This window comes from Abramis brama (assembly GCF_963993115.1).
Source record: "Abramis brama genome assembly, chromosome: 25".
Classification (NCBI taxonomy): domain Eukaryota; kingdom Metazoa; phylum Chordata; class Actinopteri; order Cypriniformes; family Leuciscidae; genus Abramis; species Abramis brama.
The window spans coordinates 21796626-21863013 of record NC_139987.1 but is presented as its reverse complement, the minus strand read 5'-3'; the positions used below and the strand labels follow the sequence as shown (position 1 = coordinate 21863013).

Here is a 66388-nt window from a genome sequence, read left to right as displayed (position 1 = left end):
AAAATTCACCGTGTCCCCTCCAAACTCGGTGTGCATGTAGTCAAGACTTTGAGGATGCTAAATTGCGGACGGATTTTTGATATCTCGAACGGTTTGGCCGTGGCGAGGAATCGAATTTATGGCGAGAAAAGAGAAACACGAAGTGGAATAACTTCTGCATACATTAACTGATCTTGATGAAACTTCAGCAGTGTGTTCGTGGTAAGAGGCCGATCAGATGGATGTAACTATTGTGAGTCAAAGTTATAGCGCCACCAACTGGCAGCAGGAAGTGTGTCACTTTCAACATGCTTTTGACAAAAGTGGGGGGGTTAGTTTTAAATACAGTAAAAAAAAATTAGTTTGTATATTTTTCTCATCAAGCCGGACAACTTTCTAATTTACATTCATTAGCTCCGGCCATGAGGAAGTCAGATATTTTGGTCTGAATGTGGATTTTTTTTCAAAATCAGCCTCTGAATTTTTAGCTACTCCTCTTAAACTATTTATTTTATTCCCACCAAACTTTTTCAACATTATGAAAATACATTAAAGATGCTAAATTGTGAACGGATATTGAATATCTCAAACGGTTTTGCTATGGCGAGGGATTAAATTAATGTCAAAAAGGAAGCAGGAAACATCTCATAACTTCTAAAAATGTAATTATACACCATTTATTTTTATATAAAATTATACAAATATTAGAACTAAACCCATTTTATTCTGTTTTTGCAATTCAAGAAGTATGAAAAAGTTATGAACAGGCTATTTAGTGCTATTTGGTTCAACAAAAAAGCAAACATAGGGCTATACTGCCCTCTTGTGTCTAAAAGGATATCCAAATAGTATATAAAACGTTTTACTAGGTAGGCCTATTGTATTTAAATATAAATTTATTAGGTATATGACTGTGAGGATATTTTCCCATTGGTTAATCGATGTGTGACACAAGCGGGTGCTTTTAAATCGCTAATATAAAAGTGAAAGTAAAGACGTCCGCACAGACATTGATAATGGTGCACACACGTTGGAAAGAATGATATTTTTAAACATAACACTAAACCGCCATTAGGTGTCGCCAGGCGATCGTCTTAATGAGCGAGTCATTAATTAATTCGTTCAAACGATTCGTTCGAATGACTGAGTCATTCATGATTGAGACAGATGTTTATGGATTGGTCATTGAATCTTTGAGTCAACCGATTCGTTCAAAATGCTGAATCATTCAGAAATGAGAAAACAAGTTGCTGTGAGATGCGCGATGGTTCTGCTGTGATCTTGGTTTAACTATTTTTGCTGCTGAAACAGAAAAAAAAACAGTCAATATTGCATCTTAAATGTAAGTGACTTAATTGTAACTGTTTATTAACCTGTTGATGAAATCAATATCGCAGTTTCAATCGTGATTGTATTCAGGAAACACAGCCTACTCGTCAAGTGAGGTTGCTCTTATCATATGTTATAAAATATATAAAAACTCCATATTTGTAATTTTTATAGTCAGTATGTTGTTAACTGGGTTTCTTTTTTGTGTGCTGCGCTCAGTTGTTTACGTTTCTCCTGGAGAAGCTGCACGAGCCTCAGCAGCGCAACCTTGTTACCATTGATCAGTAATACATTTATTATCAACTGTTGATTGCAACTTAAAATTAATGTAATATAATTAGAATAATCTCTCGTTTTAGTGATTCCCAAGTTATTTTTTTGTTATTGACGTTCTAATCAGGCTACTATGGTCGGGCAAGCTAAACTCTCTTTCAGGTAGGCGGCCTATACTATGTATGTGACAGTGAGAATATAATTTTACCACCGGTTAATCGACGTGTGACACCGCTGGGGGCTTTTGAATCGCTAACTTAAAAACGAAAGTAAAATATGTTCGTCCGCACTGACATTGATTATGGTTGGGAGCAGAGCGAGCTTTTTCAATGAATTCCTATGGAAGTAGGAATGAATGCCCGTGCAGCCGTGAGCATTTTATTTCAATTTTAAAGTTAGCACCATAAAGTATATTTTTATGTCTCCACTGTTAAATCACGCCCACGACACACACACACACACACACACACACACACACACACACCAGCATTGCAATCTTGACATTGCAGCCTGTTCGCAGCCTGTATTAGCCCTAATAAAATATAATTATAAAATAGTCAACCTAACTTATCAAAATTACACTGCTCTGTTTAAATAGTCAGTAGTACAATTTGTACCATTTTTTTGTGAAGTGACAAGACAGAGAATATTACTTGTCTGATATATATATAATGTATATATCTTTTGTTATATATATACTGTATATATATATATATATATATATATAAATATAGCTGCGAGCAGCGATGGAGGGCCCAAGCCGGCGGCACCGCCACCCCGGTGCCTTTAGGTAACTAAAGGCATCGGGGTTGCGGTGCCACCGGCTTGGGCCCGTAATCGCTGCTCGCAGCTATATTTTTTATTATTATTATTATTATTATTTTTTTTCTACTTCTCGGGCACTTTTGGGGCCCTTAACGTGCTCGAAAACTCTTGAAACTTTGCACACAGGTCAGAACCCGCGGCCATCAGGGCTGGGCTGAAGCTGGTACCCGGGCGTGGCAGGGGGGCTCGACAGCGCCCCCTGGAACGGGATCCGAACACTTGTCCATAAATCAAACACACTTGCATGTAATAATATGAAACTCGGTACACATATAGATCTCATCGGGCCGAACAACTTTCGTGCTCTAAGTTTTATGCCAGCCCAACAGGAAGTCGGCTATTATGGGTTGTTTGGAAACGCATGCTGTGGAATTTGATGTACTCCTCCTAGAGAATTCATCCAATCTCCTCCAAACTCGGTCAGCATGAAGTCAAGACATTGAGGATGCTAAATTGCGGACGGATTTTTGATATCTCGAACGGTTTGGCCATGGCGAGGAAATGAATTTATGGCGAATAATGGAAACAGGAAGTTTGTTATAACTTCTGCATACATTAACTGATCTTGATGAAACTTCAGCAGTGTGTTTGTTGTAAGAGGCCGATCACATGGATGTGACTATTGTGAGTCAAAGTTATAGTGCCACCAACTGGCAGCAGGAAGTGTGTCACTTTCAAAATGCTTTGAAATCACTCTCTTATTTTTACCCGATTTGCTTCAAACTTTATGTGTATAATGTAGACACACGGCAGATGTAGACCTGTGAAAGGATTATTGATATCTTAGATACTGTTGCCGTGGCAACGCATCAAACTTCAATATTCTTTTCGGATGCTTTTGAGACTCTTCACATGCTTGAAAATGCATGAAACTCGACAGACACATCACATTTATTATCCAGTAGACATGTGCAAAGTTTCAGAAATGGGCGTGGTGAGGGGCTCAGTAGCGCCACCTTTAGTCAAAAATGGGAGCTTAGTTTTTCCTAGAATTACAAAAATCGGTATGTATATTGTTCTCATCGAGCCGGACAACTTTCTAATTTACAGTTATAAGCTCTGACCAACAGGAAGTCAGATATTTTGGTTTGAATGTGATTTTTTGGAGAATTCTCTCTCTCTCTCTGTACCTGTGTCTCTGTGTGTGTGTGTGGGGTGTGGGGAATTTGTCTGTTAGGAGAAATCTGCTTTTATAATTGTTTTTCAAGGTTTCAGGGGCTTTTGGGGCTCTTAACGTGCTCGAAAACTCTTGAAACTTTGCACACAGGTCAGAACCTTCGGCCATCAGGACTGGGCTGAAGCTGGTACCCGGGCGTGGCAGGGGGGCTCGACAGCGCCCCCTGGAACGGGATCCGAACACTTGTCCATAAATCAGACACGCTTGCATGTAATAATATGAAACTCGGTACACATATGGATCTCATCGGGCCGAACAACTTTCGTGCTCTAAGTTTTACGCCAGCCTAACAGGAAGTCAGCTATTATGGGTTGTTTGGAAACGCATGCTGTGGAATTTGATGTACTCCTCCTAGGAAATTCATCCATTCACCTCCAAACTCGGTCAGCATGAAGTCAAGACATTGAGGATTCTAAATTGCGGATGGATTTTTGATATCTCGAACGGTTTGGCCGTGGCGAGGAAACGAATTTATGGCGAGAAAAGAGAAACACAAAGTGTTATAACTTCTGCATACAATAACTGATCTTGATGAAACTTCAGCAGTGTGTTCATGGTATGAGGCCGATCACATGGATGTAACTATTGTGAGTCAAAGTTATAGCGCCACCAACTGGTAGCAGGAAGTGTGTCACTTTCAAAATGCTTTTGACAAAAGTGGGGGGGTTACTTTTACCCACAGTTACAAAAATCAGTACGCATATTGGTCTCATCGAGCCGGACAACTTTCTAATTTACAGTCATTAGCTCCGAGCAACAGGAAGTCAGATATTTTGGTTTGAATGTGGATTTTTTGGATATGTCAGACTCTGAGTTTTTAGTTACTCCTCCTAAGTGGTTTATTTTATTCACACCAAACTTTTTCAACATGATAAAAATACATTAAAGATATATATATATATAAATATAGCTACGAGCAGCGATGAAGGGCCAAAGCCGGCGGCACCGCCACCCCGGTGCCTTTAGGTAACTAAAGGCATCGGGGTTGCGGTGCCACCGGCTTGGGCCCGTAATCGCTGCTCGCAGCTATATTTATTATTTTTTTCTACTTCTCGGGCACTTTTGAGGCCCTTAACATGCTCGAAAACTCTTGAAACTTTGCACACAGGTCAGAACCCGCGGCCATCAGGGCCGGGCTGAAGCTGGTACCCGGGCGTGGCAGGGGGGCTCGACAGCGCCCCCTGGAATGGGGTCCGAAATCTTGGTCCATATATCAAACACGCTTGCATGTAATAATATGAAACTCAGTACACATATAGATCTCATCGGGCCGAACAACTTTCATGCTCAAAGTTTTACAAAAGCCCAACAGGAAGTCGGTTATTATACGTTGTTTGGAAAACGCATGCAATGGAATGTGAAATACTCCTCCTAAGGAATTCATCCAATCGCCTCCAAACTCGGTCAGCATGAAGTCAAGACATTGAGGATGAAAAATTGCCAGTGGATTTTTGATATCTCGAACGGTTTGGCCGTGGCGAAGAAACGAATTTATGGCGAATAATGGGACACAGGAAGTGTATTATAACTTCTGCATACATTGACTGATCTTGATGAAACTTCCGCAGTGTGTTCGTGGTCAGAGGCCGATCACATTGATGTGACGATTGTGAGTCAAAGTTATAGCGCCACCAACTGGCAGCAAGAAGTGTGTCACTTTCAAAATGCTTTGAAATCACTCTCTTATTTTTACCCGATTTGCTTCAAACTTTATCTGTATAATGTAAACACACGGCAGATGTAGACCTGTGAAAGGATTATTGATATCTTAGATACTGTTGCCATGGCAACGCATCAAACTTTAATTTTCTTTTTGGATGCTTTTGAGACTCTTAAGATGCTTGAAATTGGATGAAACTCGACAGACACATCACATTTATTAGCCAGTAGACATGTGCAAAGTTTCAGAAACGGGCGTGGTGGAATGGCTCAGTAGCGCCACCTTTAGTCAAAAATGGGGGCTTAGTTTTTCCTAGAATCACAAAACTTGGTAGGAGTATTGTTCTCATCAAGCCGGACAACTTTCTAATTTACAGTCATAACCTCAGACCCACAGGAAGTCAGATATTTTGGTTTGAATGTGGATTTTCTGGAGAATTTTCTCTCTCTCTCTCTGTGTCTGTGTGTGTGTGTGTGGGGGGGGGGGGGGGGGGGGTTGTCTATTCCATTTAATCTTTGTTTTTCAAGGTTTCAGGGGCTTTTGGGGCCCTTAACATGCTCAAAAACTCTTGAAACTTTGCACACAGGTCAGAACCCACGGTCATCAGAGCCGGGCTGAAGCTCGTACCCGGGCGTGGCAGGGGGGCTCAACAGCGCCCCCTTGAACACGGTCTGAAAACTTGGTCCATATATCAAACACGCTTGCATGAATTAATATGAAACTCTGTACACATATAAATCTCATCGGGCCGAACAACTTCCGCACTCTAAGTTATTAGCTCCGCCCAACAGTAAGTCGGCTATTATGGGTTGTTTGAAAAATGCATGCTGTGGAATTTGATGTACTCATCCTAGAGAATTCATCCAATCGCCTTCAATCTCGGTCAGCATGATGTCAAGACATTGAGGATGCTAAATTGCGGACGGATTTTTGATATCTGGAATGGTTTGGCCGTGGCGAGGACACGAATTTATGGTGAGAAAAGAGAAACACGAAGTGGAAAAACTTGGTCCATAAATCAAACACGCTTGCATGTAATAATATGAAATTCGGTACACATAAAGATCTCATCGGGCCGAACAACTTTCATGCTCTAAGTTTTACGCCAGCCCAAAAGGAAGTCGACTATTTAGGGTTGTTTGGAAACGCATGCTTAGGAATTTGAAACACTTCTCCTAGGGAATTCACCCGGTCGGCACCAAACTCGGTGTGCATGAAGTCAAGACATTGAGGATGAAAAATTGCCAGGGGATTTTTGATATCTCGAACGGTTTGGCCGTGGCGAGGAAACGAATTTATGGCGAATAATGGGACACAGGAAGTGTATTATAACTTCTGCATACATTAAATGATCTTGATTAAACTTCAGCAGTGTGTTCGTTGTAAGAGGCCGATCACATGGATGTAACTATTGTGAGTCAAAGTTATAGCGCCACCAACTGGCAGCAGGAAGTGTGTCACTTTCAAAATGCTTTGAAGTCACCCTCTTATTTTTACCCGATTTGCTTCAAACTTTATGTGTATAATGTAAACACACGGCAGATGTAGACCTGTGAAAGGATTTTTGATATCTTTAATACTGTTGCCATGGCAACACTTCAAACTTTAATATTCTTTTTTTATGCTTTTGAGACTCTTAACATACTTGAAATTGGATGAAACTCGACAGACACATCACATTTATTAGCCCGTAGACATGTGCAAAGTTTCAGAAACAGGCGTGGTGAGGGGCTCAGTAGCGCCACCTTTAGTCATAAGTGGGGGGGTTAGTTTTATCAACAGCAACAAAACTTGGTATGTGTATTGTTCTCATCAAGACGGACAACTTTCTAATTGACATTAACTACCTCCGACCAACAGGAAGAGAGATATTTTGGTTTGAATGTGGATTTTCTGAAGAATTTTCTCTCCCTCTCTCTGTGTCTCTGTGTGTGTGAGGGGAGGGGGGGATTTGACTATTGCTTTTATATTGTTAATCAAGGTTTCAGGGGCTTTTGGGGTCCTTAACGTGCTCAAAAACTCTTGAAACTTTGCACACAAGTCAGAACCCCGTGCCATCAGGGACGGGCTGAAGCTGGTACCCGGGCGTGGCAGGGGGGCTCAACAGCGCCCCCTTGAACGGGGTCCCAAAACTTGGTCCATAGATCAAACACGCTTGCATGAATTAATATGAAACTCGGTACACATATAGATCTCATCGGGCCGAACAACTTACCCCTGGTCAAGTTTTACGCCAGCCCAACAGGAAGTCGGCTATTATTGGTTGTTTGGAAAACGCTTCCTGTGGAATGCGAAGTACTCCTCCTAGAAAATTCACTGTGTCCCCTCCAAACTCGGTGTGCATGAAGTCAAGACTTTGAGGATGCTAAATTGCGGACGGATTTTTGATATCTCGAACGGTTTGGCCGTGGCGAGGAATCGAATTTATGGCGAGAAAAGAGAAACACGAAGTGGAATAACTTCTGCATACATTAACTGATCTTGATGAAACTTCAGCAGTGTGTTCGTGGTAAGAGGCCGATCAGATGGATGTAACTATTGTGTTTCAAAGTTATAGCGCCACCAACTGGCAGCAGGAAGTGTATCACTTTCAACATGCTTTTGACAAAAGTGGGGGGGTTATTTTTAACTACAGTAAAAAAAACTCAGTTCCTATATTGATCTCATCGACCCGGATAACTTTCTAATTTAAAGTCATTAGCTCTGACCATCAGGAAGTCAGATATTTTGGTCTGAATGTGGATTTTTTAGCAAAATCAGCCTTTGAATTTTTAGCCACCTTTATCTAAGTGGTTTATTTTATTCCCACCAAACTTTTTCAACGTGATAAAAATATATTAATGATGCTAAATTGTGAACGGATAATAAATATCTCAAACGGTTTTGCTATGGCGAGGGATTAAAGTAATGTCAAAAAAGGAACCACTAAAAGGCTCATATATTCTAAAAATGTAATTATACACCATTTATTACTATATAAAAGTATACAAATATCAGAACTTAACTCATTTTATTCTTTTTTTTCAATTTAAGAATGAAGTTTAAGTTTAAAAACTGCCAGAATGGTTGTTTAGTCTAAACAATAAATAAATAAAGTCAAACATAGTGCTATACTGCCCTCTTGTGTTCAAAATCAGGTAGGCCTATTATATCTATATAAAAATATACTAGGTATGTGACGGTGAGAATATTTTACCACCGGTTAACTGACGTGTGACACTGCTGGGGGCTTTTTAATCGCTAACTTAAAAACGAAAGTAAAATATGTTCGTCCGCACGGACATTGATAATGGTGCGGAGCAGAGCAAGCGTTTTCAATAAATTCCTATGGAAGGAGGAATGACCTAAAAAACGTTGACTCTGTTCTGCTCGTTCCTCGCTGAGGACGCGCACCATTATGAATGCCTGTGCAGCCGTGAGCATTTTAGTTTCATTTTCGGGGCGGATTGCTTGAATGTATTTAAAAAAAGCACAATGTTGTGTTTTATTGCTACTGTACAAAAATATAAGTTAACACTTTGCAGTTTGAATGATGTTCTGAACAAAATGACAGAGTATGTTTTTATGTGTCCACTGTTCAATCGCGCCCTCGTTTTAGTGATTCCCAAGTTATTTTTTCATTTAAGTTTTTTTCATTGTTCTAATCAGGTCAGGCAAGTAAAATTATCTGTGTCTTATCCCTTACATTTTTATATAATTATATAAATATATAATACACTACTGTTCAAAAATTTGGCGTCAGTAAGATTTTTAAGCTAAGTTTCTTCTGCTCACCAAGGCTGCATTTATTTGATTAAAAATACAAACAAAAACAGTAATATTGTAAAATAGTATTCCAATTTAAAACAGCTGCTTTCTATTTTAATATATTTTAAACTGTTATTTATTCCTGTGATCAAAGCTGAGTTTTCAGCATCATTATTCCAGTCGTCACTGTCACATGATCCTTCAGAAATTATTCTAATATGATGATTGATGCTCAAGAAACATTCATTATTTTAAATGTCGAAAACAGTTATGTACAGTCTTTGATGAATAGAAAGTTCAAAAGAACAGCATTTATCTGAAATCTAAAGCTTTTGTAACATTAAACACTACCGTTCAGAAGTTTGGGGTCAGTAAAAATTTTAATTTTATTTTTGGGGGAAAGAAATAAAATAAATCTATACTTTTATTCATCGAGAATGAGTTAAACTGATCAAAAGTTACAGTACAGACATTTATAATGTTAAAAAAAATATATATTTGAAATAAATGCTGTTCTTTTGAACTTTACATTCATCAACGCATTTTGAAAAAAAATCTGTACACAACTGTTTTCAACATTGAAAATAATAATTAATATTTATTGACCATCAATCATCATATTAGAATGGTTTCTGAAGGATCATGTGACACTGAAGACGGGAGTAATGATGCTGAAAACTCAGCTTTGATCACATAAATTAATTACAGTGTAAAATATTTTAAAATAGAAAACAGCTGTTTTAAATTGGAATAATATTTCACAATATTACTGTTTTTGTTTGTATTTTTAATCAAATAAATGCAGCCTTGGTGAGCAGAAGAGACTTCTCCTAAAAACATTAAAAATCTTCCTTACCCCAAACTTTTGATCGGTATATATATATATATATATATATATATATATATTTGTATAATATATATATATATATATATATATATATATATATTTGTATAATATATATATATATATATATATATATATAAATAAATATAGCTGCGAGCAGCGATGGAGGGCCAAAGCCGGCGGTACCGCCACCCCGGTGCCTTTAGATAACTAAAGGCACCGGGGTTGCGGTGCCACCGGCTTGGGCCCGTAATCGCTGCTCGCAGCTATATTTATTATTATTATTATTATTTTTTTCTACTTCTCGGGCACTTTTGGGGCCCTTAACATGCTCAAAAACTCTTGAAATTTTGCACACACGTCCGAACCCGCGGCCATCAGGGCCGGACTGAAGCTGGTACCCGGGCGTGGCACGGGGGCTCGACAGCGCCTCCTGGAATGGTGTCTGAAAACTTGGTCCATAAATCAAACACGCTTGCATGTAATAATGTGAAACTCAGTACACATATAGATCTCATCGGGCCGAACAACTTTCGTGCTCTAAGTTTTACGCCAGCCCAACAGGAAGTCGGTTATTATACGTTGTTTGGAAAACGCATACAATGGAATGTGAAATACTCCTCCTAGGGAATTCATCCGATCACCACCAAACTCGGTGTGAATGAAGTCAAGACATTGAGGATGCTAAATTGCGAACGGATTTTTGATATCTCGAACGGTTTGGCCGTGGCGAGGAAACGAATTTATGGCGAATAATGGGACACAGGACGTGTGTTATAACTTCTGCATACATTAACTGATCTTGATGAAACTTCAGCAGTGTGTTCGTGGTAAAAGGCCGATCAGATGGATGTAACTATTGTGAGTCAAAGATATAGCGCCACCAACTGGCAGCAGGAAGTTTGTCACTTTCAAAATGCTTTGAAATCACCCTCTTAGTTTTACCCGATTTGCTTAAAACTTTATGTGTATAATGTAGAGACACGGCAGATGTAGACCTGTGAAAGGATTATTTATATCTTAGATACTGTTGCCGTGGCAACACATCAAACTTTAATATTATTTTCTGATGCTTTTGAGACTCTTAGCATGCTTGAAATTGGATGAAACTCGACAGACACATCACACTTATTAACCAGTAGACATGTGCAAAGTTTCAGAAACGGGCGTGGTGGAATGGCTCAGTAGCGCCACCTTTAGTCAAAAATGGGGGCTTAGTTTTTCCTAGAATCACAAAACTTGGTAGGTGTATTGTTCTCATCAAGCCGGACAACTTTCTAATTTACAGTCATTACCTCAGACCCACAGGAAGTCAGATATTTTGGTTTGAATGTGGATTTTCTGAAGAATTTTCTCTCCCTCTCTCTGTGTCTCTGTGTGTGTGAGGGGAGGGGGGGATTTGACTATTGCTTTTATATTGTTAATCAAGGTTTCAGGGGCTTTTGGGGTCCTTAACGTGCTCAAAAACTCTTGAAACGTTGCACACAAGTCAGAACCCCCTGCCATCAGGGCCGGGCTGAAGCTGGTACCCGGGCGTGGCAGGGGGGCTCAACAGTGCCCCCTTGAACGGGGTCCCAAAACTTGGTCCATAGATCAAACACGCTTGCATGAATTAATATGAAACTCGGTACACATATAGATCTCATTGGGCCGAACAACTTTCCCCCTGTCAAGTTTTACGCCAGCCCAACAGGAAGTCGGCTATTATGGGTTGTTTGGAAAACGCTCGCTGTGGAATGCGAAGTACTCCTCCTAGAGAATTCATCCAATTCCCACCAAACTCGGTGTGCATGAAGTCAAGACATTGAGGATGCTAAATTGCGGACGGATTTTTGATATCTCGAACGGTTTGGCCGTGGCGAGGAAATGAATTTATGGCGAGAAAAGAGAAACACGAAGTGGTATAACTTCTGCATACATTAACTGATCTTGATGAAACTTCACCAGTGTGTTCGTGGTAAGAGGTCGATCAGATGGATGTAACTATTGTGAGTCAAAGTTATAGCGCCACCACCTGGCAGCAGGAAGTGTGTCACTTTCAACATGCTTTTGACAAAAGTGGGGGGGTTAGTTTTAACTACAGTAAAAAAAAATAGTTTGTATATTGTTCTCATCAAGCCGGACAACTTTCTAATTTACATTCATTAGCTCCGGCCATGAGGAAGTCAGATATTTTGGTCTGAATGTGGATTTTTTTGCAAAATCAGCCTCTGAATTTTTAGCCACTCCTCTTAAAATATTTATTTTATTCCCACCAAACTTTTTCAACATGATGAAAATACATTAAAGATGCTAAATTGTGAACGGATATTGAATATCTCAAACGGTTTTGCTATGGCGAGGGATTAAATTCATGTCAAAAAGGAAGCAGGAAACATCTCATAACTTCTAAAAATGTAATTATACACCATTTATTTTTATATAAAATTATACAAATATTAGAACTAAACCCATTTTATTCTGTTTTTGCAATTCAAGAAGTATGAAAAAGTTATGAACAGGCTATTTAGTGCTATTTGGTTCAACAAAAAAGCAAACATAGGGCTATACTGCCCTCTTGTGTCCAAAAGGATATCCAAATAGTATATAAAACGTTTTACTAGGTAGGCCTATTGTATTTAAATATAAATTTATTATGTATATGACTGTGAGGATATTTTCCCATTGGTTAATCGATGTGTGACACGAGCGGGTGCTTTTAAATCGCTAATATAAAAGTGAAAGTAAAGACGTCCGCACAGACATTGATAATGGTGCACACACGTTGGAAAGAATGATACTTTTAAACATAACACTAAACCGCCATTAGGTGTCGCCAGGCGATCGTCTTAATGAGCGAGTCATTAATTAATTCGTTCAGACGATTCGTTCGAATGACTGGGTCATTCATGATTGAGACAGATGTTTATGGATTGGTCATTGAATCTTTGAGTCAACCGATTCGTTCAAAATGCTGAATCATTCAGAAATGAGAAAACAAGTTGCTGTGAGATGCGCGATTGTTCTGCTGAAACAGAACAAAAACAGTCAATATTGCATCTTAAATGTAAGTGACTTAATTGTAACTGTTTATTAACCTGTTGATGAAATCAATGTCGCATTTTCAATCGTGATAGGAAACACAGCCTACTCGTCAAGTGAGGTTGCTCTTATCATATGTTATAAAATATATAAAAACTCCATATTTGTAATTTTTATAGTCAGTATGTTGTTAACTGGGTTTCTTTTTTGTGTGCTGCGCTCAGTTGTTTACGTTTCTCCTGGAGAAGCTGCACGAGCCTCAGCAGCGCAACCTTGTTACCATTGATCAGTAGCCTAATACATTTATTATCAACTGTTGATTGCAACTTAAAATTAATGTAATATAATTAGAACAATCTCTCGTTTTAGTGATTCCCAAGTTATTTTTTTGTCATTGACGTTCTAATCAGGCTACTATGGTCGGGCAAGCTAAACTCTTTTTCAGGTAGGCGGCCTATACTATGTATGTGACAGTGAGAATATAATTTTACCACCGGTTAATTGACGTGTGACACCGCTGGGGGCTTTTGAATCGCTAACTTAAAAACGAAAGTAAAATATGTTCGTCCGCACTGACATTGATTATGGTTGGGAGCAGAGCGAGCTTTTTCAATGAATTCCTATGGAAGTAGGAATGAATTCCCGTGCAGCCGTGAGCATTTTATTTCAGTTTTAAAGTTAGCACCATAAAGTATATTTTTATGTCTCCACTGTTCAATCACGCCCACGACACACACACACACACACACACACACACACACACACACACACACACACATAATTAATTATAATTATAATTATAAAATAGTCAACCTAACTTATCAAAATTACACTGCTCTGTTTAAATAGTCAGTAGTACAATTTGTACCATTTTTTTGTGAAGTGACAAGACAGAGAATATTACTTGTCTGATATATAATGTATATATCTTTTGTTATATATATACTGTATATATATATATATATATATATATATATATATATATATATATATATATATATATATATATAAATATAGCTGCGAGCAGCGATGGAGGGCCCAAGCCGGCGGCACCGCCACCCCGGTGCCTTTAGGTAACTAAAGGCATCGGGGTTGCGGTGCCACCGGCTTGGGCCCGTAATCGCTGCTCGCAGCTATATTTATTATTATTATTATTATTTTTCTTACGACTATTCAGGCACTTTTAGGGCCCTTAACATGCTCAAAAACTCTTGAAACTTTGCACACAGGTCAGAACCCGCGGCCATCAGGGCCGGGCTGAAGCTGGTACCTGGGCGTGGCAGGGGGGCTCGACAGCGCCCCCTGGAACAGCATCCGAACACTTGTCCATAAATCAAACACACTTGCATGTAATAATATGAAACTGGGTACACATATAGATCTCATTGGGCCGAACAACTTTCGTGCTCTAAGTTTTACGCCAGCTCAACAGGAAGTCGGCTATTAAGGGTTGTTTGGAAACGCATGGTCTGGTATTTGAAACACTTCTCCTAGGGAATTCACCCGATCACCACGAAACTCGGTGTGCATGAAGTCAAGGCATTGAGGATGAAAAATTGCCAGGGGATTTTAAATATCTCGAACGGTTTGGCCGTGGCGAGGAAACGAATTTATGGCGAATAATGAAAACAGGAAGTGTGTTATAACTTCAGCATACATTAACCCTCTGGGGTCTGAGCTGTTTTCTGGGCCCTGGAGGTGTTCTGACATGCTCTGACATTTGTGCTTATTTCTGTTACTTGTGACATTTTCATGGCTAAAGTCTGATTACACTGTATTCAGCACAAACTCTGCTACAATAATATATCAGCAGCATGTATGTAAAAGTTTGTAGTTTTGAGATAATGACATCTATGCGTGATTTGTGAAAATACAAAAAAAATTCTCACTGAAATAAGGCCATGAAACCCATACTGATTATTTCTTCACAAGACTTTTGAAAATTGTATCACGTAGCCTAGAATATTTGCTCCAAAACTATGTGAAAATCGCCCTGACTGCTCATTCAGATAAGACAATATATTGATTTAAAATTTGTACGACGTGTTTTGTGTGAGAAAGCTTTATGCGGGAGGTATGATCAGGATAAGCTTTTCACACCTGAGAAAGACAAAGACCCTCCCCTAACGGCCCTATTAGGAGCTATCAGGCCCTATCATTCTGAGCAACCTTGCACAAAGAATGAGGATATTTAAAAAAGAATGGCTTTTTGATTGTTTGGATTTATTTACAACACAACATAATCCAAAGGTACAAAACAAATGACAAAAAAGCACTTATTGAAAATAATGATCCAAAGACAGAGACCTTTGTGCCATTCCTAAAAACATTGTACATACCTTTCATTTCCAAGGTGTTTTATTTTCACTTTACCATTTTCATGTACAGAGACTCATGTGAATGTTGAAGTCAGCAGGACTCAGTGGCATCTGGGCCCTGAAAGAAAAAAAAAAAGTGAACATACTGATATCAAGAGAAAGGCCTGCACGATTTTGGGAATAAATTTTAGATTTTTCTGGTTAAAATTGCTTTTTTAAAATTCACAGAATACACACACACACACACACACACACACACAAATGTTTCCAACAATATATAATATAATGAACACCAGGTTTGTTGTGCCTTGTAGGCATAGGCTATGCGCAGTGCTGCATAAAATAATAATAACAATAACCTATAGCAGCCTGTAAATCTTCCAAAAGATTTCAGTAACAACTAAGCTAGAGAAAAATATATTCATTATCATATGTTCAGGGTTCTCAAGTTTTATCAAAAGTTTGGAGTGAGATCACATGCGGTTAGGGAGGAGCCCTAATGGAGCCCCGCCCCCACCTGTCCCCGCCCCCCAATTTTACCCATTGTTCATAATTAACCAGCACAAATTGAAATTATAACAATTGGTAAATCGGATAAATGACAGAGCAATTCATCACATCAAATATACTATTTAATGTTATATTTCAAAATGACAAATATACAAAAATTACAAAAATATAACAAATTGCTCCAAACAGTTTGGAAAAACAAATCTTTTTGCATTTTGAATGTGTCTAGTCAAAATGGTATAATGAATTATTGTGTGGTGGGACATTGTGAACAAATTACATATTAGAGTATTAAGGTGTGTGTTTGTGTTTGTGTGTGTACACAAGAGCAGGGCTGGACTGGGACAAAAAATCGACCCGGGCATTTTGGCCCAGACTGGCCCACTATATGATCATAAACACCACCCATCTTTGCACGCCCTTAAATATATGCATACTCCTATTTCTTAAAACCACTAATGCCATGTAATGAGTGAGTATAGGAACGAGTGAGAGTTAACAGATGAAATAAGTAAAAATTTGACATTTATTAATGCAGTTGAACTATACTCCACAGTGATGAATCCAAAAAACAAGCTATAAGCTGCTTTGGCATAGCAATACCACCTGTGTTTCACAAAATGAAAATTTTGTGCATTTTAATGTTAAATTCATCAATCTGGTGCACTTTGAGAGTTCAAAATTAAAAGCTCCTCCAACCCATATTCAGTGTGCAAATTAAACAAAGAAAAATTGAAACCTCTTTTAGTTACAGTGTCTATTTACATTACACCTACTATATAATAATAGTTATAATATTAATCCAATGACAGTAATATCCATATTTTGTAAAACAAATGCATTAAAAAATAAAGGAAACTTTCATAATTAGTTTTGTACCAATTTCTATACTTGAAAGACATAAGCACTTGATCTTTTATTTTGACGCAAACTGCATCAAGCTTTTATTTTGGCGGAAAACATGGTTTACAAACGCCTCTCATTAAATTTCTAGTGAATTGCGGTAATCGTCAACTATGCAGATGTGGAAATAATCTGTAACTGGGTTATGGGTTCCTACACTCATGACATGGCCTAAGTGTTTTGAAAGTAGTTCTGCTTCCTGCAGGCTCTACAGTTTCTCATCTTTCTCCTGATCCTCCTCACTATCATCATCATCACAGGAGCTGATGAAGGTCAGAAAACATAGATTTTGACACATTTTACAGTGTCTGCTTTAAGGGCCTGTTTCTATTGTTTCACGCTATTTCTCTGCACATTCCTTGCGTTTCTTCTCCATCTCGCTGACTATTTTGACAGATACACACTGACACTGCTGCACGCTCGCTCACTCGTTTAAAGTTGTGATTGGGCCAGCCCAGTGTCAATCAAGAAATGAACCAATGGGCCGCTGATCTACGTGTTTCATGGGCTGGTCTGTCAGAAGAAAAAAAAAACTAACACTGACTTTTTTTGACCAATGCATTACACCGGGTGTTCGCGCGATGTTGTTGGTTACCTAGTAACGAGCGTACGGTGGCCGAGAATGTTCCAACTTCCATCAACTGTGTGTTTCCGCATCTATGTTGCCTAGTTACGAACGCAATCTGGCCGCGAGATACGTGCTGGCGGCAGGAAACTTTGTGTGCCTGCGCCTCGTACACAACGTTATATAAAGCTTGCAGGACAATTCGCCTTTGGCTAAGCCACACCCTAGAATGTAGATTGACCAATCACAGCGCAGCCAAGAACGAGCTCCCACAGAAGTCCGACACTTTTTCACAGCGCTCCATTGACTTTAACGCAGGCGTCTCATATTTTTGGTCTCGGCAGGCTATTACCGTCGTAGTTTTATCAAAAATATGGTTAAACGTTGTGCCTGGGGCATTTGTAACGCATTTCCCAGAGAGGTTGGAGGGGGGTGTCCTCTTAAACTGTGTGGACGTCCTCACAGTCAGCTAAACCCCTCAAGGATTTTGTGTGCTCTAAGGTAAATTTTGCTTTTAACCTTACTGTTAAGTTATACTAGTTAGACAGTTTTATGCTGTTTTAGGTTATGATTTCGGTTCTCTACCCTAATTAATGAAGAATCAAGGTGCTAGCAAGCAAGCTTAGCGATAGTTTAGTTATCACGTAAGTCAGGATTGTATGTTCTGACTAGCGGCTGGATGTTAGCTAACTTTGTTATTCAAGATACAAACACCTAACCTTAACGTTAGGTGTATCTTGAATAACAAAGTATCTTGAATAACAAAGTTAGCTAAAACAAACAGCATAAAACTGTCTAACTAGTATAACTTAGAGTAAGCTAGTATAACTTAGAGTAAGCTAGTATAACTAAGGTAAGCAAAATTTACCTTAGAGCACACAAAAGTGTGCTTGTTGATCCTTGAGGGGTTTAGCTGACTGTGAGGACGTCCACACAGTTTAAGACGACACTTGTCAGGATTTGACTTAAGTTTGGGGAAGGGAAAAAAACGGACACCCCCCTCCAACCTCTCTGGGAAACGCATATCTGTGTTACAAATGCCCCAGGCACAACGTTTAACCATATTTTTGATAAAACTACGACAGTAATAGCCTGCCGAGATAGGTATAGTGATTGGTCAATCTACATTCTAGGGTGTGGCTTAGCCAAAGGTGAATTTGGTTGGCATTGCCTTTTCAGCGTGAGAAATGCACGGTGTGGCGTGTGAGCGTGTGAACTGGTTGAATTGCATGTGTCTCACTGCCAATGCGTGAGACTTGAGAACCCTGATTGTTACTTCAAATGTTTCCATTCGTTATGATGATATGAAATGAGATAACAGTAAAAACATGAAGCCGTTTGGTGCGTTTTGCTTTTCAAACGCGATCGCGCTCCAAAATATGAAACATTATGGTTACTATATACATATCTACGTTTGAGCAGATATCCACAAACACAGTAACAGTAAACACGGGTCTAAATATTATAATATTCACCATGTATCTAGCAACAGTTCAACTGCAATGTGAAATTTATGCAACAATAACAAACTAATATGTAAGAATTTCTTACCTTACATCTTTCTTGTCTTCAAATCGCGTTCTTCTTCTTCTGAGGTAAATCCAATGTAAGCTAATGGCGCGTCTTTCAAACTCGACGAAAAGCAGAGACTTGTGAAGTTTTATCGTGCTTTGTTTTTGAGGTAACCAGCGCGTTCGCGTTCCATGGTGAGATATGCATGTGAATCTCTTTTGCGCGCGTGGGCGTGGTCAAATTAAAAATAATGAGCAAGCGTTTGAGATACTGGACATCTTGTTGGTTTTATACAAATTACTTAAACAGAGAATATTTGTTTTCAGTTTGAATCAGATCATTTAAAAGTACACACTTAAATGTTTATAAAGGTATATGGCTCATAAATGTGTGACAAGTATTCGCTGAGTTTGGTTTCAGTTTATAGACGTGCTCAAGAAAAAAAAGTTCACCGCGACGGGGAGGCAGAAAGCACACCCTGTTTATTTTCTTTATTTTACAAAAGCACAATGTTTTGATTTGATTATAAGTGGACACATACAAAAGTAGAAATATCACAGATTCTTTTTTTATATTTCTTTTTTCTGTATGACCATAAATGACGGAGTAATTTAAGTTTATTGTGCTACAATGTGACGAAAATCCAGCAAAACGCGCGGGCACGTTTGTCGACCCCAGAGGGTTAATCTCCTTCAGCGAAACTTCACATCGTTGACTTCTCCAGAGATCTTGCCGTCGAAGTGCACCTTGCAGCGGAACGTGAGAGTGAGTGTCAATGCCGAGATGATCCACGATGAAAAGGGACGCATTGGCCAACATTTGGCCCAACCTCCTCCTCTATGCGTTCCCTCCGGTCTCAATGCTCCCACAAGTCATCGAGAGGATCAGGGAGAGCAAGTGCCCAGTCCTCCTCATAGCCCCGCTCTGGCCATCCAGGACCTGGTTCCCAGAGCTCGTGGAACTGCTGAAAACAGCACCATGGCCCATACCAATGAGGAAGGACCTCCTCACGCAGGCGAACGGGTCAATCTGGCATCCCTGCCTGGATCTGTGGGCCCTACATGTATGGCCCCTCAGTGGGTACCTGGGGACCTCCCAGAAGGAGTCCAGAACACCATAATGGAGGCTAGAGCTATTTGGAGCGCTCTGCAGCGTTTAGACAGTCGGAGCAGCTCTTTGTATGTTTTGGCGGCCACACCAAGGGTCTGCCAGTCACAAAGCAGAGGCTATTGAGATGGATAGTGGACGCTATCTCTTTAGCTTACGCCTCCATGGGCTTTCAGTGCCCCATAAGCGTGAGAGCCCATTCAACCAGAGGCATGGCCTCCTCATGGGCCTGGTCTAGTGGTGTACCAATGGAAGACATCTGTGCGGCGTCAGGTTGGTCCTTACCGTCCACTTTTGTTAGATTCTATAACCTCCAGGTCCCTGCTTTGCAAGCACGGATTCTCTCTGTTTAGGGTTTTTGGGCTAGGGGCCCTAAAACTCTGGAAGCAATTCCCTATGTTGGGTTCCGGTCTCCCAATTACCTACAGGGTTGAGCTTGAGGTAGAGTATACTCCATCATAAGGGCCCGGGGTCTCTCTGGCCCTAGTCCCAAGATAGCCGCCGCCATTCCAGAGTCTCATCCCAAGATGGTGATGACATCATTGGAATGTGCGCTCGTGAGAGGATATAAATAGATGTGAAATAGGTGCGCTTTCAGGACACTTTGTTTGAAGAGATGTCCTGAACACACCCCCAGTGCGGCAATGCAGTGCAGCAAAAGCTACTCTCAATGCTGCGCTAACAGCCCTATAGGGGAGAATACCAACACCGCCACACTGGAAGTGTCTGGACCCCTCAAGGTTGTGTAGTGTGTGCGCACAAACATGAGAAAGGCCTCAGGCATGAGGTTGGGATGTTGACTCAAGGGCATGGGAGCCCAGAGTAACATGAACATCCAAACTATAAAATCTGATAAATGATATACGGTCGAGAATGCAACTTTAAGAAGATGGTCAGGGTGAGGGTGCAAAATAGCTTTGACCAGTCCTGGGGCAGAGTCTAACCAGGATTGTGAAATTGACAGAGCCTGCAAATCCCCAATTCTCTTTAGCGAAGTAATGGCCATGATAAAAAAAAATATTTAGAGTCAGAAGCTTGTCAGGCGCTGACTTTAGTGGTTCAAAATGTGGTCTTGACTAGCCCCTCAAGGATTATGGCCAAGTCCCACGAAGGGATCTTTGCTCTAACAGGAGGCCTCAGCCACCTCGCTCCACGGATGAGGTGGGCGATCAAAGGGTGCTTCCTGACTGAAGCCCCATCAATCAGGGTGTGCACTGAAACAATCTGGCAGTGCAGTTAACCATGCAGACACCACCTTTCAAAGACGCTCCATTTAAAATTATATAAATCATCATTACATACACTACCGTTCAAAAGGTTGGGGTCAGTAAGATTTTTAATGTTTTTAAAAGAAGTATCTTCTGTTCACCAAGGCTGCATTTATTTGATTAAAAATACAAACAAAAACAGTAATATTGTGAAATATTATTCTAATTTTAAACAGCTGTTTCTATGTGAATATACAGTAAAGTGTAATTTATTCCTGTGATCAAAGCTGAATTTTCAGAATAATTACTCCAGTCTTCAGTGTCACATGATCCTTTAGAAATCATTATAATATGATGATTTGATGCTCAAGAAACATTTATGATTATTATCAATGTTGAAAACAGTTATTTACATTTTTATTTCATGATGCTATGATGAATAGAAAGTTCAAAAGAACAGCATTTATCTGAAATCTAAAGCTTTTGTAACATTAAACACTACCGTTCACATGCCAAATTTTATTACATATTACACATACCAAATATGAAGTTTTATGTTGTTGTCAATTTAATTGTTGTTAATACTGTGATAGTTTCAGTATTTTAAACAACGCTTTTTGAGAGAAAAAAAGAAAATCAGGCTGCCACAAGAGCTATTAGTAACAATGTCTGACTGAGATCATCATCAGCTTTCTTTGATTTTTTTTTTGTTGATTTTTTTGGCACCTGTACCAAGTGGAATTTCTTTTATATCTACTTGTATAGACATCTCAGGAATAAAAGTTCTACTTCTTTTACTTCCATCTATTCTAAACACACAGTGAATGCACTGATGCAATAGCTTCTGCTCATTATTCAGTTACATAATATTTGTTTTGATGTATTTTTCAAAACATGTAACTGACCCCTGAATAATGAGCAGCAGCTATTGCATCAGTGCATTCACAGTGTGTTTAGATGTGTTGCATTCACACCTCTAATGAATCTCATCTCTGCATTCAGCACAGGTGTTAACAGCACCCTCAGGTGCACATTTACTCAACAGCAAACCATAATTGCTATAATTAGTCTTCATAGTTTACTGTAACTGGTTTCTCAGATGACTTGATATCAGGAGTAAATGAGACACTCGTCATTGCTTGTTTGACAAATCAACAGCTTCAAAGAAACTGGTAGCCAGGCAACAGACAAGTGACCAATCCTGATGGCGACTTTACTCCATGCATTCTACCAGCACTTCTTCGTACTGTTTCCTTCCTTTTTCTGCTGTGTAACAACAAACGGGATATGCACCACCCAATGGTCAAAGTTGACACGATGTGCATTAGAGGGCACCAGCAGAAAAAATATATATATATTGTTACAACCCTGCAAGAAAAAGGGAGACCACATGCAACAATTCTAAATGAAACATTTATTTTAATGATGCATGCGCAGGAGCTCAAATCATGAGTATCTGGTGAAAAGTCAATCTTCGCCGATTGAGATTGCGCAAGCAAACGTAATCTTAATTTTAATTAATCCAGGATCAGCAAAAGTAAGTACAATTTTGATGAACAAAACAACACACTCGTCTTCCCTCTATGTTGTAAACAAACACAGCGTCAGCTCATGTGTGAGTTTGCTCCTGCGAATACGTCGTTGTGTGACAGGAAGCTCGTGCTCCAGACTGCTATGAATGCGCTCAGGACTATTTGCTGAGGCTGTGGATTACATATTAGTGTTAATTTTCTTGCATAGGCCGATTGTTTCACTTCTTAAGACCTCAATGCATCGTCAGGAGCCGTGGGTATTAATTGACCCATACTCTGTGTGACCAAAACATTTTTTGGACTAAAACCCAAACTCTCCTGTGTCACCTCCAGGCTACGAGCATCAACCAAGACAGACCCTCTTCCCAATCCTAATTCAAATCAACACAGTTAAGTATGTAACAACGACTTCAGAGACTGATGAAAACGCTTTAACGTACCTCGACTCAGAGCGTTATATGTGCAAATGGTTGTACATTCCAATGTAAAACTGGTCCCTCAGTCGCTCTGAATAATCTTGGGCATACCGAAAATAGAAATAAATTGTTTTAAAGCTTTGACCACAGCCTTGGTAGTCATCTTACACAGGAGATAGATAATGGGATAATGCATTGTTTGGAACATGACTGTAAGCAAATACGAGTTACTTTGGAGGCAATGGCCCAGCCCAACACAAATAATTATTATGTGTACAAAAGGTTTATTTATTACTGGTATCGGGCACAACGGCACAGGTTTTAAAGCCTGATTGGGTTTACCCAACATCTAGCAGGTCACTATAGCAATAGCAGCTACAGCAAGTTAAAATATATGCAGCAACATCTTTTTTAAAGGTGAAGCAAATGGAAATTGGCAAAAAACCCTTTTATAAAAAAAAATAATTTCAGTCCCAAAAGGCCAGCAACATCTCCATGGGCAGCACTTAAAGAGATAGTTCACCCAAAAATCAGAATTACCTCATGATTTACTCACTATCAAGTCATCCTAGATGTATATGACAATCTTCTCCCAGACGAATACAATCGGAGTTATATTAAAAAATGTCCTGGCTCTTCCAAGCTTTATAATGGCAGTGAACGGCCGTATCTATTTTGAAGTCCATCAAAGTGCATCCATCCATCATAAAAGTAACCAGTGATGCATGTATAACGTAGGATATAGGAGTATCATAAGTTTAGACGCCTCTCGCGGTTCAAACAAACAGGGCTGGGCAACAAACTTTATAGTCGATAAAGTTTAAAATATGGATATTTTTCTTACACGAACACATCGATTCACATAAGAAGGCCTTTATCAACCCTCGCAGAGCCATATGGATTACTTTTATGATTGATGGATGCACTTTTATGATGGATGGATTCACTTTGATGGACTTCAAAACAGATACGGCCATTCACTGCCATTATAAAGCTTGGAAGAGCCAGGACATTTTTTAATATAACTCCGATTGTATTTATCTGAAAGAAGAATGTCATATACACCTGTAGGATGACTTGAGGGTGAGTAAATCATGGGGTAATTTTCATTTTTGGATGAACTAACCCTTTAATACCGCCTCCTTAAACTGACCAGGTACCACTACCTGAATTATTGCCTCACCACATGAATCTTGCTTTTGATGAGCTTCTCCACTTCCTCAACAGCAACTTAGAAATAGGAGAGATAGAGCAGATAAACCATGTACCGCAAGCTTGGACATTATACATTCAGATGATAGAGTAAGGCTCTTTGCACATTATGGCACAAGACGGAAACACCACAGGGAATTCTCGCATCAATCAATTAGTTCACCTTTTCAATGGAGTAAATTAAACTACAGGTGGAGGAACCACATTTCTTCACACTTGCCCCCCTGCCAAATTATTCCCCAGAATTACAGAAATGGCATTCACGGATAATGATGGATGCACCCCAAGGGTTACCTCTATTTCAACTAAATCTGACTTTAACTGTTTGGGTATGGTTTCATTTAAAAAAGTAACATTTTGAACAAAAAGCTAAAAAAAAAAAAATCACATTAACGCGATCCCATCTTTACAAAATCCGGAATGGACAAACAATAAAATACAGCTGGTAGTGAATTAAACAGATCTGCCCAATTCACAAACCACAGTGGTGTACTCAACCCAGGATTCTGCACAAAATATATATAAAAAACCAATGCGAAGCATTGCTTAACTTAAAAGGAGAATTAAATCTCATCTTGTAATCCACACAGCTAGATTTACACCTACCTTATATGAGTTTTGTTTCAACAGTGTTGTATACATATAAATAACATATAACATAGGCCTACGAGCAAACATTCTACAGTCAAACCTATTAATCAAACTCAAGGTTTATTTTTGTCAGTGTATACGCCCAAGATGTATAACGTTAGAAACAAGGGCTGTCCTGATGTCGATGTGCTTGATACAGGAGTAAACAAAATAGAAAAACAATTTGACCTCAAAACAATGCTTGTTTACAACCTCTAATGAAAAGATAGTTTAATAATGTTAATGAACTGAAAACAAAAGCTCCAAAAAGATGACACAGTATGAGATTAAAAATAAGTGATTACTTTAAAGAATAATATTAATAATTTCCAACAAACTATCTCCCAATTATTTTAACTGCAGCTGACCATCTTCCTAAAATCAATAATCTTCATACATTTTAGGCTGTTTGAGTATTTTGACAAATTTCAGTAAATTAAACAACACTTTCTGAGAGAACTGAAGAAATTCAGGCTGTCACATTCAGAGGGAGGAGTCACCCTCACACTCATGTCTAATCAAGACGGTGTGAGATATTTTGAAAAATGTGGGTAACCAGACAGTTTCGCTTCCCATTGACTTTTATTGTATTTTTTGTCCATATAATGGATGTCATTGGGAACTGAAACCTTTTTATTACACATATGTTCAATTCAATAGCCTTTTCACTGCACAGATAAAGATCATTTCACCCTTTTTGATAATGTGTTCTGTATAGGGGACAGTTATTGCCCACCTATTACATTTCAATAGTTATTTTACAGGGTAAACTGGGAGGATTATGGACTGCTCAAGCATTCTTGAGTTCCAAGGGATGATATCCCCTCTATTTCTGGACCCCATTCCTAATTCACAGAAATAATCTTAATAACACCAAAGGACCCCTCAGATGAGTTTCAGGGGCCTCTCAAAGGAAGGGTGATCTACAGTGGCTGATTATTAATGATTAAAGCAATAACCACCACACCTGTGTTCAGTTCAGTTCCACCTGTGCATTGCTTTCATGTGTAAATACTAAACAATAACAAAACAGTGAAGAAATTAAGCAAAAAAAAACCCTAAATGCATTAACTTTTGAACAGTGTAGGAGAATCCTAATCTGCACTGAAGAAATTAATTGCATTTCAAAGCTAATGTAAAAAAAAAAAAAAAAAAAAATTAAAAAAAATTATTTGTATGTTACATCATCAGTGGGCAGTAGATGGTACAGACTGTATAAATGAAAGGACAGTAAGGAGAGCAGAATAAACTCCTAACAGGAGGAGACTCACTCATGGCCTATGAGACAGAGGATCATGAGACTCAATAAATTCCACTAGAAACAAACTTTGTTGTATTATTTTATTTTAATACTGTGAAGCTGCTTTGATACAATCTGTATTGTGAAAAGCGCTATACAAATATACTTGATTTGATTTGATTTGATTCAATACTGCTTTCCTGCCATCAACTCATCATGTATCAAGGGAATGCGCTCTAGATATGAATACAATATCATGTATGTGTTTTTTTCATTCCTGTCAGCATGGACTGTCTTTCTGAACCTGCTGGTGATCATCTCCATCTCTCACTTCAAGAAACTTCACACTCCAACAAACCTGATTATTCTCTCTCTGGCTGTGACCGACCTGCTTATTGGACTTGTCATGCCCATAGAGGCAACCAGACTTATTGAGACGTGTTGGTACTTTGGAGACACTTTCTGTAAACTGTTTATGATAATCCTTGGATTGCTCTTCTCAGCATCTCTTAGTAGCGTAGTATTAATTGCTGTTGATCGTTATGTGGCTGTGTGTCACCCTTTACAGTACCCACTGTCTGAGCTGGATTTGTTTTTCAACATATAATGCGACAATTGTAATTAATAATGGATTTTTAGACACTTCACTCAGAACAGACATGTGTTATGGAGAGTGTTCTTTTATGATGGGTTTTGCCTGGGGAGTCATTGATCTGTTCATGTCTTTTATTTTTCCTTGTACCCTAATCATAACTTTATATTTTAGGATTTTTTATGTAGTACATCAGCAAGTGAAAGTTATAAACTCTCTGATTAAGGGTGGTAAATGTGTAACTGAAGGTTCAGTGAGGAGGAAATCTGAGAGTAAAGCTGCTCTGACATTAGGAATCATTGTGACAGTTTATCTGCTTTGCTTGATTCCATACTATATCTGTTCTATATCAGTAGTCTCTTCCACAACCATAAATCTATTGACATGGGTTGTGTACACAAACTCAGGTCTGAATCCTCTGGTCTATGCTTTATTTTATCCCTGGTTTAAAAAGACAGTTAAACACATCTTAACTCTGAAAATATTTCAGCCAGCATCCTCTCTGGTCAATATTTTTACAGAGCATCAATATTAATTAAACTGGTGAGGCTGTCACTCATAAAGGATATGATTATCTTTGTAGGATTTACATTTGTAATTTACACTACATGTAGCTTAGTATGTAGCTTATTTCAGAGAGTATGTTTTCTGCATTTGATGTTCAATTTGAATAATTAATTAAAAACTTCTAAAACTTCTTTCCACACACATTGAAATTAAGTGACACAATGTTCATAAATTGTATTACATTAGCTTATTACAGTTTTTACCAATTGCTTACACACGTTTTCAAAACTAAGTCTCCTTTTTTCAAAACTCTACACACAATTCTCAAAACTGCACACACAAAATGCAAAATGCCTTCAAAATGCAACACTGCATTCAAAATGCCATAAACACAAGTCAGAATGGTTGGTTAGTGATCAGTTAAGCAATTCGTGTTTGCACATGTGAGGAGTGTGTCTGTGTGACCTGGTGAATAAGTGTAGCATTTTGATTGGTTGTGTTTGGAAAAAGGAAAGCAAGTCACTTCCTGATAGATCTTTGTGTTTTAAGTAGAGAATTGTTTTGAAAAAAGTGTTTAATGCAATTGAAAACTGAGTCAAAGGCTGAGAAATAGCTTATGGTCTTGGAGATTTGGCATGTAGTTTTGCACTTTGAGTGAGAGGTTTCAAAAATCGTGTGACATGAAAAGATTTTGTGTGTAAGCAGTTGGTAAAAACTGTAAATAAACTGAGCAAGCAGCATAAATCCTCAATGTACTGGAATAAATGGTAAAGGGAGATATTATGTGCTTTATGCTTTATCACTTTCATCAATCCTGTTGCATCTGTGTTATTAAAGATCAAAAACATAATGACAAAAAGTGGACAGTAAAAAAAAGTGATGTCCTCTAACTTTCAGAAAATGTCCTCTAACTTTCAGAAAATGTCTTAATGTATAAATATTGGTATGAACAAAAATATTCAACAACTGACACATAAACTAAACAAGTTTTGCAGACATTTGACGAACAGAAATGAAACAATGAGTCCCTGAACAGTATCAAAATTAGCAGTCATATCTGGTGTAGCCAGAAGCTGCTTTAAGTACCACAGAGCATCTCATCCTCATGGACTGCTGCAGACTAGACAGTTCTCGATGTGAGATACCACACTCTTCCACCAAGGCTCTCAAAGTTCTCAAACATGGTTCCAGGATCACAGTTTGTGTGTGTGTGTGTGTGTGTGTGTGTGTGTGTGTGTGTGTGTGTGTGTGTGTGTGTGTGTGTGTGTCCTGATCAACCCAAACGTCCCCACAAAGATAGTAATATCAGACATGTTTGACCTTGTGGAGACTTTTTTTTTATGGTCCCCATGAAGAAAACATGCTTTAAATTATACTAAATTATGTTTTTTGAAATTGTAAAAATGGGATATAGTTTGTACAATATAAAAATCATTATGTCTACCCTAGTTTAAAAAAGTATACTTTATTGTATTTTAAATATATTCTCTTTTTCAATAGTACATTGCAAATATACTAACAAAAATGTTTACTATCTTTAAATATATTAAAAGTATATTAGAATCATGCTTTTACCTATTTTCACAATACAACTTTTAACACACTTTCAGATAATTGCACTTTAGTATATTTTCTAAAAATATATTTTAGAAAAATATACTTGAAGTGGAAATTCTGTTTATTTTTTAAAAGTGTATTTATTTGTACTTTATTAAAAATATATTTTAGGTATTTTAACTATGTGCTGGAAATGATCATTGTAACAATGCATTGAAAGTATACTTTCAATACACATTATAGTATACAATAGTATTTTGTACAAAGTATAGCTAAGTTTTATTTGTCTAATAATGTACATTTGTTTAAAGTACGCAATTTATAGTATTTGGATTAAGCCAAAGGTATTAATGAGCCTATACTTTTTACTCAAATATATCACACCATGATAGCCTCATGTGCAAGTGCTCCGACATATGCTTCGGGAGACCCGAGTTTGAGTACCGGGTTGTGGACCTTTCCTGATCCCCTCTCTCTCTCTCTCTCTCTCTCTCTCTCTCTCTGTCTCTCTCTCTCACTTCCTGTCTAGCTACTGTCCTATCTTAATAAAAATGTTGAAAATATATATTTTTGAAATAAAAATAAAAAATATATATAAATTCACTTATGGTATATTGTCAAGTTCTCTCGTACTGCGTTGCAAACGCTGTGGGAACCCATTTTAAAATGTCGTGCTATTCGCCGGTGACTACTCTGAAGGTGTCCAGTGAGCCCCGGGACTTATAACAGAGTAGTCTGAATATCACAGATCAGAATGTCGGGCCTAGAATGATATACATTGCACATAGTGAAGCACAAGGGCCACTAAGTCATACATAGCCCTGGGTCGACAAAGCCAGGGACTTAGAATATCATACACACATAGACAGTGCAAAGCCACTGCAGGATGTGTCTGAGTCATACACGGGCCTGGGTCCGAAGAGCCAGGGCCTCTAGATAGAGAGAACTCTTGCCTGCAGAGCGGGAACCTCTAGGTTATAAAATCTTGCAAATGTGAATGGAGCGCAAATGTCTTCAATGGGAACTCCACTGGACCATGCCCAAGAGGAAGCCATGCCTCTTGTGGAGTGAGCTCTCACACCTATGGGGCACGGGAGACCCAGCAAGGTGTAGGCCAGAGAGATGGCATCTACTATCCATCTTAATAGTGTGAGTTTCGTGACCTGATGCTGGTGCTGATGATTGGTGCGGCCCCCGAAACAGACAAAGAGCTGTTCAGACTGTCTGAAAGAGGCTGAACGCTCCAGATATATTCTCAGGGCTCTGACGGGGCAGAGCGTAAGGGCATCGCTATCTTCTTCCGATACCGGAAGAGCTGACAGAGAAATAACCTGGGCTCTGAACGGAGTTGAGAGCACTTTCGGTACATATCCATGTCTTGGTTTAAGGACGACTTTGGAGTCATTGGGCCCAAACTCAAGACAAGACGCGCTCGTGGAGAGTTCTTGTAAGTCCCCAACTCTTTTAATTGACGCTAGTGCTAACAGCAGAGCGGTTTTAAAGGGGCATTCCACCCATTTGAACATTGTTTTTTATTTAAAGTGGGTCATATATGTAGTCGAAATGTAAAATAAATTTTGAATTTGGTGCCTTCGTGACCGAGGAAAGACAAAAAATAACTTCAGGACGCATTTGTATGAAAGACAACAACTCCCACAATGCACCACATTGCACAGCTCCGCAAGCCACTCCCACTAATCCAGAACAGCGCATATCTGCCTATAAGAGAAATCACTCTTCCGTCTACAAGGCTAGCTACCACCAGAGCTTGAAATTCATTTCACACAAAATGTCTAGTTAGTTGGCGAACTCATTAGTGCATTACTCCTCGTTTGTATTTCTTTCGAAAAGGTGAATTATTGCATGGTACCGGGGTGTTCAGTCAGAACATATGCGGTGCGAAACTAGGATAGTTCACAACACAAACGTCCGTGTCCTCGTCTGATTCAGAGATTTCGTCCAGGCGAAATTGTCATCGTTGAAATTCTTTGCCGCAGACGGACTCTATCTCTGTGTTCGTAGCGGTTCGTAGTTGCATAGTGAGATCACCGGCGCCACCAGTCCGCCCTAACTCGAGCCAGTCCGGGCTCCTCGTCCGCGGCAGGCAGGTCTTCTGCCTCGGCTGCTCTTCGCTATAATGCGGCTTGTAAAGGTAGCCACAAACACCTGATTCAAGCATCAGACTTCCGAAATCCTCTTCTTCTATATCATATTGAGCACTCTCCTCCGCTATTGTCATAACTTTACATCTGTCTCCACAGCGCCTGTTAGCTTAGCTTCAAACAAGATGGAGGATATTGCTTTCAGTTTCAGAGAGTAAAGTCCCACCCACTGATCTGTAATAGGTCTGTAGCGTGAGCGGGTCCCGCCCATGGGAAAGATTGGAGAGATGAGGAACTAGTGCTTGTAGTCTCAACAGAAATCCCCCCCTCTTACACTTCCTCCTACAATGACGCAAAATGGCGATTTTTGCGTCATTGTAGGAGGAAGTGTAAGAGGTAAATAACGGATTTCTCCCGTCTCAGGGGAAAATGAGAGAGTGTTGCGCGACCATTCAACAGTATGACTGGGTTTCTAACAATGCAAAGCTTAATGCAAATGGGTGGAGTGTCCCTTTAAGAGAGAGGGATCTTAGATCAGCCGACTGCAGTGGCTCCTGTTTGCCTGTGTGAGGAGGTCGCTCCTCAGCGGAATCGGCCATGGAGATGTCGTAGACAGCTGCATCAGCTCTGGGAACCAAATCTGGGTTCGCCAGAGGGGAGCTACAAGAAGGACTGCGCATTTGGTGTTCCTGATCCGTTCGATGGCCTGGGGGAGCATCGAGACCGGAGGGAACGCATAAACGCATCTTTATTTTTTTATTTTATTTTTTTTCTCTTGTGTGTTGTATTTTGTGAGCGCAGGTTGGTGTGAGCCCATGACAGTAGCTGTGTGGCTATGGCGAACAGGTTGCGAGACCTGAGGCCGCCCTGGCGATTTATGTAGGATACCACCGACATGTTGTCCGTACGGACCAAGACGTGGTGTCCCGCCAGATATGGGAGGAAGGTTTTTAGGGCTAGAAAAACTGCTCTCATCTCGAGGCAGTTGATGTGTAGGCGTTTCTCTGAGCTCGACCAGAGGCCGGAGGCAGGCCTGCCCATGCAAAGGGCTCGAGTTGACCGCAGACCGGAGTTGGAAGCGTCTGTTGAGATAACCCTCCTCTCTGAAACCAGACTCATGCTCACACCCTGCTGGTACCAGCTGGTGTCTTACCAGGGGTCCAGGGCTCTGATACAGCGCTGGTCCACCCTGATGTTTACGAGGCCCGAGCGCCATGCATGGGCTGGTACTTGAGGCATTAGCCACAGCTGAAGAGGCCACATACGCAGTAGGCCTAGTTGGAGTACTGAAGATGAAGACTCCGCCTCTGACTGAGTCAGTATGAGCGAGTCGTCGAGGTGGTTCAGGATACGCATTCCCCGCTGTCTCAGGGGGGAGAGAGCCATCCATGCCTTTCGTGAATGTACGAGGCGCTAGAGCCAGTCCAAATGGTAGGACTGTGTATTGAAATGTCTGCCCCTCGAAGGCGAATCTCAAGAATGGCCTGTGATGGAGGACTTGAATGTGAAAGTAAGCGTCTTTTAGATCCACTGAAAAGAACCAGTCTCCTGGGCGAATCTGCGCTAGGATGTGTCTGGTCGTAAGCATCCTGAATGGCCGTGCCATGAGGGCCTTGTTCAGGTTTCTGAGATCTAAAATTGGTCTCAGGCCGTCGTCTTTCTTCAGAACGAGAAAATAACGGCTGTAAAAACCCGACTCGCTTTGTGATGCGGGAACTATCTCGATAGCCCCTTTTGCTAGAAGACTCGACACCCCTGAGCAGAGGACATGAGCCATAGTGCTCCTTACCGAGGTGTGGATTATAGCACGAAAGCGTGGCGATCTGCAGGTGAATTGATGCGAGTAACCGCGCTTTACAATATTCATCACCCAATCTGACACTCCGGGAATGGCCTGCCAAGCCAGAGCCCGATAAGCCAGAGGTAGGATTACATCTGACGGTGGAACGCCCAAGACTCGGGGGCCCGACCTGACAGGGGTTTATGTGAGAAATTTTGCTCGATTTGTGCTCTGTGTGGGTCGCTGTTAAAACAGCGTTTGGGTGCAGGGGTGCATGACAGATGACGGGCCCATGTTCTGCATTTAACACAACTCCAGCCGCCTGAACTGAAGAGGGGGCTGTGAGAAGCACTCGAGCGATCTTCGGGGGTGGTCTGGCCGCGGCGGGACATAGACCCCTCTAGGACGGCTTCTTAGGCTCATGGTCCAGCGTGAGCTTCGGCCAGGGGCCCTGGCGCTTGGTGAGCGGGTATCGTTTAGCTGGCTTAAAACGCTTGCCGGTCTCAGCCGCTGGGCTTGGCTGGTAGACCTGCGGCACTGGGTTTTCTGGCTGCCGCGTGCCTTTGGGGCGCCGTGAAGCAGAACTTGAATGCCTTGGCAGGAAGTGCTTCATCGCACTGGACGCCTTCTGCGCTTCAGTGAAGCGTTCTGCGAACGGTAACGGAGGGGCCGCTAACGGAGGGGCCAAAGAGACCACCGTTCCAGAGTCTCATCCCAAGTTGGCCACCGCCGTTCCAGAGTCTCGTCCCAAGATGGCCGCCGCCGTTCCAGAGTCTCGTCCCAAGACGGTTGCCGCCGTTCCAGAGCCCTCTGCCTAGATGGCCACCGCCATTCCAGAGCCTCGTCTCAAGATGGTCGCCGCCATTTAAGAGCCTCGCCCAAGATGGCCACCGCCATTCCAGAGCCTCGTCCCAAGATGGCCGCCGCCATTCCAGAGTCTTGTCTCAAGATGGTGATGACATCATTGGAATGCGCGCTCGTGAGAGGCTATAAAAAGATGTGAAACAGGTGCGCTTTCAGGACATTTTGTCTGAAGAGATGTCCTGAACACACCCCCAGTGCGGCAATGCAGCACAGCAAAAGCTACTCTCAATGCTGCGCTGACAGCCCTATAGGGGAGAATACAACACCCCCACACTGGAAGTGTCTGGACCCCTCAAGGTTGTGTAGTGTGTGCGCACAAACATGAGAAAGGCCTCAGGCATGAGGTTGGGATGTCTACTTAAGGGCATGGGAGCACAGAGTAACATGAACATCCAAACTATAAAATCTGATAAATTATATATGGTTGAGAATGCAACTTTAGGAAGATGGTCAGGGTGAGGGTGCAAAATAGCTTTGACCAGTCCTGGGCCAGAGTCTAAGCAGGATGGTGAAATTGACAGAGCCTGCAAATCCACAATTCTCTTTAGCGAAGTAATGGCCGTGATATCCCACAAAGGGATCTTTCCTCTAACAGGAGGCTTCAGCCACCTCGCTCCACGGATGAGGTGAACGATCAGAGGGTGCTTCCTGACTGGAGCCCCATCAATCAGGGCATGGCAAGCCAATATGGCGGCCACAAATACCCTGAGAGTGGCGGGCATAATTATAATTTTTCCTGCAGAAATTCCAGCACTGAAACAATCTGGCAGTGCAGTTCACCATGCAGACACCACCTTTCCAAGACACCCCATTTAAGGGCATTTATCTTTCTTGTGGAGAGAGCCCTATTACTCTGTAGAATAGTCTGTACGACATCAGCTGGAAGCCCAGCATCCCTCAGTTGGTCCCAATCAAGGGCCAAACGTGAAGGTTCCAAAGCTTAGGCCGGGGATGAAATATTGTCCCCTGTGCCTGAGACAGAAGATCCCTCCTGTTCAGAATCACCAGGGGCGAACCATCGAGGAGGGATATTATCTCCAAAAACTAAATTCCAACAAGACGGCAACAATAAGAGGCAAGACCCTTGTTGACGGACCTTGGTCAGGACTCTTGGCAGTAGAGCAATCGTTGGAAATGCATAAAGATTCAGTCTTGCCCATGCATGGGCCATGGTGTCCAGACCCAGGGGGCTGGGTGATTCAGAGAGAAGTAGAGGGGACATTACGCTGTTTCCTGTGAAGCAAAGAGGTCCAACTTTACTTCATAAAATCTTTCCTAAATCGGTTGGACTACCTCTGAGTGGCATTTCCATTCCCTGTGTGTCACAGCCTGACAGAAAGTCTGCTCCCACATTCAAATGCTCAGAGGTGTACATCACCCTGAGGGACAGGGACCTGTCCTGAGTCCAAAGCAGAACCTACTGCACTAGCCCGTTCAGACGGGCTGAACACAGTCTGCCTTGGCGATTTATGTAGGTGACTAACATAGTGTTGTCTACCCGCACTAGGACATTAGAACCCCTTTAACTGTTGGAAGAAGTACTTCAAGGTCAGAAATACAGCCATCAATTCGAGGCAATTGATGTGCAAATCGAGAAGATGACCTCTCCAGATCACTTGGGATGGACGACCATCTACAACCACACCCCGCACCCTCGATATTGATTATTAATTGATTCATAGAAATGTTAATTTCCAGGGTTGGGAAATAACTTTCTATTTTACAGTAATACAAAAGAGCATTTTAGTCAGCATCTTGAATCATTAAATAGACTTTGTTTGCAGGGCAGATAATCAGAACCAAATACATATTGTGCACAAGTTTTATTAACTAAATCACAAACATAACTAATCTAAATACACATACACACAATCACATATACATGGGTAAAATGGTAAGTGACAGAATGAAACCGGAAGCCGGAAATGGAACTATGGAAAATATCCATTTAACTATGAAAATGACCATCAGCTTATCATTTTCAGAGCACCTCATATACTTGCAGTGAAAGCATTTCGTGAAGTTCCTGAAGAAGGATTTTGATGGTTCCATGAGTCTCAATCAATTTCTTCTGCGTTGAATGGAGAAATGGTGATGAACTTGCATGGTTTGACTCTTTTCTGGTTGAAAGTTCTAAAGTTTTCTTAAGACTTGCTGGTGCCTATGGGCCCCGGTGGCGGTCCCTAAAGACGCGTCAACGTTTAAAAAAACATTCCGAAATAACATTAATAACTAAATGGGAATGTTAGCAAAACATTCTAAGAACATATTTTTGTTATCTGGGAATGTTGTTCTAAGAATGTTTTCTCTCAATATTATGAGAACATCAGTCAAGTACAAATAACATCATAAAGATGTTCCAGGAACGTTATTCTAAGAAGATTTTCACTCAACGTTACGAGAATGTATTTAACTATGGAAATTATTATAAGACTGTTCCATAAACATTATTTTAGGAACGTTTTTTACTAATACTTACTAACTTTTACATAACGTTAGTGAAAGTTATGGGAACATTCCCTGTTAGCTGGGTTACTGATTAAAGCAATAACCACCACAACTGTGTTTAGTTCAGTTCCACCTGTGCATTGCTTTCATGTGAAAATACAAAACAATAACAAGATTGAAGAAATGAAACGCAAAAACCAAATGCATGTGCTTTTGAACAGTGTCAGAGAATCCTAATCTGGACTGAATAAATGGCAAAGCTAATGTTCAAAAAAGAAATTAAAAAAGAAATTATTCACACAAAAAAAATACATCAGAGTGGGCGTCAGAGGGGTTGGTCCGTCTGATCCAGACACTGTATAAATGAAAAGAGAGCAGAACAAACTCCTAACAGGAGGAGACTCACTCATGGCCTATGAGACAGAGGATCATGAGACTCAATACTGCTTTCCTGCCATCAACTCATCATGTATCAAGGGAAAACGCTCTAAATATGAATACAATATCATGTATGTGTTTGTATTATTGCTGTCAGCATGGACTGTGTTTCTGAACCTGCTGGTGATCATCTCCATCTCTCACTTCAAGAAGCTTCACACTCCAACCAACATGATTATTCTCTCTCTGGCTGTGGCTGACCTGCTTATGGGACTTATTGTGATACCCATAGAGGGCACTAGGCTGATTGAGACGTGTTGGTACTTTGGAGACACTTTCTGCAAACTGTTTATGATAATCCTTGGATTGGTCTTCTCAGCATCTTTCAGTAATTTAGTTTTAATTGCTGTTGATCGTTATGTGGCTGTGTGTCACCCTTTACAGTACCCACAGAAAATAACCACAACGAAAATTTTAGTGAGCATCTGTCTCTGCTGGGTTTGTTTCTCAACTTATAACATTATCCTTGTAATTAATAATGGATATTTTGACACTTCACACAGAACAGACATGTGTTATGGAGAATGTTCGGTTACGACAGGTTTTGCCTGGAGAATTACTGATCTGTTTATGTCTTTTATTTTTCCATGTACCTTCATCATAACTTTATATTTGAGAATATTTTATGTAGCACATCAGCAAGTGAAAGTTATAAACTCTCTGATGAAGGGTGGTAAATGTGTAACTGAAGGTTCAGTGAGGAGGAAATCTGAGAGTAAAGCTGCTCTGACATTAGGAATCATTGTGACAGTTTATCTGCTGTGCTATATTCCATACTATATCTGTTCTATATCAGTAATCTCTTCCACAACCATAAATCTATTGACATGGGTTGTGTATACAAACTCAGGTCTGAATCCTCTGGTCTATGCTTTATTTTATCCCTGGTTTAAAAAGACTGTTAAACACATCTTAACTCTTAAAATATTTCAGCCAAAATCCTCTTTGGTCAACATTTTTACAGAATATCAACAGTAAGTAATTAAACTGGTTAAGCTTTCACTCATGAAGGTAGTTATAATTATCATTGTATAATTTATCTTTGTAATTTTCAAAACATGTATCAGTGTATAGCTCCTTTAACTGAGTATGCGATTTAATTCTCAAATGCAGATATTGTCAGAATTGAACAATTAAGTAAACTTCTTTAGACACACCACACACTGAAATGAAGTGACAAAGTTGTTCATGAATTGAGTTGCATTGGATAATTAAGTAAACCAAGTAAACAGTATAAATCCTCAATTTACTGGAATAATGAAAAAGGTAGATAGTATGTACTTTATACTTTTATTAGTGATGCCTTATCTGTGTTACCATATAGGAAAAACACAGTGACAAAAAAAGGACAGTCATTAGAAGAGTGGTTCCCAAACCTGATCCTGGAGTAGGCCAGCTCTGAACAGTTTAGATGTCTCTCTTATTAAACCCGATTCAGCTTGCCCGCTCATTAATAACCCAGCAAACAAAAATATGTTGTCCCCCCCCCCCCCCCCGCCACCCCCCACCACCTTTTTTTGTGTGCAAACATTCGCAATAAGTTATGAAAACGGTATTTCTAAAAGTTGTTTTTAAATGTTTTTTTTTTTTTTTTTTTTGGTTTATGTGATCATTAGAGGAACATTCCATTCTATCATTAGGGGCCAAGCACTGAAGGGCAAATGCTTGGCCCTTAACCCTAACCCTATGCTAATAACTTTTGAACCATAAGGGCTAGAAATAAAATAAAAACATGCTTCTACATGCTGCATTTCGGCGCAGCGCTACCTACTGCCAGAGATACGAAAAATGGCTATTTTTGCTTATAACTTCTGGACGGTTTATCCAAAAATCATAAAAGTGGTCTGGTTAGATTCAGGGTGTCATGCCGAGTCTACTGATTTCCATATCGACCATTTTAGGCATTGGCCATTTTGAATTTTGTACCAAAATGCTGTATTTTATGAACGCATGAACATATCGTTACGGAACTCAGTATGTATCGGTAATGTGTTTATCTGTACTGTTGGCACCTGTACCGAGTGGAATATTTTGTATATCTACTTGTATAAACATCTCAGGAATAAAAGTTATACTTCTTTTACTTCTATCCATTCTAAACACACAGTGAATGCACTGATGCAATAGCTTCTGCTCATTATTCAGGGGTCAGTTACATAATATTTGTTTTTATGTATTTTTCAAAACAAGTATTATGTAACTGACCCCTGAATAATGAGCAGCAACTATTGCATCAGTGCATTCACAATGTGTTTAGTATTCACACCTCTAATGAATCTAATCTCTGCATTCAGCACAAGTGTTAACAGCACCCTCAGGTGCACATTTATTCAACAGCAAACCATAATTGCTATAATTAGTCTTCAAAGTTTATTGTAACTGATTTCTCAGATGACTTGTTATCAGGAGTAAATGAGACACTTGTCATTGCTTGTTTGACAAATCAACAGCTTCAAAGAAACTGGTAGCCAGGCAACAGACAAGTGACCAATTCCGATGGCGACTTCACTTCATGCATTCTACCAGCACTTCTTCCTACTGTTTCCTTCCTTTTTCTGCTGTGTAACAACAAACGGGATATGCGCCACCCAATGGTCAAAGTTGACACAATATGCATTAGAGGGCACCAGCAGAAAAAAAAATATATTGTTACAACCCTGCAAGAAAAAGGGAGACCACATGCAACAATTCTAAATGAAACATTTATTTTAATGATGCATGCACTCAAACGTTGGGTATCTGGTGAAAAGTCAATCTTCCTGATTGATATTGCACAAGCAAATGTAATCTTAATTTTAGTTAATCCAGGATAAGCACAAGTAAGTACAATTTTGATGAACAAAACAACACGCTTCTTCCCTCTATGTTGTAAACAAACACAGCGTCAGCTCATGTGTGAGTTTGCTCCTGTGCATACGTTATGGTGTGACAGGAAGCTCGTGCTCCAGACTGCTATGTATGTGCTCAGCACTATTTGCTGAGGCTGTGGATTACATGTAAAAATATTGTATAGAGTGTTCAGTTTCTTGCATAAGCCGATTGTTTCGCTTCTTAAGACCTCAATGCATCATCAGGAGCCGTGGGTATTAATTGACCCATGCTCTGTGTGACCAAAACATTTTTTGGACTAAAACCCAAACTCTCCTGTGTCACTTCCAGACTACGAGCATCAACCAAGACAGACCCTCTTCTCAATCCTGATACAATTCAACACAGTAAGTGCGTAACAACTGTAAGAACTGATTTTCCTGCTAAGACAAAAGCTGAGATAAAACTCACCCTTGCAATAAAGCAATAAAACTCACCCTGGACAGAAGATCACACAGGACATTGTCCTGTCCAAACTTTTCTCCTTCCTTATCTCTGCATCCCCCTCTCCCTCCTCCCTTCCTCTCCCCTGGGTCAAGTCACCAAAAGTTCACTAAGAATGTCTATGTATCACATATGATGTATCTTGTGAATCTATTGTTTTTCCTTTTCATGTTTGGTATCATTTTAAATGTCTCAGTGCGATTGGTAAAATGGTCTTAATTTCATTGCAGTCATTCATATAATGAGAAAGATTGAGAACTTAGGAGACCTGTTCTACTCTTTGGGTGATGTCTCTTCAAGATATCACCCCTCTCCCCCAAAACCAGGTGCTACCCCCTGGGGTACATGAACTGACCCAAAACAACCCTAAAAAATATTGGTACAACCCTTTTGTTCTGGTCTGGGTATTTAAGGGTAGGTGACAGAGCAGTCTTTGGGAACCTGTAACCAGGAAAAAAACCCATACAGTGCTGTGTCAGTGTTTTCCCGTTGGAAAACACTCACACACCACTGCATGTCTCTGTCAGGAATGTATTGCTTACTTTTAGAGTCATCTTTGAGTAATTGATGTCATGTATTTATTATTTCTGAATTGGCTTTTAATCACTTGTGTAATTGGCATGATACATTTTTACCTGACAAATAAATGTTACATTTTGATTTATTCTTAAGTATTCTGAAATCATTCTTTCTAGTAGATTAATGTGTAGTCTGGTGTTTCCAAAAATCTCTGTCTGAATGGAGCATGGGGCACATCATTAAGGAGACCTTACAATTTCTGACTATCACTGACTTAGCACGTTGCAAGCTCGCAACTATTAAAAAAATTACACCTTTGTTATGAGTCAGCAGTGAGCGGCCGCTTAGGGTAAAATAGTTGCACTGCACCCTCTAGTCTAAATATTTCAGAACTGGTTAGTTTGTGATCGTGAGCGCACATTCGCGACGTGACGTCTCAAAGCGACACCGGGTCCCTAATGAACGGATATTTGAAATTATGGGATACCCAGAGTAATCAAAGATCTAAATTACTTCATAATCAATATTTATGATTATTTTCTAATAAGAAACACAATCTAAATTTGATTATCATTTGAAATTGGAGTCAGATTAAGCGCAAAGCTAAAGTAATATTGAAACTAAATTCCAATAAATTAAGTGAACTTCACTGGAGCGCTGAAAAGACATACAGGCATTCCGTCGTTGGGCCAATGGGTGGTCTTTACACAACGACTTCAGAGGCTGATGAAATCGCTTTACCGCACCTTGACTCAGAGCGTTATATGCGCAAGACTGGTTGTACATTCCAGATGTAAAACTGGACCCACAGTCGCTCTGAATAATCTTGGGCATACCGAAAATATAAATAAATTGTTTTAAAGCTTTGACCATAGCCTTGGTGTTCATCTTACACAGGGGATAGATTATGGGATAATGCATTGTTTGGAACATGACTGTAAGCAAATACGAGATACCTTGGAGGCAATGACCCAGCCCAACACAAATAATTATTATGCGTACAAAAGGTTTATTTATTACTGGTATCGGGCACAACGGCACAGGTTTTAAAGCCTCATTGGGTTTACCCAACATCTAGCAGGTCACTATAGCAATAGCAGCTACAGCAAGTTAAAATATATGCAGCAACATTTTTTTTAAAGGTGAAGCCAACAGAAATTGCCACAAAACCCTGTGATACATTTTTTCCAGTCCCAAAAGGCCGGAAATATCTCCATTGGCAGCACTTAAAGAGATAGTTCGCCCAAAAATGAAAATTACCCCATGATTTACTTACCATCAAGTCATCCTATGTGTATATGACATTCTTCTTTCAGACGAATACAATCGGAGTTGTAAAAAATGTCCTGGCTCTTCCAAGCTTTATAATGGCAGTGAATGGCCGTATCTGTTTTCAAGTCCATCAAAGTGCATCCATCCATCATAAAAGTAATCCACAAGACTCTCCGGGGGTTAATAAAGGCCTTCTAAAAGTAATCATAAAAGTAATCCATACGGCTCTGCAGGGGTTAATAAAGTGAATCGATATATATTTGTAAAGTGTTCGTATCAGAAAAATATCCATATTTTAAACTTTATCGACTAAAATAACTATCTTCCGCCAGATGGTGTATGCATCGATTTACGGTGGAAGAATAACCCTTGACCTGATGCATAGTGTAATGACGAACGTGGAAACGCAGAGGAAAGAGCAAAACAAAACACCAGTCACGGATTAGAAGTCTTAAACGACAATTTTTAAAGAGAAATGTCAAAGGAGCTTAAGTTTGTTGTCCAGCCCTGTTTGTTTGAACCGCGAGAGGCGTCTAAACTTACGATACTCCTACGTGCTACGTCTTACATGCGTCACTGGTTACTCTTGTGCTCTAAGTCGACTTGCGTACATGCGTACAGCCGTCTGCCGGAAGCTAGTTATTTTAGTCAATAAAGTTTTAAATATGGATAATTTTCTTATACGAACACATCAATTCACTTCAAAAGGCCTTTATTAACCCCCGCAGAGCCGTATGGATTACTTTTATGATGGATGGATGCACTTTTATGATGGATGGACTTTGATGGACTTCAAAACAGATACAGCCATTCACTGCCATTATATAGCTCGGAAGAGCCAGGACAATTTTTAATACAACTCCGATTGTATTCGTCTGAAAGAAGAATGCGTTGCCTATACACCTAGGATGACTTGAGGGTGAGTAAATCATGGGGTAATTTTTTTTATTTTTGAATGAACTAATTCTTTAATACCACCTCCTTAAACTGACCAGGTACCACTACCTGAATTATTGCCTCACCACATGAAATCTTGCTGTTGATGAGCTTCTCCACTTCCTCAACAGCAACTTATTCTCTCTTAAGATAAGAGCCGATAGAGAGTATAAAGTAGCCGTTCGCAACACTCTCACCTCTTCAGGGGGCACAACAGCAGTGAACAGATCTAGTAAAGCACTTTCTGAGAGAACTGAAGACGTTCAGGCTGTCACATTCGGAGGGAGGAGTCAATTGAGGAGTCAATTTGGTAAGACTCATGTCTAACCAAACCGATGTGAGATATTTTGAAGAATGTGGGTAACCAGACGGTTTTGCTTCCCATTGACTTTTATTGTATTTTTTGTCCATTTAATGGATGTCATTGGGAACTGAAACCTTTTTATTACACATATGTTCAATTCACATTTTCTCTCTCTCTCTCTCTCTCTCTCTCTCTCTCTCTCTCTCTCTCTCTCTCTCTCTCTCTCTCTCTCTCTCTCTCTCTCTCTCTCTCTCTCTCTGTTTTCGCAGGCCTCTCTGTCTACCCGCACCTTTTATTCATCGCAATCAGCGCTTTCGCTGCTTTGCGGTGGGAACAGGTGTCATCGCAAAGCAGCGAAAGCTGTCTTGTCTGTCTGATACAGCCTGCGTCTAAGTATTCCCTGTGTCCTGCATCTGCTGCATGAGTACCTCTGCAGTCCTCTTATCCTGGCTGAGATACCTACTAAGCATCTTCCATCTCTATGGGTGACCAGATCTAATTCTTCATCAAGACAGGAGTTTTTTGACTGTTTTGTTTTCTCCTGTTCTGTGTCCACAACGACAGACTGACTTGTATACAGACTTGTTTGTATTTTTCATTAAAGACTGTTAAATCCTGTCAACTTCTGCTTTTGGATCCTTTCATTATAAGCGTGACAATTTCACCCTTTTTGATAATGTGTTCTGTATAGGGGACAGTTATTCCCCACCTATTACACTTCAATAGTTATTTTACAGGGTAAAGGATTATGGACTGCTCAAGCATTCTTGAGTTCCAAGGGATGATATCCCCTCTATTTCTGGACCCCATTCCTAATTCACAGAAATAATCTTAATAACACCAAAGGACCCCTCAGATGAATTTCAGGGGCCTCTCAAAGGAATGGTGATCTACAGTGGCTAATTATTAATGATTAAAGCAATAACCACCACACCTGTGTTCAGTTCAGTTCCACCTGTGCATTGCTTTCATGTGTAAATACTAAACAATAACAAAACAGTGAAGAAATGAAGCAAAAAAACAAAATGCATTAACTTTTGAACAGTGTAAAATAATCCTAATCTGGACTGAAGAAATTAATTGGATTTCAAAGCTAATGTAAAAAAAAAACATTGTACGTTACATCATCAAATGGGCAGTAGATGGGTGGGCCAGTCTGAAACAGACTGTATAAATGAAAGGACAGTAAGGAGAGCAGAACAAACTCCTAACAGGAGGAGACTCACTCATGGCCTATGAGACAGAGGATCATGAGACTCAATACTGCTTTCCTGCCATCAACTCATCATGTATCAAGGGAAAACGCTCTAAATATGAATACAATATCATGTATGTGTTTGTATCATTCCTGTCAACATGGACTGTGTTTCTGAACCTGCTGGTGATCATCTCCATCTCTCACTTCAAGAAGCTTCACACTCCAACAAACCTGATTATTCTCTCTCTGGCTGTGGCCGACCTGCTTATTGGACTTGTTATGCCCATAGAGGCAATCAGACTGATTGAGAATTGTTGGTACTTTGGAGACACTTTCTGCAAACTGTTTATGATAATCCTTGGATTGCTCTTCTCAGCATCTCTTAGTAGCGTAGTATTAATTGCTGTCGATCGTTATGTGGCTGTGTGTCACCCTTTACAGTACCCACAGAAAATAACCACAACTAAAACCTTAATAAGCATCTGTCTGAGCTGGGCTTCTTTTTCAACTTATAATGCTATAATTGTAATTAATAATGGATTTTTAGACACTTCACTCAGAACAGACATGTGTTATGGAGAGTGTTCTGTTAAGATGGGTTTTGCCTGGGGAGTTACTGATCTGTTTGTGTCTTTTATTTTTCCTTGTACCTTCATCATAACTTCATATTTGAGGATTTTCTATGTTGCACATCAGCAAGTGAAAGTTATAAACTCTCTGATTAAGGGTGGTAAATGTGTAATGAAAGGATCAGTGAGGAGGAAATCTGAGAGTAAAGCTGCTCTGACATTAGGAATCATTGTGACAGTTTATCTGCTTTGCTTGATTCCATACTATATCTGTTCTATATCAGTAATCTCTTCCACAACCATAAATCTATTGACATGGGTTGTGTACACAAACTCAGGTCTGAATCCTCTGATCTATGCTTTATTTTATCCCTGGTTTAAAATGACAGTTAAACACATCTTAACTCTGAAAATATTTCATCCAGCATCCTCTCTGGTCAATATTTTTACAGAAGATCAATATTAATTAAACTGGTAAGGCTGTCACTCCTAAAGGATATGATTTTATTTGTAGGATTTACATTTGTAATTTACACTACATGTATCTTAGTATATAGCTTATTTCAGAGAGTATGTATGTTTTCTGGATTTGATGTACAATTTGAATAATTAATTAAACTTCTTTCCACACATATTGAAACTAAGTGACACAATGTTCATAAATTGTGTTAAATTAGCATATTAAATAAACTGAGCAAGCGGCATAAATCCTCAATGTACTGGAATAAATGGTAAAGGTAGATATTATGTGCTTTATGCTTTATCACTTTCATCAGTCATGTTGCATCTGTGTTATTAAAGATCAAAAACATAATGACAAAAAGAGGACAGTAAACTAAACTCAGTAAAAATTTCATCTAACTTTCAGAAAAGGTGAACCTCACTTCCTGTCTAGCATCTGTCCTATCTTAATAAAAGGTGAAAACGCAAAAATATATAGGCTATATATAAATACACTTATGGTATATTGCTTGTATGTTTCAAAGACACTCGTAATGAATTTGTAATGTACGTGTAACACAAATAAAGTACACTTTAATATCACAAATCAAGCATGTAATTTGTCCCAGGCATATACTAAGTATACTTGAAGTTGGTCCAATTTAGTACACTAAATACACTTAAAGTTATGCTTTACTATAATTTAATTACAACTAAAATATACTTAGTACAAAATTAGTTGTTTCAAAATAGCAGACTTCAAGTTCACTAATCATTAACACACTTGAAGTATACTGATAATTAGTCTGACTGCAAGTATACTTAGCATATTTTATTTTCACCAAGGTATGTCCCCATAAAACATGGACACCCAACAGTATTCATGTGTATACAGTATTCATTCATTTACACACACTCACACTAACCTGACCCCTAAACCTACCCATCACTCACACACACTAACCCGGCCCCTTAAACCTACCCATCACTCACACACACTAACCCGGCCCCTTAAACCTACCCATCACACACACACACACACACGCGCGCACACACACACACACACACACACCAACAACATTTTTGGTTACACTTTATTTTAAGGTGTCATTGTTACAGTGTAATTTTACGTACGTAATATATTAAGTACTAAGTAATATTAATTAACAACATGTACTTTAAGCTTAGGGTAGAATTAGGGTTTGGTTGAGGGTTAGTTGCATGTAATTATGCATAATTTACTGTTATTACTATGGTAAATACATTTTTCAATATATAACAAGGATACTGTAAAATAAAGTGTACAATTTTGTTATGTTAATATGTTGAATATGGTGCATATTTCTATAGTAAGCATTCATAGAATGCATTCAGGAAAAATCTAAAGATAAAACTATAGAATATGAATAAAACTAGAATAATGTGAGACATAATGACAAACTTAGTTTGCTTGCTTGCTGTCCTCGAAGGAGCTCGATCCCCCCGTAACTACTATGTAGAAGAAGAATGAGAGAAGAACGGCATAAGAATTGTCGCTAGGATGCCGCAATGTGTGCTCCTTATGCACGCTCGTAATGATGATTGACTGTACTAAATGACTATAGGCTCCTCCCGAACCTATATTCAGTCAGGGCCACTTTCGTCAAATGTATATTTATTGTAATAATGCATAGTTAGTGTTGGCGGTTTGGTTCTGTTATGGGCAAAATCCACACGCCCGTCCATGCAGCCATGCCTTGACAGAGCGGGGAGAGCAGCAAGTAACCCCAGAAGAGTCAAGTTTTAAATAGGAAAAATATCGAAACTCTTTGGTGATTTTTTTGAGAGAGAGATGCTAATGGTCTTATCCGATTCAATGATCTATGCTAAGCTTGTCACAGTGTCTGGTTTGTGTTCCCTGGGTAACCACTAGAGGTCCTCTTCCCCCACGGTGTCATTCACATTAGGAACTGCATTCCCCACAATCCTTGTCTGTACCCATCACTGTATCATTGCACTCAGCTGTTCCCCATCATCATTGCACTCAACTGTTCCGCGTTATCATTGTTAGTTCTGTGTTATATATACCCTGCCTGTTTAGTGTTTGTCACGGAGTTGTTGTTTAATGTCACTACACTTTTGAGGTCTGTTTTCTAGTCTGTTCTTGTTTTTGTTTCTTGTTTATTGGATTGCTTATTTGGATTTTGACCCCTGCCTGGATGACTACGAGATTGGATTGCCCTAACAATAAATACTGCTTTTGGATCTACCCTTTCCCCGTGTGTGTTCGTGACAGAACGACTCCGTCATCACTAGATCCAGCGGTATGTTTTTAAATGTCTCTTCCCCAGCCACCGAGTGGGAGAGAAGACAATTTTTTGAGGGGACCCGGTTGGTCAGATTTCGCGGGACCCGTGGAGGCCGCAGTGGAGGAGGTGGTCAAGAGGAATCCCGACACCATTCTCCACTCTGGCCCCTCTTCGACCCTGGTCTGGCTGATGCTCCATCCACCGCTGATTCCGCCCAGCCCAGAGCTCTGTTCGCCGTGATTTCCGTCCAGCCCAGAGCCTGCACATCGGCATCAGAAACGGCAGAGGAGGAGGAAGACCTCCAGTCTCCACAAAGACCCGGAGGTCGTCCCCGTGCAGCCCGCTGTCGTCCCGGAGGTCGTCTCCATGCAGCCCACTGTCATCCCGGAGGTCGTTCCCGTACAGCCCGCTGTCGTCTCGGAGGTCGTCCCCGTGCAGCCCGCTGTTGTCCTGGAGGCCGTCCCAAAGCTGCTCGCCCTGTCTCTCCCTGCCAGTGCCGCCCCAGCGCCTCGCTCTGCCAGCACCATCCCAGTGTCTCGCCCTACCGGTTCCACCGATGCAACCTGCCGATCCAGAGACTGTTCAGGTCACGTCTGCCGATCCAGAGACTGTTCAGGTCCCGTCTGCCAATCCAGAGACTGTTCAGGTCCCGTCTGCCGATCCAGAGACCGCCCAAGGAAAGGTCTCCGCCCTGGCCACCCGAGGGAAAGTCTCCGCCCTGGCCGTCTGAGGGAAGGTCTCTGCCGTGGCCGCCCGAAGGGTCGTCTCCGCCATGGCTGCCCGAGGGAAAGTCTCTGCCCTGGCAGCCCGATGGACTGTCGTCTCCGCCCTGGTCGCCCGATGGACTGTCTGCTTCTCCCTGGCCGCCCGATGGACTGTATGTTTCGCCCTGGCCGCTGGCTAAGCCATCACCCCCTGTTCCTGTTCCCCTCCATGGACCTGGCCCCCTATCCCTCCCCGTGATCCTTCACCGTTCCACCTCCCTCCTGGACTCTTGTTTTGTTTTATAGTTATGTCTTGGAGCGTCTGGTAGCCGCTCCGTAGAAGGGGGGGTTATGTCACAGTGTCTGGTTTGTGTTCCCTGGGTAACCACTAGAGGTCCTCTTCCCCCACGGTGTCATTCACATTAGGAACTGCATTCCCCACAATCCTTGTCTGTACTGTATCATTGTACTCAGCTGTTCCCCATCATCATTCCACTCAGCTGTTCCCCATTATCATTGTTAGTTCTGTGTTATATATACCCTGCCTGTTTAGTGTTTGTCACAGAGTCGTTGTTTAATGTCACTACACATTTGAGGTCATTTTTCTAGTCTGTTCTTGTTTTTGTTTCTTGTTTATTGGATTGCTTATTTGGATTTTGACCCCTGCTTGGATGACTACGAGATTGGATTGCCCTAACAATAAATACTACTCGTTTCCCATGTGTGTTCGTGACAAAGCTATGCTAAAAGTGGTACTGCCAGACCCGGAGTTCGGCTGAATGGATTCGAAAACGGTAAAACTCAACTGATTACCTCTGGGGGAGTTGTAAAATGAGCCTATTTCCAAAAAAAGTGGAGTATCCCTTTAAGGCCTGTTCACATCAAGGATGATAAAGGCTCCAATAAGGTTCCACGGCAAAGTTCTTTTGTTTTGGGGTAAAAAGAAATTTGAAATATGTGACCAGTGGTATACTGTTAACGAACATCCCACGGCAGTATACAGTATTAACCCTTTCCCCGCCATTGATGGAAATTTCCGGCTTTACGTGTTTTCACTGTTATATGGTAGAGGGTGCTATTTCACATCTTCTGAAAGAGTACTGAATCTCCTGATCAAAACACTCGAAGAAGATTCAGAAACAAGCGATCTCATGTAATCATATGCATATGTAAAATAACATGATCACCAACATTAAACAGCATATAAATCAAAACTGCCTAATGTTACTGAATGAAATGTCGACCCAGGACAAGCTATAGGACTGTGCAAGCATTAGGGGTGTTGATGGACTTGATCTACTACATCTGTGTTTTGATCATCGTTCTGAATAAAATCCAGATGTAGTCTTTGAAAGCTTTTTGCTCAAAATGTTGCTTTTTTTATGAAACTTACCAACATTCAAGTGTTTCTAGAAGCATGAATAGATGCATGGAGCTAGAATAAAACAGTTTTTTTTGTTGAAAGGCAGAGGGTCAGTTTAATATATTGCATGTTCAGATATTCATACAAACAAACATTCTGGTGGCCATGACATTTTGGTGAAAATGATCAAAAACGCTAGTGGTGGCTGACAACTTTTTTTTTTTTTTAAACGCTGGCTGGGAAAAATTTAAACATTGAAAAACAGTGTCAGTGTGTCTTACACTTAAAGTGGCTCTCCAGTGTGTTTGTGATTTTACTTGCAGACATCTGGCCTTGATGGACTGAACAGAAGAAATGAAGAAGTTTAAGAACACTAAAGAAGGCATAGCCTCAGCGCACACCTACAGATTACATAATCCCCACAGACCAATGGGAGTTTAAAGGTGTTTACCAGCCGCTTTGGCCAGACCAAGGTGGTGAACCTGCAAGCGCTGCCCTTGGAGGAGGCAGACCCAGCCTTGGCACTGCTCTGTCCAGTACGCGCCCTCCATGCTTACGTAGACAGAACGCAGTGTTTCAGGACCTCAGACCAGCTCTTTGTCTGTTATGGTGGGAAGCTGAAGGGAAAGGCTCTCGCCAAGCAATGGTTGTCTCACTGGATAGTGGATGCCATTGCTTTGGCATACCAGCAGCAAGGTCGACCGTGCCCCCTTGGTGTGACGGCCCACTCCACCCAGAGTGTGGCCTCCTCTTGGGCTCTAGCACATGGCGCCTCGCTAGCAGACATCTGCAGTGCTGCAGGCTGGGCAACACCAAACACATTTGCGAGATTCTACAATCTCAGTGGAGCCATTTCCTACTCATGTACTTGGATGATGCAACAGCAGCCACAGTACAATGGTGCCAGTGTGCTCACCACACACCAGGTGAAGAGGAGAGAGAGTGATAGAGCCAATTCAATGGATGGGGATTATTAGGAGGCCATGATTGGTAAGGGCCAATTTAGAGAATTTGGCCAGGACACCGGGGTTACACCCTACTCTTTATGAGAAGTGCCAGCCCGTTCTCATCCCAAGGCGTCATATACTGACGCTTTTGACATTTCGTCTACACTCAACGCACATGGCACCCTTTAGCGTCAATATGAGACGAAGATAGATATGGGCCAGAAGGCACCTCCTAGCGGTCTAACCCTAATCCTAACCCAAACCTAAACCTACCCATAACCGAACAAAGCTCTGTGCGTCTCATATTGACGCTAAAAGGTGCCATGTGCGTTGAGTGTAGACGAAATGTCAAAAGCGTCAGTATAATGACGCCCTAGGATGAGAATGCGTTGGAAGTGCCATGGGATTTTTAATGACCACAGAGAGTCAGGACCTCGGTTTAACATCTCATCCGAAGGACGGTGCTTGTTACAGTATTTTCCCCGTCACTAGGTGGGTGTTAGGACCCACACAGACCACAGGGTGAGCACCCCCTGCAGGCCTCACTAACACCTCTTGCAGCAGCAACCTAGACCTCCCAGGAGGTCTCCCATCCAGGTACTAACCAGGCTCAACCCAATTGAAAAAATGTATTAACTTGAAATATATAGAAATATTGACAGAAACACAATTCATGTGAAAAGAAATAGAAAAAGAAGTTTATCATATTTAATATTAATTAAAACTTTAGCACTGTTTACCTTATTATTGTGTGGCTAAATTTAATTTAATGCATACAATGAATAAATAATATAACATTATGCAGCATCAGAGTGGGCGGTAGATCATAGCATGGGTTGGTCGGTCTGATCCAGACACTGTATAAATTAAATGACAAAAGAGTAGAACAAAGGAGCAGAACAAACTCCTAACATGAGGAGAAACACTCATGGCCTATGAGACAGAGGATCATGAGACTCAATACTGCTTTCCTGCCATCAACTCATCATGTATCAAGGGAAAACGCTCCAGACATGAATACAATATCATGTTTGTGTTTTTTTCATTGCTGTCCACATGGACTGTGTTTCTGAACCTGCTGGTGATCATCTCCATCTCTCACTTCAAGAAGCTTCACACTCCAACCAACCTGATTATTCTCTCTCTGGCTGTGGCCGACCTACTTATTGGACTTGTTATGCCCATAGAGGCAACCAGACTGATTGAGCTGTGTTGGTACTTTGGAGACATCTTCTGCAGACTCTATTCAATATTTATTGAAATGCTAATTTCAACATCTCTTTGTAATTTAGTATTAATAGCGATTGATCGTTATGTGGCTGTATGTCACCCTTTACAATACCCCCACAAAATCACCACAACTAATACTTTAATAAGCATCTGCCTCTGCTGGTTTTGCTCCTCCGGTTATATGACTGCCTGTGTAATTAATAGCAGATATTTTGACACTTCACACAGAACAGATATGTGTTATGGAGAGTGTTATGTTATGATGGGATTTGCCTGGATAGTCACTGATCTCTTCATGTCTTTTATTTTTCCTTGTATCCTGATCATAACTTTATATTTGAGGATTTTTTATGTAGTACATCAGCAAGTGAAAGTTATAAACTCTCTAAAGGGTGGTAGATGTGTAACTGAAGGTTCAGTGAGGAGGAAATCTGAGAGTAAAGCTGCTCTGACATTAGGAATCATTGTGATAGTTTATCTGCTTTGCTATATTCCATATTTTATTTGTTCTATATCAGTAATCTCTTCCACAACCATAAATATTTTAGCATGGGTCTTGTACACAAACTCAGGTCTGAATCCTCTGATCTATGCTTTATTTTATCCCTGGTTTAAAAAGACAGTTAAACACATCTTAACTCTGAAAATATTTCACCCAGCATCCTCTCTGGTTGATATTTTTACAAAACATCAATTGTAAAGTTGGTAAAACCGTCACTCTGAGAGAAATTTCACATAACCTGCATTATTGTTATTAAGTGATAGCTAAAGGTATAGAAAAAACGTTTATATTTGTAATTTTATACATGTATCCTAATAGTACGTAGTTTGTTTTATATAATATGATTGCTGTATAATTTTCACACTGATTCAAGTTTTGTCAGAACGTAACAATAAAGAAAACTTCTTTTTACACAGTAAAAAAGTGACAAAGTTAAGTTGTTTTAATAGCTTATTATGTAAATTGAGCAATAATCACAGACCTTCAGTCTAATGATAAGTAAGGAATAATTGACGACAGGCCGTTGAATTATTAGAAAAATAATGCACACCCGAGGTGGTAATGCGGTCACGACGCGAAGCGGAGTGGCCGTTCACCTCGGGTGTGCATTATTTTTCTAATAATTCAACGGCCTGAAGTCAATTATTCCGCTTATACTACAGTTACCACACCTCGAAACATTGTTCAGATTATGTATTTCAAGACGTTTGTAAAGTTTTTGTCATTAAAACGCTCTTGTATGTAGGACTAATTTCTTACGCATCTAATCCCATGCCTCCGTTGCTAATTCCAAAACGTCATTTTAGAGTTAGTAACGGAGGTTTGAGCCACTGATAGCAGACTAATGCTGGGACACACGACTAGCTGACACACTCTCTGACTGTTTTCATCGCAGCATATTTTAAACACCGACTCTGAACACAGACTGAACGCGCTGAACACGCGTTTGGGCATGATCAGTCATAAGTATCAAATTACATTCATAACCGGCCTTAAAGTGTGTCCCCGGCTTTATGCAGTTATTAATGCAGTTATTAGAGAGAGATGTGCAATAATGAGACAGAAAAGCATGTGCGTCAATATTATTATTTATTTATTAATTCAATTCGTTTTAATTAATTCGTTCATTCTTTTGTTTCTATTATTGACAGATGACAGTAGACTAGCCAAATAAATGAAACACAAAGCCCTTTTAACAAGTAGGCCAATCAATAATTATTTATTTGTTAAATTATCTGCAATAAAAATCCGTGCTGCAGGACTATCCATTTATTTAGCCTATATTCAGTTTAATTTTCTATTGATTATATAGGACTATATACTTTATTTATTAAAATTAAACTGCATGTTTCCATTGATTGTGAAGCTAGACATTGAAAATTGCAGATCAAGCGCATGGGGCTAAATGTTTTTTCTTGTTATGAATTGTATCCTATTTTCCGTTATTACAGTTGACTACGCGAAGTGATATGGAACTGTAATGCGGTCGAGACCTGCCTGGAACTACTTTAGCTGTGCGTTTCCCTGAAAATAATGCACACCTTAGAACGTTCGTCAACCAATCAGATTCAAGCATTCAACGGCCCTGTAGTATAAAGGTAGATATTATGTACTTTATGCTTCACTTTCATCAGTTATTTTGTCTGTTTTATTATAAATCAAAAACACAATGACAAAAAGAGGACAGTCATATGTGTAAGGCCCTATTCGGATGGTAAATGTTTCTCATGTGGACGTCTGTAAAAATAAATTTGCATGGCACCTCAATGATAAAATTCGTGATTTATTAACTGTGAAGGAAAGATTTTTGTGATCCTACAAATCCGGGAACACGCTGTTCGCATTGCATGATTGTCTGCTGTAGGCTAAATAAAATGTCATATGCTCGGAATAATAATAAATTCATACTTAATTTATTAATAGAAAAATAATGTCCTATTTAATTGTTTAATTATTTAAACCTGATTAAAAATAGGAAGCTAACAAGCTGGATTTCTGTCTTGCATTTTATCTCAAAATGATCATTTCAATTTCATAAAAAATGGAAATGAATGGAAATAAGTTATTGCAGCCTCTTATTTACATGAGGTACAATACATATTTTAAAATTGTATTGCACATATTGCTGTCACAATAACAGCCCAATTCAAATGTTTACCTGCTTATCTCTTTCTCTTTCTCTTTTTTGTTCTTAACAACTCCCACTTGTTTATATGGAGCAGTGTTGAAATATTGTTCTTTTAAATACTTTCCAGCATTTCAGTTATTAAAAGTGTACATCTTTAAAATTAATGCAAATTACAGTGAAGCACAAAAGTTATCATACGGTGCTCCGCAGTGGTCAAAAAAGAATTTAAACAGTGAATTTTGAAGTGATTGCTTTTTGTAATCTCAGGGATGTTGATTTGGACGCCAATTAAATTACTGACCATGGTGTTTATCAAAAAAACATTAGGTAATTCGGCCAGGGATTTGTACACGGGTAGTGAAAGAGAAAAACAATAAAATCACAGAGAAAAAACAATTACTGTCTGAAATGGTTCTTAAATGGATACTCCACTTTTTTTGGAAATAGGCTCATTTTATATCTCCCCCAGAGTTAAACAGGAGTTTACCGTTTTCGCATCCATTCAGCCGAACTCCGGGTCTGGCGGTACCACTTTTAGAATAGCTTAGCATAAATCATTGAATCAGACAAGACCATTAGCATCTCTCTCAAAAAAATTACCAAAGAGTTTTGATATTATTCCTAATTAAAACTTGACTCTTCTGTAGTTACATCATGTACTAAGACTGACGGAAAATGAAAAGTTGCGATTTTCTAGGCTGATATGGCTAGGAACTATACTCTCATTCCTGCGTAATAATCAAGAAACTTTGCTGCCGTACCATGAGTCCAGCAGGCGTAATGATATGACGCAGCTCCTGAAAATAGCCCCCAGCTCGGTAACTTCCAACGTGACTGGGACTAAGTTTGTCTAACCTATTAAACCTATTTTCAGGTGCTGTGTCATATCATTACGCCTGCTGCACTCATGGTACCAGCAAAGTTTCTTGATTATTACGCAGGAATGAGAGTATAGGGTACTATACCCAAATAATAGGGTAGAATTAGGGTTTGGTTTAGGGTTAGTTGCATGTAATTATGCATAATTTACTGTTATTACTATGGTAAATACATTTTCCATATATATAACAAGGACACTGTAAAATAAAGTGTTACCAAATTTTGTAATGTGCATATGTTGAATACAGTGCGTATTTCTATAGTAAGCATTCATATCTAAAGAAAAAACTATAGAATAAAGATAAACTATAGAATAATGTGAGACATAATGACAAATTTCATTAGGTGAACTAATGATCTATTAAAAACAGTATGCAAACACAATTTCAATATTCAATTTATTTTAGCTATGCTTCTCTGTTTATGTTTCTCTCAGATGGCATCTCTTGTCATACTACCAATGTAGGAGTGAAATCAGGTCTGTCATTTCGCTCATTATTACAACAGAGGAAATAAATATTCTTTTAGTCTATGACATAAGATACAATGTGTTTGTGATTTACCGACCGAAATATAAATTGTATACAAAAAAATGAGTGGCGAACTGACAATCAGTCAAGATTTTGACCAGAAAGGGTGCTTTGGTGAAATATTTTAAGAATTAATATGTGTTTAACTGATATTTTAAACCAGGGGTAAAATACAGCAAAGATGACATGAATTTAAACGGACAGTATGGAATTTTTTCTCCACTAGGGGTTGCTAACCTCTTTACAATAACAAAGGCGTAGTTTGATGATGCAACATTTGCTAAGAATTATGGATCTTGTCGTCAACGTCAAGTCGACCGATCTAATAATGTTTATGGATGACTGAATACATCGATGCTTTTATCATGACTGTAATATGAAGCAGTTCGGGAATGCTAAGAGACAGCTATCAGCTCCACACACGACGCAAGTCCCACAGATATAAAAGGAATATGGACATTTCATTCTACCGAACTACACGCAAATGCAGAATTACAACTCACAGGTCAGTTTATTAGACAAATTAAATTTGTGAGGTAACGCAGCGCTGTTTCACTTGGTCTAACATTACACTAGCACACTAAACTGTATTTAAATGTGTTGAAATGTATGTGTTAGTTTGTCTGTATGAGACTAGCAGTAAGCTAGATCAACATTAGAATAACATAGATCATATTCTAACATTTTATCATTGTTGAACTATATAACATTGATTAGTTTTATGTAAATGTGCTCACCTGTTTAATAAAGTACATGTAGAAGCGGTCGAAGTCTCGGACGTGGAGCTCTCGTTTATATACTGTCTATGGGAGCTCTCAGCATCTCGAAAACACCGCGCTGATATTGATTCTCATTTTAGTTCTCCTTTTTTATCCAAAGTCTCCTTGCCATGGTCCATAATGTTTGAACGAAACAACAACAGCGTGCAAATAGACATTGCGAACTACACAGTTGTCTGCGTCTGTCGCTTTGGTTACTATCAGAGGGCTCTGGTTCATAACTCTGGTTACCATGGCAGTACGAGCGGAAACCAGAGACAACGTGGATATGATGCCATTGACAGCGACAAAACGGAAATAAAGAAACGTGCCGTGTCTTCAAATTAAATTAAAATTTCTCCTGTTTTGAAAGTTGTTGGAAACAGTCGGGATAATGTAAGTACACAACTAAAAAATATATATAACATAGAATAGATATAGTGATTTTTGCTATTTTTAAAGCAAAAAAGTTACATATTGTGCCTTTAAATACAAGTTCCATGTTAGAAAACCTGATGTGGTCGATGATATAGCTGTGGTGTCTGTTACAATATTTCATGAGTTCGCCTGCTCATCCAGTCTAAACAGTTAATGTTAAAAGAACTTGGCTTGCTGTCCTCGAAGGAGCTCGATCCCCCTGTAACTACTATGTAGAAGAAGAATGAGAGAAGAACGCCGTAAGAATTGTCGCTAGGATGCCGCAATGAGTGCTCCTTATGTACGCTTGTAATGATGATTGACTGTACTAAATGACTATAGGCTCCTCCCGAACCTACATTCAGTCAGGGCCACTTTCGTCAAATGTATATTTATTGTAATAATGCATACAGTTAGTGTTGGCAGTTTGGTTCTGTTATGGGCAAAATCCACGCGCCCGTCCATGCAGCCATGCCTTGACAGAGCGGGGAGAGCAGCAAGTAAAACCCCCCTGGCTGATGTACTACATTGAAAACTCTCAAATATATAGTTATTATCTGGGTGCAAGGACACGTTTAGATCTTTGCAAAACTCATTATAAAGGGACACTGAAATGTGTGACATATCTGCTGCTAAGACCAGCACCATTGTAAACTAAACCAGTAGAGACAGATGATCATTAAAGTGTGATATATTGCATGTTCAGATATTCATACAAACAAACTTTCTGGGGGCCATGAAATTTCGGTGAAAATTATCAAAAACGCTGGCGGTGGCTGACAACTTAAAAAAAAAAATGCTGGCGGGGAAATATTTAAACATTAAAAAAACAGTGTCAGTGTATCTTACACTTAATGTGGCTCTCCAGTGTGTTTGTGTTTTTACTCGCAGACATCTGATCTTGATGGACTGAACAGAAGAAATGAAGTTTCCACACTAAAGAAGGCAGAGCCTCGGCGCACACCTACAGATTACATAATCCCCATGGACCAATGGGAGTGTAAAGGTGTTTACCAGCCGCTTTGGCAAGCTGTTTCAAACTCCAGATACAAACTGGCCTGAATTAGTTTGAAATGACGTCACACTTGTTCGTTTGCTTGCCTTAAAGTATACAGTATCAGGGCCTTAACCATAAAGATAAGTTTATTGTTTTAGAAATTGTTCTAAATTGAAAAGTAATAATATAGTAACAAATTTAATTTAAAAATGTATTAAAAAATTCATTATTTTGATTAATGATTACGAGAGCACATGAATTTAAAAAAAAAAAGTGCACTAGGGCTGTGCGATATGGAAAAAAAATATGAACACGATTTCTTTATATTCTCAATTGTCTGTATAACTTTTTTGGAAGCCGGCTTTGATATTTGTGGGCACCAAATCTTTGCATAAATGATTCGTCATATGTGATTTCTTATTTGAACTCTTTTCCTATGTTGTACAGTTCGCATGCCTGATTTTTGTTCACCTGGTTCGGAATGTGCCATTGTTTTGTCTATGTAAGCACACACCAGATAGACGTCTTTTGCATCTTTTAAAGGGGTGGTTGAATGTGATTTCACTTTTTTAACTTTAGCTAGTGTGTAATGTTGCTGTTTGAGCATAAACAACATCTGCAAAGTTACAATGGTCAAAGTTCAAAGCAAAGGGAGATATTTGCTTTTAAAGAAATCAATTTTTAAGGAGTACAGCAAACGGCCGGTAGGGACTACAAGACATTCCTCCAGGGTTTATGACATCACTAACCCCAACATTTACATAAACCCCTCCTCTGGGAACACAATAAATAAAGGGGGCGAGGCCATTTCATGTTGCTTTGGAGAAGAGTTGCTGTGGTAGTAGAGTGTCGTTGCACCATGCCGTCGAAACGCTGTTATTTTCACCCAGATTGCTGGTCCACTTTGTTAAGTTTTCCTAAGGACGGTTACAATTTATTTTTTAACTTGGTCCCTCATAATTATAATCCTAATGTCTCTCTCTGCGCTGCACATTTTCCAGAGGAAAGCTTCCTCAATCTACGCGAGTTCAATGCAGGATTCCACAACGGCTTGTCCTGAAAGATGGAGCAGTTCCAACTTTAAAAACAGAAGCTGTTGTTTACGAGCCACAACCTGCAAGTATGATTTTTTCGTTGATGTGTTTTCCTGTAATAGTTCGTATTGTTCATTGTACGTTGTAGCAAAGAAGTAAACGAAGGACAACGCTGTTTGGCTCCACAAACCAGTTTGTTAAATGCTAATTCATACTTATCTGACAAACATATAGCCTACAAACTTCTGTTTAATATCACCAGCGCAGCGAACTTGGAATGTTTGTGGTTGTTGTCGTTTATGTGATCAGTGTAAATTGAACCCGTGATTCATAGAACCCGGAAATCATCTACCATCGGACCTGCAGATAGCCCCAGACAACATAGCTCCTAGGGTCATTCGGGTACTCAAACCCCTCCACCACGGTAAGGTGGCAGTTCAAGGAGAAAAAACAAAATAGTATTTTGTATTTCAAATACGTATTTTAAATACATGTATCTGAAATACTGCCCATCCCTGCATATACGTCATTGTGTGACAGGAAGCTCGTGCTCCAGACTGCTATGAATGCGCTCAGAACTATTTGCTGAGGCTGTGGATTACATGTAAAAAACATCGTATATAGTGTTCAGTTTCTTGCATAGGCTGATTGTTTCGCTTCTTAAAGACCCACTCCGATGAAAATCATGTTTTTCTAGGTGTTAACATGTTCTTGTGGCATTTTTCTGATGTTAGAGGACATATCTTGAGAAAAATAAGTTCAAAGTTGTATTTCTGAGTATTTCTGCATTCAAATGTCTGTGAATCAGTAGCAGACGCTAAAATGCCAGCTAAAATAGACTGGAGTTGTGACGTAGTAACTCCACTGGGCGGTGCCACAAGCTCATACTCCCCTCCGCCCCCGCCCGCGCGGCTCAGGTTCTGAGGAGTAGAGAAGACGATGGCGGATCAACACCTATGTGCGGTAGCTGGTTGCAATGCTAACTGTACGTTCACACCGCCGCCGACTTGAGCGGCAAAGAAGCTCTGGCCGCCCTGTCAAGGACGCTTGTCAAAAAGTACGAGGAAGCTTGTTGACGCTTTGGCCGCTCTGACGTAGCAGCATTCTATGTTCGATCATGGGAGAAGAGAAGTGTCACACCATGAAAAGTAAACAAAATAAACAAGCAATACATTGACACTAGAAACCTTTTATAATGACAGCATTTGTATAACCGTTTTGGTCACATTATTATTTATTATTATTAATAGTGAGTGCGCGTGCGCGGCCGAGGCTCTCTCTCTCTCTCTCTCTCTCTCTCTCTGCTATCTCTCTGCGTTCTTATATGCCCTGTCAAGCGCGCCCTGTTAAACTGGCAGGACTTAAAAACACATGCAAATGATAAACTTTCACTCTGATGGTTAAACTGCAATTAATCCGATAATGATAGGAAACCCAGCAACGGCGATGATCAGCTTCTCCTCCGTTTTCTCGGAAGCTCAAGTCGGCGGCGGTGTGAACGAGGGGGAGGGTCGTCTCCGTGCCAACGGCTCCGCCCACAACGCAGAGGCGAATTGCTAATGAGCTACTGCCGCTCTGCTGAAGCAAAGTCCCAGAAAACGGCACAGGTTTTGTGATTTTGGCTAAAAACGGCATAATCATCATTTAAAGACCACTGAGAATGTTTAAAAATAGCTCAAAATATGATCGGAGTGGGACTTTAAAGGAGAACTCCGGTCAATTTTAACATTGAGCTAATTTTTTTGTAAATTTGGAGTGCTGTCAATACAGAGAACAACAACAAAAATCAGTGTTGCCTACACCATGTTATCCTCTTTTTAAAATTTGCACCCTGTTAACTTAAATGGGGCAAGTTTTAAACCTGCTTTTAGCTTCTTAACATCCTTGATGTGTCATTACAAGTGCACAGCCAATGTGAGTGATTCCTTCAGAGTGAACACGGTGAATCTGACTGCAGTAGATGTGAAAGATATGAATAAAATTAATAAAAGTTAATTCGGCCAACGCTCATACCTGTATTTATTTCCTGTTTTCGGTCGAAGTCCACAGTAGTCGATTGTCTAGTTCTCCACTGTTGCTTAGTTACCTATGATCACGCGCGTGTACTCGACAATCGACTACTATGGACTTCGACCGAAAACAGGAAATACACTCACCTAAAGGATTATTAGGAACACCATACTAATACTGTGTTTGACCCCCTTTCGCCTTCAGAACTGCCTTAATTCTATGTGGCATTGATTCAACAAGGTGCTGAAAGCATTCTTTAGAAATGTTGGCCCATATTGATAGGATAGCATCTTGCAGTTGATGGAGATTTATGGGATGCACATCCAGGGCACGAAGCTCCCGTTCCTCCACATCCCAAAGATGCTCTATTGGGTTGAGATCTGGTGACTGTGGGGGCCATTTTAGTACAGTGAACTCACTGTCATGTTCAAGAAACCAATTTGAAATGATTCGAGCTTTGTGACATGGTGCATTATCCTGCTGGAAGTAGCCATCAGAGGATGGGTACATGGTGGTCATAAAGGGATGGACATGGTCAGAAACAATGCTCAGGTAGGCCGTGGCATTTAAACAATGCCCAATTGGCACTAAGGGGCCTAAAGTGTGCCAAGAAAACATCCCCCACACCATTACACCACCACCACCAGCCTGCACAGTGGTAACAAGGCATGATGGATCCATGTTCTCATTCTGTTTACGCCAAATTCTGACTCTACCATCTGAATGTCTCAACAGAAATCAAGACTCATCAGACCAGGCAACATTTTTCCAGTCTTCAACTGTCCAATTTTGGTGAGCTCGTGCAAATTGTAGCCTCTTTTTCCTATTTGTAGTGGAGATGAGTGGTACCCGGTGGGGTCTTCTGCTGTTGTAGCCCATCCACCTCAAGGTTGTGCGTGTTGTGGCTTCACAAATGCTTTGCTGCATACCTCGGTTGTAACGAGTGGTTATTTCAGTCAAAGTTGCTCTTCTATCAGCTTGAATCAGTCGGCCCATTCTCCTCTGACCTCTAGCATCAACAAGGCATTTTCGCCCACAGGACTGCCGCGTACTGGATGTTTTTCCCTTTTCACACCATTCTTTGTAAACCCTAGATATGGTTGTGAGTGAAAATCCCAGTAACCGAGCAGATTGTGAAATACTCAGACCGGCCCGTCTGGCACCAACAATCATGCCACGCTCAAAATTGCTTAAATCACCTTTCTTTCCCATTCTGACATTCAGTTTGGAGTTCAGGAGATTGTCTTGACCAGGACCACACCCCTAAATGCATTGAAGCAACTGCCATGTGATTGGTTGATTAGATAATTGTATTAATGAGAAATTGAACAGGTGTTCCTAATAATCCTTTAGGTGAGTGTAAATATAGGTATGTGCGCTGGCCGAATTAACTTCATTTTTATTCATATCTTTCACATCTACTGCAGTCAGATTCACCATGTTCACTCTGAAGGAATCACTCACATTGGCTGTGCACTTGTAATGACACATCAAGGATGTTAAGAGGCTAAAAGCAGGTTTAAAACTTGCCCCATTTAAGTCAACAGGGTGCAAATTTTAAAAAGAGGATAACACGGTGTAGGCAACACCGATTTTTGTTGTTGTTCTCTGTATTGACAGCACTCCAAATTTACAAAAAAAATGAGCTCAATGTTAAAATTGACCGGAGTTCTCCTTTAAAGACCTCAATGCATTGTCAGGAGCCGTGGGTATTAATTGACCCAACATTTTTTTAGACTAAAACACTATGTCACCTCCAGGCTACGAGCATCAACCAAGACAGACCCTCTTCCCAATCCTAATTCAGTTCACCACAGTAAGTACGTAACAACGACTTCAGGGACTGATGAAAACACTTTAACGTACCTTTACTCAGAGCGTTAAATGTGCAAGAATGGTTCTACATTCCAGATGTAAAACTGGTCCCTCAATCACTCTGAATAATCTTGGGCATACCGAAAATAGAAATAAATTGTTTTAAAGCTTTGACCACAGCCTTGGTGTTCATCTTACACAGGGGATAGATGTGGGATAACACATTGTTTGGAACATGACTGTAAGCAAAAACAAGTTACCTTGGAGGCAATGGCCCAGCCCAACACAAATAATTATTATGTGCACAAAAGGTTTATGTATTACTGGTATCGGGCACAACGGCACAGGTTTTAAAGCCTGATTTGGTTTACCCAACATCTAGCAGGTCACTATAGCAATAGCAGCTACAGCAAGTTAAAATATGCAGCGACATATTTTTTAAAGGGGAAGCCAATGGAAATTACCACGAAACCCTGTGATACATTTTTTTTTCCAGTCCCAAAAGGCCAGCAACATCTCCATGGGCAGCACTTAAAGGGAAAGTTCACCCTAAAATGAAAATTACCCCATTTCTGTCAGGACCACTACCGTCAAATACGATTGACAATTAGCATACAGTTTGGATTGGCGGTATGGTTCCGTTCTGGGCGAGAACTCCCTGCGCATCCATGCATCCATGGATAAGAGCAGGGAGAGCAGCAATAACCCCCCTTAGGGTAAACAGAACAGAACCAACATGAAAGTTTGCAAATTCAAGATTTTAAAGTACAACATATTTTGACAATTTATTCTGCTTCAAGGGGAATCAGAATGCCAAATCCTGACTGACAAGAGGAGGAGCTGGGGATGGAGGAGGGTAATTAGCTTCTGAGAAACGCGATAGCTGCTGATAATACTGAAGGAGCTTATATATGTATACAGTGATGGGCGTCGTATTCCTATAGGTAGATGTGGATCAGCTGAGGGTCAGCTGATGCGAGCTTGACTAACGTGACCTGACAGAACTAACTGATGATTTACTCACCATCAAGTCATCCTAGGTGTTTATAACATTCTTCTTTCAGACGAATACAATCGGAGTTATATTAAAAAATGTCCTGGCTCTTCCAAGCTTTATAATGGCAGTGAATGGCCGTATCTGTTTTAAAGTCCATCGAAGTGCATCCATCCAAAAGTAATCCACACGGCTCTCCAGGGATTTATGAATTGAATCGATATGTTCGATTCCTCCTGAATATTCTGATATCCTTCTGAAGTGAATCGATATGTTTGTGTAAGAAAAATAACCATATTTAAAACTTTATCGACTAAAATAACTAGCTTCCGGCAGACAGATTTATTCATTTTTTTAAATTAATAAATAAAAAAATTGTGTATGTTACATCATCAATGGGCAGTAGATGGGTGGGCTGTCTGATTCAGGCTGTATAAATGAAAGGACAGAAAGGAGAGCAGAACAAACTCCTAACAGCAGGAGACTCACTTATGGCCTATGAGACAGAGGATCATGAGACTCAATACTGCTTTCCTGCCATCAACTCATCATGTATCAAGGGAAAACGCTCTAAATATGAATACAATATCATGTATGTGTTTGTATCATTCCTGTCAACATGGACTGTGTTTCTGAACCTGCTGGTGATCATCTCCATCTCTCACTTCAAGAAGCTTCACACTCCAACCAACCTGCTCATTCTCTCTCTGGCTGTGACCGACCTGCTTATGGGACTTGTTATGTCTATAGAGGGCATCAGATTTATTGAGACGTGTTGGTACTTTGGAGACACTTTCTGTAAACTGTGTATTACAATCCTTGGATCGGTCTTCTCAGCATCTATCAGTAATTTAGTATTAATTGCTGTTGATCGTTATGTGGCTGTGTGTCACCCTTTACAGTACCCACAGAAAATAACTACAACTAAAATTTTAATAAGCATCTGTCTGAGCTGGATTTGTATTTCAACTTATAATGCTACAATTGTAAATAATGAAGGATATTTAGACACTTCACACAGAACAGACATGTGTTATGGAAAGTGTTCGGTTACGACAGGTTTTGCCTGGGGAGTTACTGATCTGTTCATGTCTTTTATTTTTCCATGTACCCTAATCATAACTTTATATTTGAGGATATTTTATGTTGCACGTCAGCAAGTGAAAGTTATAAACTCTCTGATTAAGGGTGGTAAATGTGTAACTGAAGGTTCAGTGAGGAGGAAATCTGAGAGTAAAGCTGCTCTGACATTAGGAATCATTGTGACAGTTTATCTGCTTTGCTATATTCCATACTATATCTGTTCTATATCAGTAGTCTCTTCCACAACCATGAATATTTTAGCATGGGTCTTGTACACTAACTCAGGTCTGAATCCTCTGATCTATGCTTTATTTTATCCCTGGTTTAAAAAGACAGTTAAACACATCTTAACTCTGAAAATATTTCAGCCAGCATCCTCTCTGGTTGATATTTTTACAGAGCATCAATATTAATTAAACTGGTAAAGCTGTCACTCATAAAGGGTGTAATTATCTTTGTAGGATTTAAATTTGTAATATCTTAATAGTATGTAGCTTATTTCATAGAGTATTTTTGCTACATTTTTTTATTTGAACAATTCATTAAAACTTCTTTCTACACACATTGAAATTAAGTGTCAAAATGTTCACAAATTGCATTAAATTAGTTCATTAAATAAAGCAAGCAGCATAACTCAATGTACTGGAATAAATGATAAAGGGAGATAGGTGCTTTATGCTTTATCACTTGCATCAGTCTGTATGGACAGTTCTTGCTGTGAGATGAGATGTTATCTCACTCTTCCACCAAGGCTCTCAAAGTTCTCAAACATGGTTCCAGGATTAGAAATCACAGTTTGTGTTTGTGTGTGTGTTTGTGTGTCTCTCTCTCTCTCTCTCTCTCTCTCTCTCTCTCTCTCTCTCTCTCTCTCTCTCTCTCTCTCTCACACACACAGACAGACGCACATTTTCATATAGCATATGCATTACACAGAACAAAGGTTTGGGTTACACTCTATTTTAAGGTGTCATTGTTACAGTGCAATTATATATTTAAGTACTGAGTAATATTAATTAACAACATGTACTTACTTTAAGGTTAGGGTAGAGTTAGGGTTTGTTTTTTTGGGTTAGTTGCATGTAATTATGCATAATTTACTGTTATTACTATGGTAAGTATATTTTTCATATACATGTATATAACAAGGACACTGTAAAATAAAGTGTTACCAAATTTTGTAATGTGAATATTTTGAATACGGTGCGTATTTCTATAGTAAGCATTCATCGAAAAAATCTAAAGAAAAAACTATAGAATAAAAATAAAACTATAGAATAATGTGAGACATAATGACAAATTTCATTAGGTGAACTAATGATCTATTAAAAACAGTATGCAAACACAATTTCAATATTCAATTTATTTTAGCTATGCTTCTCTGTTTATGTTTCTCTCAGATGGCATCTCTGTCATACTACCAATGTAGGAGGGAAATTTAACATCAGGTCTGTCATTTCGCTCATCATTACAACAGAGGAAATAAATATTCTCTTAGTCTATGACATAAGATACAATGTGTTTGTGATTTATCGACCGAAATATAAATTGTATACAAAAAAAATGAGTGGCGAACTGACAATCAGTCAAGAAAGGGACCAGAAAAAGAGCTTTGCTGAAATATTTGAAGAATTAATATGTGTTTAACTGATATTTTAAACCAGGGGTAAAATACAGCAAAGATAAAAGGATTCAGACATGAATTTAAACACAAGTTCCATGTTAGAAAACCTGATGTGGTCGATGATATTACTGTGGTGTCTGTTACAATATTTCATGAGTTCGCCTGCTCATCCAGTCTAAACAGTTAATGTTAAAAGAACTTGGCTTGCAGCTGTCCTCGAAGGAGCTCGATCCCCCTGTAA

General features: G+C 39.9%; 3 protein-coding genes and 2 pseudogenes across 5 annotated transcripts; all 5 read left to right on the top strand.

The window, feature by feature from the left end:
- The first annotated feature begins 26201 nt into the window (after positions 1 to 26201).
- On the top strand, positions 26202 to 27135 carry LOC311076912 (trace amine-associated receptor 13c-like; annotated as a pseudogene). Its single transcript has one exon. The product of its transcript is annotated as a trace amine-associated receptor 13c-like (transcript).
- A 9086-nt stretch (positions 27136 to 36221) lies between these two features.
- LOC311076911 (trace amine-associated receptor 13c-like) lies at positions 36222 to 37274 on the top strand (the record flags this gene model as incomplete). Its single annotated transcript, XM_084105423.1, has 1 exon — positions 36222 to 37274. The coding sequence occupies one exon, from the start codon at positions 36222 to 36224 to the stop codon at positions 37272 to 37274; it is 1053 nt and encodes a 350-aa protein (XP_083961549.1).
- A 6600-nt stretch (positions 37275 to 43874) lies between these two features.
- On the top strand, positions 43875 to 44908 carry LOC311077041 (trace amine-associated receptor 13c-like; annotated as a pseudogene). Its single transcript has one exon. The product of its transcript is annotated as a trace amine-associated receptor 13c-like (transcript).
- Positions 44909 to 51047: 6139 nt separating this feature from the next.
- LOC311077047 (trace amine-associated receptor 13c-like) lies at positions 51048 to 52079 on the top strand (the record flags this gene model as incomplete). The annotated part of the gene is made up of 1 exon (XM_084105610.1): positions 51048 to 52079. The coding sequence occupies exon 1, from the start codon at positions 51078 to 51080 to the stop codon at positions 52077 to 52079; it is 1002 nt and encodes a 333-aa protein (XP_083961736.1). The 5' UTR covers positions 51048 to 51077.
- Positions 52080 to 63880: 11801 nt separating this feature from the next.
- Positions 63881 to 64954, top strand: LOC311077034 (trace amine-associated receptor 13c-like; the record flags this gene model as incomplete). Its single annotated transcript, XM_084105600.1, has 1 exon — positions 63881 to 64954. The coding sequence occupies one exon, from the start codon at positions 63881 to 63883 to the stop codon at positions 64937 to 64939; it is 1059 nt and encodes a 352-aa protein (XP_083961726.1). The 3' UTR covers positions 64940 to 64954.
- Positions 64955 to 66388: the final 1434 nt, after the last annotated feature.